This window comes from Thalia democratica, chromosome 6, assembly GCF_965202585.1.
Source record: "Thalia democratica chromosome 6, ktThaDemo2.hap1.1, whole genome shotgun sequence".
Taxonomy (NCBI): Eukaryota; Metazoa; Chordata; class Thaliacea; order Salpida; family Salpidae; genus Thalia; species Thalia democratica.
This window is the reverse complement of record NC_139170.1, coordinates 60,202,605-60,274,693: the sequence shown is the minus strand read 5'-3', so window position 1 is coordinate 60,274,693 and position 72,089 is coordinate 60,202,605. Positions and strand designations below refer to the sequence as shown.

The following is a 72,089-nucleotide window of genomic DNA, read 5'->3' as shown; positions in this document are numbered from 1 at the left end:
CAAATCAGTATATACAATGATAAAAAGATTATAAAACAGTTAAACAATTACTAAAAGTACTTGGTACAAAAGAATATTGGTAGAATTCTAGAAAAAAGATTATTTGAAAAAATTATACAAAAACCATCAAAATGTGTACAGAAATAAATATTTTGATACTTTCTTTTTACTATATAACTAGTTAATACAATCGGTAGTTTCAATATATTCAGTATTTTTAATTTAAAAGTTTTCTATTATTTATTGTAAACAAAAAAGTTATTGCATAAAAAAACAAGTCAGCAAAATAAACTTTGTATTAGACGTAAAAAACCACTGAATTAATTCAAATAACTTTGTAACTTCATACTACAATTTTAAGTAACATAATTTAGACACGCACTAATTTTTCGAAAGCTAAAATGTAAAATAAAAGTTTAAAAAATTCCAATAGTTTAATTTGTAAAACTATACAAGGAAAAGATACAACTGTATCAAAATGTAAAAAATATACAAGTTTTTAAAAACATAAAAATTATTATTAATTAATTGATTAATTATAAGTTTAAATTATTTAGAAAACTTGAAATCAGGTGTTTAAAGTCTTATGACTTTGAATGCATATAATTGAACCTATCAAATAAAAAATTATCAAGTGTTAAACTGTTTTTAACTATTACAGTTTTATTTATAACTACAATGCTTTTAATTATTTAATTTCAGAATGTTATGTTGAACTTCTTTATCCTTTGAAACTTTAATAAGATTTTAGTTTTTTAAAATTTAAAACAAAGGACTAATAATTTTAAGTTTCTTTTATGAAGTAACACTTTATCACAGTTTATAACTTCATAATATTTTGACAAAGAATTTATCACTTTATCAGTTTGTGCATTCTTTTATTTTTCACTAAAACTTTAGTTAACATTATAAGGCTTTAGTTATGTGAAAAACTAATACAAGACAAGTTTAACTTTTTTAAGACAAAAAAAGTTTGAAGAACATTTTAATTAAATATTTTCAAATAAACTTTTTATGTACTCTAAAATAAACAAATAATCAAACAATGGTGCGTATTATAGAAACGTTGATTAAAAGCTAAAGAAATTTAGGAATTTACTCTTTCGTTTTTCTTTTTTATCAACTGCTTGTTTGTTAACATTTTCAGTTTCGATTTTTACTAATATTCGTTTCTTTTTCAATTCATCCGAAGCTTTTTCCACTTTACAGCTGCGATCTTTGGTTGCACTTTTAATCTGTAAAAATTTAGATTTTCAGAGTTATATCAAAATCGAAAAAATATATAGAATAGTTATAACCATTTTAGAGTAATTTATTTAAGTTATACAGGTTGTTCCAAAACAAAATATCTACTTACAACAGAAATATGGCAAATTTTTAATATAACGCTTATTTAACTCTTACTTTAAGCTGATTATTTATTTTTCCTTTATCTGATCTCAATACCAAGTCTTCTATGAACTGGCTGAATGTGACCAGTTCTTCGTCCGCATCAGTATCAATTGTATTTATCCTGCTACTTGATGCTGGGTTCTCCACTATGGCAGTTTCTTTTGATTCTGTGTCCATTACTTGCATGCTGTTTGTCTCTCTTTCCGAGGCAGCCTGTATATATGGAGATAAGCTTCTAAAGTGATTACAACTACTAGTTATCAAATATTTCTAGATTAATTATTGATTAAAAATTGTACCAAGTGTACAAAATAAATATACGTAAAAAGCAAAACCAAAATTATACATAAAACTATTTCAGACACACAGTCTAGTTTTGATATTAAATTAAAAATTTAAATGCACTCTTTCCTATATTTGTTTTCTGTTTTTACTTAAACTGATTTACCTTTTCAACTTCGGTTGCTGCCATCTCATTTAAGAATTGACTAAGACAGATCTTTTCTAAATCTCTACTATTAACTTTCACTGATCTTTTTTCCACATCTGACCCGATGGTTTCTTCGTTGCTATGTCCTACTGAAATGCTCTTTGGCTCTCTTTCTGAAGCAGTACGTACCTATAGATATGTTTTACTAAACAAGTTCGTAGAAACATCATTTTTAAGAAACTTAGTCCATAATTATTAGGATTTAATGAATTAATGAATATGGGCAAACAAATACTTTGTTAAAGTACAAAAACAAGATACTTTTTTTAAGATGATTGTTCTACTAACATATTTATGCAAACCTTTTAAGCACAAAAATACAAACTATCTCAACTTATTTTGTACAACTGAGCAACAAAAAAAAAAGCATACACCAATAGTTTAACTAAAGTTTAATTTAACAAATCTTTAAATATTTCCCATAACAAGCGACTTTTATAGGTACAGGTAAAAAATCTATATGTATATGTATAAAATAAATTGTGGTGAAAAAGTGAATTTAAAATTAATTTAAAGTTTATACTAACCCTCACAAATTCATCAAGTGATTTTTCGTTCATCCAACGCTGCGACATTCTTTTTCTGATCATTTTCCTGTCTGTGGTTGATAAATTTCTTCTTTTTACAACCTTTAAAGTATAATTACGTTGTTTATCATCAATAGTTCACACTGAGAGTCTAAAGTTTAGTACGTTATTATAAATCTTATTTATAATTGACTAATTTTTTATCATTACAGTATGCAGAAAAAAATGTCATAAATTGTTATTATTGAGGTCAATATCGTAACTGTCTACTTAAGATTTTTTTTCGAGCACGTTTTTAATCAGAATAGGACCGAAGCTTTGGGTTTTTTCAACTCTTCGAGCAAAAGATTTTTGTAGCAAACTGTTTTTAACCCAAATCTGTATTTTGTGGCAGCCAAGAACAGCTTCATAGTCGGCGCGATCCGGGCTTGTTCGATCTCCACCGGAATGCGAACAGACTAAACACCTTCGTCTGAACATTGGTGTCGCTGTTCCGACTTTATGGTGTTACACGGGGAATCCCTTTCTCGAAAGTGGTCGGCGTTGTTCGAACCTCTTCGGCTCTTTTAGACTTTCTCGACGCCAACCTTGAAAATACAAAGGGGAATCCCCTGTGCCGGATTGCCGCCCAACAACCGCTTTTCCCGATTGCCGCCAACTTTCACGCGCCGAAACGGTCTATTACTTTAACTTTGTAACAAAACTGGCAAAGTTTTTTAATTTTTCGTTTTAGGGTAAAGCATAATAAACTTTGTATTTAAAAAATAAATATAATTACGATTGTTTGAAAAACCTTTGTCTCCGATTCTTTACTTGTAGAAATTGTTTCTTCAAATTTATGAATTTCTTCAACTTTAATCTCGCTTTCAACAACTTCTTGATTTTTAGAAGTCTGGAATGTTTCTTCGACCAAATCTGATTTGCTTGCTGCTAACGATTGCTTTTCCTGCAGCATTCTCATGTCAGTTCCACATTCTTGATTACCTTCTTTTAGTTTTGTCGGTGTTTTTTTTTAATTTTTGAGCTCGGTCTTTTAGTTATTGCAAAAATAAACTTTAATTAGTACAACTATTCTAAACATAACAAAACAATACAAACCATATTCGTTTACTTTTTGTCCGAGTTCTTCTAAATCTTTGAAAATTTCATTGAATATTTCTGTTATATCAAGTTCATCACCTAAAAAGTTTGGCTTTTCTGTAAACAAACACAACTTTATATATATTTTTTAACTTTTTCACTACATTCTTGAAATTATCTTATGTTTTTACAAGTAATTACTTTTCATCATCTTTGTATGTCAATAAACCTGACTATAATATAAATTAGTCAATAGATTTACAAATAATCAATAAATCAAATTCATCACTTAAAAAGTGTTGTTTTTCTGTAAACAGAGACAACTTTGTTATTTAAACGATTTAACTTTTATAGTTCTTATATTCGAATAACAACTGTTATATCTTTTTATCGTTTATCATTGCTAATGATTTTATAAATTCTTGATGTTTTTTAAAGCTACAACTTTTTGTTGTAGATATATTAGTTACTATTTGTTATTTATTACTCAACTTTTTATTTAAAAACGATTTACTTTTTTTAGTTTTTATATTCGAATAACAACTGTTTAGAACTTTTGTAAGAATATACAATAAAATAGTTTGTAAACTACTATACTTTACATAAAAAAATTAAAATACTTTATAAAGTACATTAGTTTTATTTATCGTAAGTTTAAGTATCAAGCACTAAAAAGTATTACAGAGCAAAAACTATTTTTATCACTTAATCTGATAAATTTCTACGCAAAAGTAAAGTGTTTCAAATTAAACATTTTCTCAATACTTTCTATGTTATAATTAGCAAGAAAACATAAAAAATTAAACTTGCTGTATATCATTATTGAAAATGAGTCGGTAAAATGCGACTAGTAAAACAACAAAGAACTTTTACTTTAAACAAATAAAAAAAGTTACAATTCATTAATAAGTACTAGTAAAGCGACTTCTAGCAAATCTACGCACTTTAATTTAGTTACACATCTAGAATTCTCAAAAAATACAAAAATTACTCGAAAACCTACAAATCTACAGAAACAACGAAAAACCCTAGTTTGGTTACGTTCTTTCGTTTATTTATGTACTTTTACTGAAAACGCAATGCGCGTAGATTCGCAAGAGGTGACTGTAGTTTATTACTGCTTATTTATTTTTATTCTTATTTTAGTTTGTTTATTGTTTACTACAATTATTACAAATAGTTGGGCAACTTTCTTGTACACAGTGTACACAATGTACACAGTGCGACTTGCGAGTGACTTTTTTAAACCAACTGAGAACTATTCCTTTTATTTAAATCGTTAAAAATCAAAAGTTAAACCATAAGTTGTTATCTAAGAAAGGGTTTAATTCAAGTTTAGTTTTAATTAAACAAATTTGTATCAACCTAAAGCACTTAGAAAAAATGATATTTGCCTTTGATAGTTTTTAAACATGAATTAAACTTTTTGATGGAAGATATTATAAGTTCAAGTTGCATTTTTGCATTTTGTTTAAAGTTATAAACGATAAGTAGCAAACTGAAAGTAGTTTTACAAACAACAAACTTTAGTATAATTACTTTAATCGACTTTAAGATTAAAACTTTTAAGGATGTACTTAAACAAACTAAAAGTCTTTCTCGAACTCTTAATTTTTGATTTGATATAAATACTCAGTTATAACTGTTTTCTAAATAAAACTAAAGTGTAAAATTAAAAGTTTGTAACAAATTTTCAAAGAGTACTATTACATTTAAACAACAAAAACTCTCATACTTTATGTATTAACATTTTTCAAAGTCTACAAAAGTACAAGTACAATTTAAATTCTAATGATGGTAGATTTCTAATTTTTAGTTTTTTTTTTTTTAATAAAATCTAAGCTTCTTTTTGTTGCACATTAAATGTTTTTTTTTTTTTTTTGCTTCAGGTAACTTTTAAAACTACCTAACTTAAACTTTAATCCATTTAAATTTTGAACTAATTTAACTTGTATTTCTACACAACTGTACCTAGCAATTGAACAATCTGGTAATTCAAAAAATATTGATTGTTTTAATTTGACTACCAAGTACTATGCTCCTGAACATGAACATTTTTTGTTAATTAAAATAACAACTATATAATTGTTTACTTACAAACTATCTCTAGTCAAATGCTTACAAAAAACTAAGCAAGTGGCTCACAAAGAAAAACTAATTTTCTTATTTATAAGACAAACAAAAAAGTTGCCACAAAATGTTTCAAGTTTTAAATTTAGTATGCATTACTTTTTATTTCCCAAACAAAAAGTTATATTGACATTAGTTTACATTTCATAGTTATTAGTTTAATACTCATTGGTGTAAATTTATCATGAACTATTTCAAAATTTCTGTTATACTATTTTAACATTTTTATATTCCAGTTAAACTATTTACTCAATATAACAGAATCTAGTTCAATGAAAAATGGTTTTAAAACTTATTTATTTATTTATCTATAAGCAGGAAAAAGTTAAGCATAAAAAAATTACACAAGTAATTGAGATATATTTTAAATTATTTAAGAACTTTGTAAAATACAAAAAAAAAAATATTGTATATTTTTTGGCTTTTTTTAACTTGGTAATAATTAATTATACCAAATTCATTTAGTTTTCAAGCAACTGATAAACATCATAATGGTTTATAAGCTTTAACATTATTAAAAAATACTGAACTGTTTTACTTTTAAGATGACTTAAATTAAATAGTTTTTTTAATGATCAAAATTTTGAAAGTTAGTCAATAAAAATACTTAAAAATAAACTATACCTTTTGCTTGAAACGATGTCATCTTTTAAGCTTCAATTTTTAAATAATAGTCACTGAAACATAGATTATTAAATTTTAAAAAAGTAGATTTATTTAAGTATTAGATTAGGGAATCTAAATTTAATATAAGTACAGTAAAACTAACAGTATACAATAGATAGAGTGCTTAAATAAAAAAAATGTTTTCTTGTAGTTCTATAAAATTAAAAAATGGTAAAACTTAGTACTTAAAGTTATGAAAATAACACTAACAATTTTTCTGTACATTTACGAGAAAATAAAGCTATTGCAAACGACCTTTTATATTAAGACTTTTTGTGCTTTGCACAATAAACTATAACAAAGAGAAAATTAATTTGTTCATTAGTGTCAATTATTGTAATTAGACACAATCAACTTTTGTTTAAATTCTAACAATGTTAATAAATTCATACAGAAACATATGACATACATTGAAACAGCATTGCGTATTTAGCTTATAAAATTATATTGTTTAGGATAATCCATATTTAATGCTATAAGTTATTTAAAACATTTTTTGTTAGATTAAATGTAGTACATTGTTAATGTAATTTAGTATGCTTTTTTATAATTTCGATTTAAAAGTAGTTATGCATAAGTATTAAATATATTGGTCAAGTAAACCTAAAGAAAAAGTATATGTTTTGTTTATTTTTTTATTAACATAAACACGTAAAAGCTATGAATATATACACTATAAAGTAGCAAAAGGTTTAATACAAAGTTGTCTCAAGTAATTACAAAAAAAATTATATACAGAAAACCACTTAAAAAAATAAAGAAAACTTTTAATCTCAACATGGATTGTAATTGATACATATTTATGCTAAACCAAAAATATAGCAAAAAACAAAAAGCATCATCTTACAAAATACATTAATGTAAAAAAAAACAAAATATAAAGAACTACAGTTGTTAAGTAATGGTAAATAGAATTGAAACAGTAGAACTTGATCTTAAAAATATACTTTCATTTTTGACATTTTTTTGAAATTTTACAGTTTGTACCATACAGCTAAAATAATTTATGTAGATTTAAAAAAATACTTCGTTTAGTTTTTAGTATTAAGAAGCTTTAATGTCAGCTGACTAAAACTATAATCAAATTTTTGACTAATACTGGTTGATACACTTTAATTAAACTTTTAATTTAATTTAGTGTTTATTAAACATTTCTTCCCCTTAATAAAAAACTAAATGTTTCAATTTTCTTTTACTTAAAAAACAGGTTTTCAATGAAAATAAATGAAAAAAACAAGTAGTTGTTACAAAAAATAAAAGTGTACAAATAAAAGCAATTTACAAGCAAATTTACAAAAAAAATATTAAGTTAAACCGTAAATAAAGTTTTGTATATGGTAAAGATTTTCAAAAATTACAAAATCAAAAATTTTATCATAAATACATTCTATTTAACTTCTTTAAAGTAGGGTTGTTAAATGCTATAACAATATTAAATCTTTAAATGTTGACTAAAATAAATATTTACCCCTAATTATCAATCAGTAGCAATGTTACTTAAAGTTTATTTCAAAAAAAAAACTTGAACTAGTTTTCAGAAAGTTAATCAAATAAAAATTCGAATAGTAAAACAACTTTCAAGATTTAAAGAGTTATTTAGTAATTCAAACGAGTGTAATTTTGTAAATCTAGCAGTTTTATGAATGTTATCAAAAACTAAAACCAAAAAGAAACTTTCAAGTTTTTTTAAAAACAATCTATAAAATTCAATGAAAGTGATTGGTTGTTACTTAAAACTTGTTAGACCTTGTTGCTGTTCTTTTTGCGCGTTTGCTCCAACTAACCCCGCTCGATTTTCTACTTTCCGGTATTCCCCCAAAATTGAACCCGCTTGTCTGGTTGACGCTCGGTTCATCAAAAAATCGTCGCAACCCTGGGCTGGATCGGGGTCGCTCCTGTTGATTTTATGCAAAATAGTTTTAGGGTTAAACTGCATTCAAAGGCGAAAAACTTTGTTAAAGTTATAACAAACTTTTATTAGCTTTTAAAACTCTATATTTTGCACAATAAACGGAATTTTAAAAATACTGAAGTTATTAGGGTGGAGTATTTTATAAAACGTTTTTTTATTATGCAAACAAAAATATTTAAAAATTATTTAAATATTAATTTTATTTACATTTACTTTTAGGACGTCATAGAGCATAAGTAATATGTTAAACAATCAACAAAGTATAATTTACTAGGCGGGCCAGATTAAGTGGAAATTTTTTTATAAGGGCCAGTCTTAATTTGAAAGAAGTCTACCGAATCATAAAACTAGAATAATTTAAAAACTCATTAAAAGTAATCTGACATAAAAAAAAATTAACATGCATGAGTTTTTAATTAAAATCAAGTAGTACTCTAACTAAAATACAAACATTTGTTAATAAAAACATCAGTTTTATTTAGATTGCAAAAATCATTTAAAACTAAAAAATATTTTTCGAGACATACGTTGTCCCCCTCTAGTATAAAGTAATTTTAACTGTTTTTAAATTATTTTAAACTTCTCTTTTACGTTAAATAAGTGCAAGAAAAACTAATTTAAAGTTATAAATAAATAGCTTTTATATTGATTATATTTTGTTCAACTACTCGCCTGCCAGGTAGCTTGTGCGTTTCCCACTAGAGTACCTATAAAACTTTCCTTCATGGGAAATCCCCTACTACTTTTACTCAACCCTCTCGGCTTGTCGTCATCCAAAACGGAGATGGGGCCCAACCCTGGAATGGATCTTGTTCTCTAAAATAAAATAAAAAATAATTTTGTAATTCTTTAACGGACAATGTGTTAATATAACGTTTTACTATACATTTAGTTTGCTTTAAATATACTAGATGAACGAGCTTATAAATACAAAGCTTAATATTTTTGTACAACTAACATTTTTCAAAGAGTATTAATGCTTTAAAAAGTATACTATTTCAAAGATTACTTCTGAAACTTAAAAAAAATTAAACTTGATTGTTTCAATGGACCTCGTATACGAATACAAAGTTATATCAGAAATAAAAGGTAATTTAAAAATACGACAAGAAGCATGTTTAAAATCTGAAATACACAGCTTTATATATATATTTTAATAATCATTTAAAAATATTTAAGGTATTTGTTTTTTTTTTAAATGTTGTTTCGAATTAGTTTTTATAAATACTTCGTTGTAGTAATTTGTGAATCATTTTGTTTTAATAGGTAAGGAAACATAAATATTATGGCAGGTAAATTTAAAGAATCTATGTATAGTATCAACAACCGTAAAAAAATTTCCTGTCAGCAGAAAGGAATAACAAAAATTCAAACCAAACTTGTTACAAAAATCGTAGACGGCCACAATGAAAAAAAATAAAATATGCATTATACAACTTTTTATATACAGTTTTTTCATTAAATAATAATTTCATAAGCCCTATTGTCTACCATATATTCAATATAAATGTACATTTCAAAAATTTTTAAACACCTTGAAAAAAAAATGAATTAAAAACTTGTCTCGGGGTAAATATTTCGGTTGCAACCTAAGGGTCGTAATTTTCTTTATTTTAACTTGACTTTTAGTATTTCTTTTTAACCACAAATTATTTAATATTAGTTACAAACAAACTAACCAAAACAAGTTGGTTCACTTTATTTCCATCTTCAAGTCTGCTACTTTCTGGGACTTTCCCGAAATGAAAACAATGCCCGCTTACCCTGTGGTCGTTCGGTTCTTCGAAAACTCTATATGATTGTAACCCTGGGATGTTGATGGGTCGTTCCTTTCATTTCAATAAAAATGTTTTTTATTAATTTGTTTAGTTAAAAATTACAAAAAGGCTGTATAATTGACATTCACTCCTTATTAATGATATGTACTACTACTTGTTTATCCACATTTTTTAAATAATTATTGTTTTTTATATTGATTGCTTCAATGAATTTAATTAAGAGCGGTCAAATGAAGACTTTTTCAAACAATTAAGAAAGTTAGCCTGCGGCATATAAAAGCTATCAACATCTGTACAGATAGTATTTTTTTAAGGCATTCCACAAAAACGTGTATGACGTAATAAAAAAAGACTTGATGTTTTTATACAATTCATTAGTTTTAAAATTTATTCTGCTAAAACAAGATTTTTAAAAAACCGCAAGCATCTAAAAAAATAATACTTACCAGACCCAAAGTTCATAAACGGGCCAGTCTTGTTATATAAGTTTTTTTTTGGAAATTTAGAAAAATTGTTTTCTTATAACTAAAAAAAAACTTAAAAAAGAAAAAAAGCTATACTAAAATGATCATAAAATAATTATTACTCTATAAACTAAGTTAATATCAAATACTTTTGATACAAACAATTTTTTGTTTTGCTTTGGAAAGTTGTTTTTTTAAACGTGTAAAATCATAACGTTAGCCCGCCTCTGTATAAGTGTTGTTTCAAATTTTTATAATATAATTTTTGTAAACAATGTTTTAGTATTTCTTAACTTACTTCATTAAAGAATTATATTCTATAGTACAAAAAGAAAAATAAAACTTACAATTTGATAACTTATCAAAAATATTTTTTTCATATTCCGACACTTATATCTAATATAGTAGTAGAATAAAACCACTAACCAAAACAAATTGGTCCTCCCTTCTCCCCAACAAATTCTTCATTTCTTCACCATAGATTCCATTCTATGAAAAAATAATGTAAGTCAGAAAAAATTAAAACAACATAAATCTAAGTTTAATAACTTGTTTAAATATCAAATATTTGATTGTAGTTTAAACTCTTCTGAATAAGTATTTTGGTCATAGATTTAGATTTGTAAGATTAGAATAAAACAAAAGGGTATTAATCTAGTCTAGAGATTCTATTAAAATGTGCTAAAACTTTGTCAAACAAGATAAGCTAATTAATTCAACAAAAAAAATCTTAAAAAACTAACGTCTTCTCTTACTTCCACTACTTGAATATTGTTTTCATTGTCTTCATTGTCTTCGATTGGAGCCTCAGCAGTATCATCACCTTCCACATTTTCTGCTTTGTTTTCATCTATTGGAGCTTCCTCATCGTCGAAGTTGAAACTGGTTACTGTTTAAAAAAATCTCTTACTAAATGTATGTTAAGTTTTTTAGAAACAATTAAAAATAATCGCTGAGGTCAGTATCATTTGGAAACGGGTTTTAAAGTTCAGTAATAAATATATAACTGTGTTGTTGTTTTTTAAAATATAAATACTACGTACAAACTATGTAAAAATTTTTGTGAACTGGAAATTCAAATTCAAAATATCAAGTTATATACATTTGTTATATTTTATTAAAATAAGGCTTACTTCTCGTTTTACAAATAGTAACAATTTTACTAAAATAAGAAAAAAAACTTCTGCTAAACAAAGTGAAAAGTTTGTGCTTTAGTTCAATATGTTTTTTTTTCTTATTTTATTATAACATCAATTAACAAAAAAAAAATTAAACAAAAACCACAAGCTCTAATTAAAACAAAACATCAGCTCACCATCACTGCCTGGAGTTAAAGTCTCTGTTTCACTCTCATCATCATTCTGAACATCCAATACACCTTCTGATGTATTCCCAGGGATCTCAGATTGATCGTCTCCAACTTCTGTTGAATTACCTTCGACTTCAGGTGGGTTTAACACAGTTGTAAGTCTGTTGTTTGCTTCTTCCTGTTCAACTTGCAGTGTCACACCGTTCCAAACTGTTTTATATATACTTTTTTTTTTGAAAAAGTTAGATTATTATTTTATTTTTATATTTTTAAAAAAATCTTATATAAAGTTTATTCATTGATCATAAAGTTTTGTGCAAAGACTGTTTAAAGTTTACACTATATGATAACTATGTAACCTTCGGCTATTTTTAGTGTGGTGTTTGACTTTATAAAAAATTAAAACACAATAACATATTTTTACAAAAAAGTTTTGTAGATGTTTGCAATAAACTTTAAGTTTAAAATAGTTTGTTTTTGTACTATTGCATAAAAAACAAATAAAAAGTTTAACTAAAAATTTCTAGTAGTTCTTTAACTTATTAAGAATTTTTTTGAAGTAGCAACACTGTATAAAACAATCTATCACAACTACAAACTTCTAGCATTATAATCAAAATATTTATTAGTTTTGTTGTTTTTTCTTAATAAAATATCTATTTTAAAACTAACTATGCTCAGTCAAAACTAACTAAATAAGTTTAGAAGTATTAAAGTTGAGCCTTATTTTAGATTTTACTAGTATAAATTATAAAATATAAAACTCACAAATATTATATTACTTTAAATACAGACTAGCACATTAGATACATTAAAGTCAATATTTTTAGTAATACATAAACCATCACAAAACTACATGATACAAAATCAAAAATTGCAATTTCTTTCAATGAGAAATTTATTCACAACAGCAGGCTACCACTTTAATAATGCATAAAAGCATTTGTACCCCACTAATTTTCACACTAAGAACTTAAAGTTAGTGTAGTACAGAAGTTTATAATTTGAATAACTTTATGTGCTTTTTTTATAAATTTCTATGCCTTCTAGTGAAGCACAATTAAAAGAGAAAATTAAGCTAAGTTTTAATTATGTTTTTAGTTGTGTTGTTTAAGTATATGACTTAATAAGTTTTATTTTTATTAATAGTTTTGAAATTGTTTTGTCTATCATTTTTTTTGATAAATAATTCTAATTCAATTGATAATAAATTGTATTCTTTTACAGGAGAAACGTTTATTTATAAACAACTTTTATTTTAACAAACTGTAAAAAGTAAATGACAAAAACTTTAACAGTTAGGACAAAAAAATAGATTATATTTCTAAATATCAATTTTTAACTTTATAGAAATACAATAACACAAAAAATTTTTGAAATATTGTTTACTTTAATAGTTTAAAACTAAATTCATGCATTGTTTCAAAACGCAAACTTAAAATTCAAAAAAATTAGATTAAAAACACTTAATGTTATAGTATGATATAAACTAAATACTGAAGTTTATATAATCAAAGTTAATCTTAAAACTTAAATCATGTTCACGTAAAAGTATAGTATAAGCACAATTGCGTATAAAATGTTAAGCAGATTGAAATACATTGTGGACTTAAAAATATGTCTTAAAACTTTAGTTCGAATTATGATTAATCTCCATGTAATAAGCTTATTGACAGAAGTTTATTTGCTTAAGTATTTTTTTATGTGATGTTAATACTTGTTTGAACTATGTTCTACGTTTTTAGACAATTTAATATACGTTATCATTTGTAAACAATTGCAAATAATTATTAAATTTAGTTAAATTAAGTTTTACTATTTTCTAAAAGTCTTTAATATCTTTTTTTGTTTTGTTAAAAACATTAAAATTAATAAATTAAAAAAATAAAAAACAATAGACTTCATACAAGTTTGACTAAACTTAACTTTTTATTTTAAAATTAGCTTCTAATATTAAAATAATATGATGTAATATAAAGTAAGATAGTAATTTGATACCTTTTAATCAAAATACTCAAAAAATATTTGTTAGATTAAAAGTATACACTAGTTGTAAAACTTAGATAAAAAGTCAATATAAAAGTTTTTGACATCAAGATTTTTATTATTATTACGTCAGAACTTTGAAGTAATTCTCATTTAATAAAAAATTATTAAAAACTTAAAACATTTGTGTTATCAATGTTTCTTAAAATGATCACAAAGCAATACTGTTATAATTTTTAATTGTTACTGATTATGTAACCAATAATATTTTGTTAAATTCTTCACATAATAAACTCAAATTACACTAAGTGAATAAAACAATTGCTTATAAGCTTAAATTTGGTTAATAGTAACATTAAAAACTTAAATCTTACCTTCGGTCAAAAATTTAACAACACCAACAAGTAATACAGTTTGTAATAGAATTGTACAATAGTAAGTTAAGTTTGGTAAGAAAAACCAAACATCTAAAAGCAACATTACAATCTGGAAAAAGTTTAAACCAAGTTTTTGTGAGTTTTTATAATTGCATTTTAAATACACAAAAGTAAATTTGCAAGCTATTATATTATTTTAAAGCTAAAAAGTGGTTTTTAATCATTTTTCTAAACTTGCACTGATATTAAAGCTTATATATACATTGATTTATAAAAATCTCCATGATTGGATTGTTTTTATAGTTAAAATGATAAGATTAAGTATCAAACTATCTATAAAAAACTAGAACTGTATTAAAACTACAACTTAAAACACAAATTTAAACAAAATAGTATTTCTAATTTAAAAAAAACTTTAAGGTAAAGCTCACAGTCCAGCATTTACACAATAATAATTCAATTTAAAATAGAAAAGTTTTTACTTTTTTTTTTCTCGTCTTAAGTTCTATTTTAAAATTATAAAACACCAAACTTATATTTTTTGGTTGCAAGAATCAACTTCATATAAAATTTTTCTCATGTTGTAGTTTATTAAAAGGTACCAACACAAAAGCCGACAATACTTGAAGAAGGTTTTCACAAATTTTGCAACAACAACAAGCCGTTCATAAGTCATGAATTTAAAGATATGAAAAACTTTTAAAACAAGCTTTTACTATACTATATTTGGGTACTAGATATGATGTGAAAATGATTATGTAATTCAATAAACTTTACTTACTTTTTAAAACTTTATTGATGTTTTATAAAACATAGTGGGCTTCTTTTAATGTTTTTAGATTCTTTTATAACACCAAAAAGATTTTAAAAACAAAAGCTGCTTCAATTTAAGTTTTTAAAGCGCTTAAAGTTAAATAAAGACGTCAATGAATTTTACTTAAAGACAAATATAAAAAGCAAATTAAAAACCAGCACTTATGTTGTTTGTAGGTTTGTTGATTAAACTGACTTCATTATCAAAATAAATATCAAAAAATAGCATAACAAATAATTTATGGTAAAATAGGTTAAAATTCAATAAAAAGTCACTTACGTTTTAAATTGCATCATTCATTCAAGTTGTGGTCAGTTTCCATAGTATGGTTTATATATTTTTTCATTTTACTATTAATACCTATAAAATAGATATGAACAAACAAACTACGAAAATGAAAAACTTTTTTGCCTGTATTTAAAACTTAAACAGTTTAACAGTATACCATTGATTATAGGTCGACAAGCATATGTTTGATGGTTGCGGTACAAAATTTGCAAAATATACATGTAAGTTTTTTGAATAAAACACAAAGATGCTCAAAAAAATGTTTGGTTTTGAGATTTGGGTAAAAAGCTCTCGGTTATCCGATAGGGCCGCAGTTTTATCATAGCTAGTGCATAATTCAAAAAGCGATTACCCCGAGTGTCTATTATAAATTTATTCCTCCTAAATTATTCCTGAGACTTTTTTTACTCTAGCTAACAAACCTAAGGGTACATAGTCTAAAAGTTAACTAGTTCTGCATTAGCTGGCCATAGCTCGCAAGCAGTCTCCCGTATATAACACAAACATGCTTTGGGGCCGCAGTTTAATGACCTTTGTCATAGATGTTACAGTTAAAATATACACATAATTAATTTCTTTTGTTAGTTGTACTTTTTGTTAGTTGTACAATTTATGAGTGATTACAGAAATAAGTTAATTCTATCAACTAAACTATAACTAAAACAATATACACAAAAGCATAAAACAAAGCTTTAAGTGTACAATTTTAAAACACTTGTTTTTAGTTTACTTGGTCCAAAAGAAATTTTCTAACTTTTTTTTTATTAACTGAGGGTTGATCATACCGATTCGATCTTCAAACCACAGGCCTTCTGTAGACTGAGACCGATTTCATCCTTATAAGGACTCATCAGCCAGTCTCAATCGAAAAACCTGCAGTCATCAATCGACAAACGGTTTGTCATGTTTTTAACATGAAGCAATCGTTTGCTAGCATTGATCAGCGACGTCAGCATTGTATTATGTGTGAAACGTTTAATACATTGTCCACTAGTACACAGTTGGTACGCTTGTATTAATTATAATTGATAAAACTATAATCAACTAAAATTGATTTGTTTTTTATTTCTACTTAGCATTGATATTTTCAACAGTTTTCTTATTGGTTGCTTCAGTTTGAAAACTGTTAGATTAGGTTAACTTTGATAGTGAAAGTTTTGTCAAAACATTAAAACATTAATCTATCTATCATTGATTTATATGTCATTAACTGTCTAGTTTATTTATTTTTTATGCTTTTTCACTACAGGATAAGCCAAAATATATATGACCTAACATCATTAATAATCATAAATTTCACATTTTTTGGCCTTTAGAATTAAAATCAATATAAAATCTTTGACCGAAATTAAAAGTTATTTAAATTAGAAGTTTAAGTAAGATGTAAATAGTTAATTGTAAGGTTTGTATTCTCCCCTAAGGTCTAAATCTAAAAGATTAAAAATTTAACAAAATAATTGCTATCACAAAGTACTTTCTAAAAATTTTCATTAAGTTTTATAATAAACTCAAAACTAAAACATATAAAAAACAAAGATTTTGTAAAAAGTAAAAGTACGTCAAAAGTGTTATCATAAACAACTTAAACCTTATAAATAAAACATGAAAGTACTCATTTAAATTGTATGCAAGATTAGCTAGAGCAAAGTTGCTTTGTTATGATTTTTCATAAAATCCCCGGTATCTATACATTTTGTCGTTGAGCAGATATTGAACGACTTTAAAAGTTATGAAATCCATAACGTTGTAAATAAATAGTTTTTTAAATTAAATACGTCATGTTAGAAGAAATCTAAAACTAGATATTAGAACATTGTTAAGTCGAAAGATACAAGATTTTAATGCTAGAGCTTTCTGGAATTATATACAAATTTAATATTTCAGTAATTAAAGTCGTTATTCATTATCTATGATTTAAAAAGTTTAATGGAAAGTTTTTACTCAAAAAATCTATGGTTTATGTAATGTTTGAAAGAAAAACCTAGTATATATAATTTATCGTTAATTTTGCATGTGTTTACATTTATAAGAAGCATATACATTTATAAGTACTTACAAAAGAAAAGAACTTGAAAAAACATATAGTTTAGTTTCAGTTATATAACTATAAATTATTTATAAATCGTTGTTAATCTATTTTTACATTAATTACATAATAACTATATATATTAAACAGCTTAACTTCTGTTTTAGTTCTGTTAAAATTTGTTTAACCTTAAAGCAAATGCTAAACCAAAAATGACTATAAAACGTTTTATTTTATTATAAAAATGTTAAAAGTGAACATTATTTTTAAAAGACTTTCATTTACAAAAAACTCGTGATGATCGTATTATGTTTGTTTTACTAGATCAGTTTTAAAAACTATTACCTTAGTTGGGTTTTAAAAAAATTCAATTTTTCCTATTAACAAAACTACCACTCTTCACCATTGATGTTTTTGTTACCAAACTAAGTAACAAAAATGACAATAGACTTGTTACACAGTGATTAAATCTATTTTGTTAAAATAAATTACAAAAAGACTATAATTATCTGGAATAAAAAGAGTTTGTATAAAAGATAAAAAACAAAGTTTTTACTTAAGTTTGTGTTTTTACAAATTGTTCAACGCTTACGAATTGGTCACAAAAGAAACTTTGTTTTATTGTTAAAATTAAAATAAATATTTTAATTTTTATTTTATTTATATTACAATAGGGACAGACAGTCTTTAATAAACTTTACTAAAAATAATTACTTGCAAGTCATGTAGCGAAAAAGTGGGCTGCAGATAATTTAAAGTTGTAGTAAGTAATACAATACTTATTTTTATACATAAATATGATGCAACATGCATTATATAGGCACTATTGTTTACTTTTTTTTGGATCTTAAATTTTTACCTAAAAAGCTTTTTTTTAACTAAAAATAACATTTCCGCGGTTTTAGTTTTGGGATCTGCAGTTATTGTTTTGCATTGATTTAACCTTTATCGTTTCATTTTACGGAATACAAACAATACATTATTCTAAATGACTTTAATATCAAAACAAACTTATTGAAATATTCAATAATTTCTTTTGTTTATTTTATTCTGTAAAAAGCAGTATATAAATAAATGTCTATGTTATACGTGTTTTACTTGAATTTAATATTTAATTTTGTTTATTTAATTACTAACAGTTCTATAATATAAAGCTTTGTAAACTTGTTTAGTTTTTATATTTGTGTTTTTTTATTGGAATAAAAACTTTAAAGAAAATTTCCTTTTAACTTGTAGAAAGTATTTTCAATTGCAATCAAATTTTATATTGTATAAAACAATGGTTAAAAATTCTAGAAAATACAGCAATCTTATTTATACTTATATACAGGTGTGCAACAATTATTATAACAAACAAGTATCAAAAATAGTATAAAAATTAAAGATGACGAAAGTTTAGTTGTTTTATACTTAACAACTATATTGAACCGACAAGTTTTTTTATGGACCATGTCTTAGGAACAAACATTTTAAGAGTTTTTTTTTTTCATTCAGTAAAGTAAGTTAAATAAAACTTTGACAATTAATTGACTAAAAAATTAAAAAGTTGTATAAAACTAAAAGTTTTGTTGTTAAATTTTTTACAAGCAAAAAAGTAAAATTCAAAGAAACTACAGTTAATTTAAAATATCAAAAACTAAAATTGTTTTAAAATCTTTTAAAAAGTAAAGTATGTTATAATATAATAAAAGATACTGTTTCTTCACATAAGTGCTATACTAAAAATTGTTAGTAAGATTTAAATAAAAACAGTTTCATAAATTGTGTTAAGATTTATTTTTTCAAAAATTAAACTCTTTTTTATTAGAATTTTTTTTTAAATGTTATTATTTTATTTATAGTGTTTTTGTTTAAAATATTATACTAGTATATGTAATTATTTATCTTAATGCAGAAAAATGTATGACTTACATTTTAAGAAAATAAAGATACTTAACAAACATGTTCTTTATGTTACCATTTTTAAATATGTAGTATCAAAACTTTTTCATTAATTTTAACAATTTTTGATTAGCAAACATGCTAAAATCAATAAAATAATATCAATTTGTTGATATATACTTTTTTATCGGTATGATTTTAAATAGTTTTGTTTAACATTTATAACAAATATGTTATACACTTACATAACGTGTATTTATTGAAAGGCTCTGCTATTTTTATAATAAAACTTCTAGTTATTTTATATTAAACAAACAAATATAATATCTGCAAAACTTGTATTCATAAAAAACTTTTTTATTCAGATTGAAGTTATTTAAGAATTAAAAATATTATTTGTTAATACATATGTTTGTTTAAAGCATTGAAAAATCAGTATTTTCTTATTAAGAAGTTATTATTTTTGTGTTTCACGTATTCATGTATAGTGTTAATAGTGTTAAAATATTTTATTATTTAGAAATGTATATTTTGCTAATCGAAAAACCTAGTATAAAGCAACAAAAATAAACTGTTTGCCTTAACATAATTGAAAATTTATAGTTTTATAAATAGCTAGAACAATTGAAAAAGTTTTATTACAATGGTTAACGGATTCTTGCTTTTACCGTTTTTCGTATTTGGACAAATAATTTTGGCAATTTTAACAGTAAATCTACATTATTATAATGACAATTTACTTCTAGTTTCATTAGTCGGTGGATTTTATTTTGGTATATCAATATTCGTTTTTGTTTTTCCATTACTTATATCTTGGAAAGATTTAAGATGTAAGGAAAGAAAACAAAAATATTTGATGGAACTTAGAAAAATTTTGCCGAAAAATCGAAACAAAGAGAACTTTAGTAATCAATTGCTATTGGATCGTATAATCAACGAGAAAATAAGAATAACTAATGAGGGATAAAAATCAGGCAAAAAAAAACTATATTGTACAATAAAATATCAAAGAAATAGAAAAATAGAAAATTTAGGAAATAGTATTTGACTTGTTGAACTTGGCTATGATAAATTCTGCACATAAATTAGATTTATTTTTTTCACTAATATGCTTTTAAGCTTTTTTTCTTAATGTGTATAAGAAAGATTTTGGTTTTTTAGAAATTAAAGTAAATAAAAAGTATAATACATAACATTAAAAAAACGTTTTATGTATTTTTTCGTCAATAATGACTCGTTTATCAAATGTTTGTACATTTTTATAAAGCATAGTTTAAAGTATTACAAAACTTTAAACAACTATTTTTCTTTAAAAAAAAAGTTTGGTATGGTATATTACTCATTATATAACTCATAGTATTAAGAATTTTTGTATAAAGATACGTAATATGTTTTAACTATTTTTTAAGTAGACTTAGAAATTTTATAGTTCTTACATTAATAATAATTTAAAAAAGTAATTTTAACTTAAACTTAAACTGTTCTCATGTTTTACTTATTTCCATTTGGATTATAAAATCAACTTATGAAGTAAAGTTTTTATAACAGTGTTCTGTATTTTTATTCTATAAATAATAGATTGTGTAAACTGTCTTGTCTGATTCGCATAAAGTAGCATCTAGTAATTATGTTATAGTAATTAAACAAGAATGCATTTAATTATGACTAGTAGTGTTCACAAACTAAGTATACCAACATCCATCAATTTCAATATAAAAATCATTAAAAAAAAAGTTTACGAACATCATTAAAACTACTATATTTTGAATTATTTAAAACATAATTTAATAAATATACCACATCAATAATCGAATAAATTAAACTTTAAAAACCTGGACTCTTATTTTAAACTCTTAATCAAAGTTAAAAAATATTATTAAATACTTATATTTTACAAATTGTAATTTATAACAAGCAAAGTAAAAAGAACTTAAAAAAACTGCTGTTATTCATACAATTAAACATCAAAATCTTACAAAAACGCTATAACTTAACTAAACTAATTGTAAATTTATTATATGATGCTTTAGTATTAATTTGTGAATCTTCTTACACTAATTTCGTTAATAGGCAAACAAAATACTTATAATATACTTTAAGTAAGCATGTAATCTTTAAATATTTATGATAAATAATTCTTGTTTTATACGAAATAAATATAAAACTGTTTAAGTTTGATACTTCTTATTGGCAGTGTTTTAAAATGTTTAAATCTACTTAATTAAAAACACTAAATTAAAAAAAGGTTCGTTTTAAGCTTTATTATTAATAAAACTGAAATGTTTTAGTTTGTAAAATCAAGTAGCTTTTAAAGTAGAAAATGTGTATTAAGTAAGATAAGTCAAAAGTTGTGTTTTAATTGTTTTTTTTTTTGATAAAAATTATTTTGAACATTAAGTATGTACGTACATGACTGATGTATGTTAGTTTGTAAAGTAACATATTTTTGTTAGTCGAATACGTTTATTAAGATAGACATTTCGAATAGAACTTATTGACACAATGATAAAATGCAATTTCAAACAGCTTTAATTGAGTTGAATTACTTGAAGTGGTTTTTTCACGCGCACATTAGAAGTTTACATTTATAAACGCTAGTATGAGATTTCGATAGACCGGCCGCGTGGCCCAATGGATAAGGCGTCCGGTTACGAACCGGAAGATTGTGGGTTCGAGTCCCATCGTGGTCAATATTTTTCTTTTATAATACGTAAAACCAGGTTGCTCATACATAACAATTTAATTACTAGTATTTGAAATTACTTAGTTTTTTATAGCATTAATTTTGATTTATAAATGAAAAATTTCAGTTGCGACATTATTCAAATAATATAACACGCATTCCAGTCCTAAACAAGACGTTTTAATTCATATCTAAATGTCATCAAAATCATTGTGTTAGTAAATTAAAAAGAAATAAAATTACTTTGTAGTCAAAGCGTTAAAAAGTTTATAAAACACAAAATGTAGTAACAATCGAAAGTAAAGTTAGAATTTAAAAGTTAAGTAAATATTAATTCTTAGGAAACATTACTATTTGATAGTAAAATTATTTAGTCATTTGAAACTTTATAAACGTTTTAACATTTTCATTAATTATTTCTTATTTCAGATTAATTTACTTAAAAACTCTTTTTTAGAGTCTTAGTAGTAGTCGAAAATACCTAACAATAAATAATAATGAACAGTGTGTTGTTACACTACATTTATTTGATTTTAATTTGTATTAAGTCATTTTATCTAAATAAAAGTATTTTGTTATATTTAAGTTATAAAAACTATTGTTTATAGTTCAAGACTTTTAGATAAAACATAATAAATAAAATATTACAACCAAGTTGTATGTTTAACCGGTTTAATTTAAATTAAAAAATATCTCCCTAAAACGTCACATGTCAAATTATTCACATATATTTTTTATTGTATTTAAAAGTATTTAAAATTCGGAATTTTATTTAATTTTTATCATTTAAAGTATTCAATCATTGAATATACAGTATACTTTTTTAATTAGGAATTGAGTTTCATGCTATAAACTTTAATATATAATTATATACCTCTTTTTCATGCTTATAAGGTTTTTTTTTTAATTTGTGTTTAAAATGATTTTGTTTTTTGCAAAACTAAAAAATATATAAATTTTCATGTATATTTAGTTTAATATATACCGCAAACAAGCCTAATGAGCATTTTATAACAGTATCTATTTCAATTTACTAAAATCTTTATGCAATAAAATGTTTGACCGAATACCAGTAGCAAATCTAAGTACTTTATAAACAAATATTCATAAAATAAATACACAAGCATTAATAATCTGATTAATAAATACTAAGCTAAAAAGTATTGTTTTAAAAAGCTTCTAACTAACTTTTATACAAAAACACTTTTAAGAACATTGCTCTAAAAAATGTTTTTACTATTAAGTTAAGGAAAAAATTTGTTAGGACTTTTATTTTTGAAAAATTTTACTTTTAGTTTTTTATAAATTTTTATTTTTTAGTTCCTATTTTCCCAAAACAAAGTATTGTTCAAAAATACTTTTAGTGAAGCAACCTTTAAAGCTTAATAAATTAATTAAACGTTTACAAACTAAAAACAAAATTAAAACTACATTTTTTTAATGCATAAAAAATTAATTTTTTAGCAATTTTTTATATATTGAGGCTAATAAATAAAATATGACTGTTTTTAAACTGTGCGTTTGGTTCCGCAAGAGAGAACCAAACTAGTTCAATCCAGCAAAAAAAAACATGTAGTAAAAATATTTATTTCTTCAAACACTAAAAAAAATCAAAAAAACTAATAAAACATTCTACTATCCGTTAGGCATCACTAGAGAGAACGTAACATTATTCGATTTAGCAAAACAAAGTTGCATCGTCTGAAATCGAACTCTTTTTTTTTCACTTTCTCTTTTTATTTTTCTGTAGCGACACGTCGTATGTGTTACGTATTTATTTCTTCGTGGCATTGGAATACGATATGGAAAATAAAAGTATTGAAGTTTATTTAATGTAGCAGTCATGTATATGTCTTGTATTTTTTTTTGAAGATAAATTTATAGATAGTTTGGAAACTTTTTTTTATGTTTAGTTTCAAAATCCTGTTCTTATTATTTTAGTAAGGAAATGTTAAATAACTTTTTAAAATACTTTTAAAAACAGATTAGTTTTTTATTGAGTCAGGAAATATGGTTTAGCATTTAAGTTCATTTCAAGTAAGAAATTTGTACAAAAACAACTTTATATTTTTTCTTCCGCGCTATAGTTAAAAGAAAACTAAAAAAAGGTATTTACAAATAATTTATTTAGTGAGTTTAGCAAAATCATAAAAAAGTCAGTTTTGAAATGTTTTGAAATGTAGGTTGACAAAAACATTTTTTACAGTTATTTTTTTTGATCTTTGTTTGATAAGTCGTAAAAAAAGTCGTAAAAATAGTCCTTTAAAGTACGTTACTTAAATCACTTTAGTTTTTGCTTTAGCCAAAAACAATTGTATATCTAAATTATTTTTGAATAATAAATTTTAAATAATAATTACATTGTATTAACGTTTAAAAGTGAAGACTTGTGCTAAGTTTATCGTATTTCACAGTGGAATAGAAATAACTTCACTTGACTTTAAACTTTTATAAGATTGTTAAGTTTTTATAATTTTTAAAGTAAACTGCTTTAACGATAAAACATAAGTTAAAACTATTAGGTTTAACTTTTGTAAAAAAAATAACTATCATTAATCAAACTCTTGAAATCTGTCACTGAGTTTATCGACAAACTACCGCATTGATTAAACTTTTACTATTGATACTTCTCTGAATAAGACTTTCTATTGACATTTTTCCTGATTGAACTTATTGACACTTTTTGTTCATTGTGATGAGATTATAGACTTGATTGTGATTTTATTTAAACCGACATTAAATTAGGCAATTTGTCGATACTTATCGAATATGTGTGGTCTAGTAAAATATAATTTTTTTTTAAGTCTTTGTATTAGTGTAATAAACAAAGAAAATTTGTTGGACTTAAATAAGTATAAAGTGAGAAGATCGAAAAAACTTTGTATCTGTTAAAAATATTTAAACTTACCTTATTTACTTTTATTCGTTTTTAAATCTTGTGGTAAACACTTAAAAACCATGAGCCTTAAACATAATTATTCACTTAAGACAACAGTTGTTTGACCGAATAGAGCACTTGAATTTTACTTGAGTTGCAAAACAAATTTTATTAAAAGAAGTTTTTCAAAAAATCACTTGAAAGTTTTGTTTGTAACAACAAAAACTTGAACCTTGAAGTTAAAACAACATTAATGCGTAGGGAAAGGTTTATTTCTTTCAACAAAATTTCTTTTTATTTTGAAAAAAAAACTTTATAATATAAAAAAAAAAAATTAATTTTACAGCTAAAAAAAAATCTATCTTAGATTTTTGCAAGATTGATGTACTAATTTTTTTTTTTACAGTATTTAAAACAAAAAACTAAAATAGTATTGAAATTTCAGTTTTAAGTTTCTCAAACGAAGAAATTAAAAAATATTTTAAGCAAAAACTTTAAAAATTTTCAAAAATTATTTATTAATTTGCTCTAAACCTTATTAGTTCCAAAGTTTAGTTAAGCTGTTTATTTTACTAAAATATTTATTATAAAAAACAAAAAAATGTTGGATACTAGTTTTTGTTGACATACTTATTTTTCGTTACGTTAATCGTTAATTAATCTCATTGTAAAATAAATACTGTATACATTTAAACAAGTTCTTAACTTTTAGAATTATAGGACGTTAGATTGTATTTAAAAAAAGTAATTTTTTTGTAGTATTTTTCAAAATTTGTTGAATTTTTATGATTTTTTAGTTAAGAAATGATTTTATTCAATGCATATTTATTGTTACACAGACAATAGTCTTAAATCTCAGGCAAACAGAAAACACAAAACGTGTTCTGTTACAAATTTATATCATGCCAAAAGGAAAAATATGCTTCCTAATGCAAACAAACATAAACAGAAAGTTGCGACTGAAATGACAGAAAATAACAAAAGAATAAAAATTCCAAGTCAGGCCAAAGTATATTCTATCCCACACACGAACAATTCACATATATATATCATTTATTATTCAAAAGACGTTTTTGTTTTCGGCTGAAATTTTGAAATTTTATGTCATTGAGCCAGAATTGTGTCAATTTAGTTGAAGTTATATAAAGAGACGCGATATTAATGAAAATTCAATGTTTGAGTTTACCTCAGAGGAATATTATTTGCAATGAGTTTTCGAAAATTCTTCTATGCTAAAATAAATGTTTTATATTTTATTTACGTTTGAATAATAAATGTAGTTATGCTTTGAATACAAGGGACTGTTTTTTTCTCAGAGAAAGTTTTAGACAGTCTTTAAAATAATTATATAAGCTGTAGTTAAAATATTGAAATAGCCTATGAAAGTTAAAAGTAAATTTAAGTTGTAGACTAGTAGATGAATTTTAATATATAAATTGAATTAAACTTAATAATTTTAATTCTTTTAGCTATCAAAAATTCATACAGTTAATATAATTAAATTTTTTTATTACAAAATTAAAACAAATACGTATGTTAATTTTTATAAACTTTTGGCTAATCCTAAATCTATACTTGACAACAACATTGTTTAAATTATAAAAATGTAAATTGTCACACTTTAAACTCATAGAATAATTTAATAAAAAAATATTTCATATTGTTCTACAAACCAGCTAAAAATACACACATATGTATGTTAATCTGAAGAGCTAGTATTGATTTTGTAAAAGGACACGTTGTATTGATCGGCGACAAAAAAAAGTACAATGTATTTTTGTGAAAGTTCTAAAAAGAACAATTTGTTTTGTATAATTTGTCATTTACTAATTACGTTTTTTTTTTCTCGTAATTATTCTTCTTAAAGGAACAATGTTTACGAATGCACGATGTATGTGTTATTAGTACAAATTAAAAACAAATATTACTTTTAGTGTAGCTTGTTTTACATAATTCGAATTCATAAAAAGATTGTCTAAAAATTCTTAAGCACATCATTTATTTACTTTAAAATGTAAATTATTTTATATTAAGCAACAAAATGTTAGTTGTATCTCATACAAATACTTTAAAATCAGCTAAGAAGCACAAACGCGGTTATATTTTCATTGGTGTTATAAGTACTATTTTGGTGTTTAAAATATGAGAAACAATTGTTGCATTTTACATATTTACAATTAATAAGTTAATTTATACGATCTGCAGTAATAAACTTGTCAATTAAATACATAACTTGTAAAAAAAAAAATTTAAGTCAATTACTTGCAATTTAAAAACAAAATACAACTTTTAAGTGTTATAAAACTAATTAACAAGTTCAGTTGAACTTTTAAACACTATGAATGCAGTCTAGTTTTTAGCTTTGTTATCTTATCATTTTCATTGTTAAATTTATAGTCGAAAATCCTTTTAGCCATTAGCTTTTACCAGTTTATCTAATTGTATAATGGTTGACTTAAATATTTATTTAACTTGTTCTACGTATGTGTAACTTAACCTAATGACAGTTAAGTTTTAGAAATTAGCCTAAGTAAAAATCAATTTGATGTTTTTGCATTTTCCTATCTTTTCCTAAAAAAATCAAAATTTTGTTTTAAAGTGGTAGTTTTATTATTATGCTTTTATTTGAATTTTTAAGTGTTAATTTTATAACTATGTCTAGTATTAAAAATATCATAGTAAAGTTTATATTATAAAATTTGTAAGTAATTTTAAACTAGCTGTAAGAGTATTAGTAGAGTGGTTTACTAAAATAATTAAATGACTACATTGAATATTTAACAGTTATTTTGCTATTAACTATTATTTGTTAATGTTTACAAGTTGCGTTTATTACGCTACCCTAAATGGTTGTTTTCAACTAAAAGGTAATCAACAAAAATTAAGGAGCATTTTAAAAAGTGGTTCCGTTTAACAATGTTTATTTAAGCTGTACAAAGTAAGTAGTTTTAAGTATATGCAAGCAGTACTTGCTGAACTAAAAGGAAAACACTAATGGATAATAAAAATAAAAACAAAAAATAAATATATTGTTTTAAATTAAAATTCAACAGTAAACATAAAAAATATCTTTTGAGTTTTATAAATCTTCACAAGTCATACAGTGTTTAGTTATAGTTTTTAAACAACAAGGAACTTGAACTACATAACATATTTCTAAGCTGCTTTGATGAGCTTAATGTCGTATTAAAAGTTTTAATAGAATAAACAACAGAATGGAAAGTTTTGAGATTTAAGTAAAATACTACACTACTAAATTTTTTGTTGTACACTTTTGAAAAAAAGGGTTTAATATGTTTCATCAAAACTTGAATATGCTTTTTGTTTCAAAATATTTAGTGTTTTACATCTTTACTAACTATTTTAATTTTGCTCTCACGGCAATCATTCGCACTATAAGGTAATTATTTACAAAAAAAAGTTGTAGTTTGTGGGTTCTTAGAATCAGAAAAAATAAGCAAAAATATTAAAAAAAAAAGTTTAAACTTGTGATCGTTATTAAACTTATTTGCTTTCATAGTTTAAACAAGTATATTATTTTTACTTTAATACATACTTATAAAATAGAGAATACGTCTTTTTATAAATATCGTATTGATAATAATTTATAAGTATATAATAATTTATAACGAAAAAAATATAATGTATCCCAAAATAAGTTTCATGCACCCCGAAAGTCTCGTGCACCCTAAAAAAAATTCATGTACACTAGTGTGCACCAGTGTACACAGTGCCGACAACTGCTTTAATGTATACTTGTAAAATAGAAACTACGTCTATTAAAAATATTATTTGGTTTATAGATAAATAATGTAAATAAAATGTTGTCGGCAATTCCACGCAAATATAGACACCTAGTGACGAAAATAGCATTGTGTCTGTTGCTATGCATATTACTGGTACAACTGTTGCCTAGCAACGATCATAGCGGGGTGAAGGAAGGTAAAAGTGACGATGACCACTTCACCTTTGTCGATTTCGAGGTTTTATTTCACAGTTATAAACATTTAAGAAGTTTACTTTATATTTTATTATTGACACTTGTAAACTTAATTCAAAAACTAGCAAAAGTAATAGAAACAAATTATAACTGCTATAAACCTATTATAAAAAAATATATAATATTCAAATTATATCTGCTGTAAACCTAAATAAATTAAACTAAAAGTTGTACTATTAGCTCCTGTGAATTAATACTTTAACAGCTTTATGATTTTTATTCAAAGTGTTTTTATCTGTTAAGCGCTTAATTTTTCTCACAAGATACACTACAGAGGTGTAAAGAATGCAAGTTAGAAATAAAAATAGTAAACATTTATTTTTATTAGTTTCTGCTTTGTATTTTTCTCATAGTAGATATTATTAGGAAGAAGGAAAAGAATTGAAAAAATTGGAGGAATTGGAAAAAATAGAAAGGATCGGGGGAAATATTGATGAACTATTTCCAATAAAACATAAAATTAACGGAAAAAATAAAGGTTTAATTACATTTTATTGATGACAAGATTTGTTTACAAGCGTTTTAAAAAAGAATTAGTATTTTGACAGAATGCAAGTGTAAATTTTGTATAAAGATCATTAAATGTTTGCTCAAAAAGTTGTAATGTAACCGGTTTGTTTATTTTAGACTTAATTCTCGTTTCGTTTCTTGTTTTTTAATCACCGTTTAAACATAACAAGCTTAATTTTCGAACCTTTTTTCATAAATTAAAACTTACTTACTAAAAAGTTAAATAAAAAAAGACTTATTAGCTATATGATGTTCAATTTTACTCATATATATTAGACTACAGTCAATAGAACCACCTTATGTGTTAGCTTGTTTTCTTTCTTTTACTTAACTAACCAATCACAGACAAGGCAGCGGATAACGCAGAGGAAGAAGAGTTGCAGCCAGCAGAAGACGGGATCATCCACGATAAGGTGCTGGCTCCTTCATCTTTCAGAGGCGAAGATGGAGAAGACTTGATCCAAGTAGAAGATGAAGACAAGAAAGAAGAAGTAGTTGAACCACCCATACCATCCGTTGAAGAGGATAAGGTTTGTTAACTTTTTTAAAAGAAAACATTGAAAACCTTGGACAAATTTCAATATCTTAAAGACTGCATGCCTGAAGTCAACCTTATATTTTTTATTAAATAATACTATATTTTAATTGAAACTTAGCAAACAACTAGTTTAATCATTCTACAAACAACAGTTTGCATCAGTTATAACAACTAAATTTACCAAATATTAGTGGTGAAGTTCGTAAACTTATATTCAAACTAATTTTTGAAAATTCTTAGTTAGTGTGCATTAAAAAACTCTTATCACACTGTTTTTATTACAAGAAAACAAAACTCGATGCAGATCTAAATGACGTAAAATTAAATACCGCACTTAGCTTTTGAAGTAATCCCGTGGGACTTGTTTGAAAACTGAAATTAAAAGGTTAATATGTGTGTCAAGCAAAAAATAACACTTTTCTCAAAAAAAATTAATGTATATAAGAAGTACCAGTTAAAATTTATAAGTAAAAAACACTAAACAAAAGTTAGTGATAGTCTATAATTATATAAAGTTAAGTCTATCAAACTTTCTAAAACATTTAAAGTACAGTTATTCTAAATTTCTTGTATTTTATTTGTTATCCTAAAATATATTAAGGTTTTCAATAAATATTATAAAATAGTTTACTGTTTTAATATTTCTATTAAGTACTAGACTTATACTAACTATCATGTGATAAATATAAGATATCAAAGATGTGTAATTACATGAACTATAGGTAAAAGCAGTTATATATTTTAATTGGAGTAAATTAAATAGTTTTTTTTTCTTCAAAGAAATAATCAAAAGAGATAACTAAAGGATAAATTAAGAGTTTAATTCTAAAACTGAAAATTAAGCAATATCTTTGCACGTCAAGCTGTTAGAACTGGTATAGTATTTTTAGTAGAAAAACAAGTTGCTTAGTGACAATACAAAATTAGTCATCCAATTGATATTTGAAAAAGCAATCAAAATCAGTTAAGCATTAAAAAAAATCGTCATGTTTTATCATACAAAATTAACCAAGTTACAGTATATCAAGCAAAAAGTTTACAAACAGAAAAGCCGTTTAAGCTGTTGTAGCATGTCAAAGTAGAAAATTTATTTTAAACTAGTAAATCATTTAAAATCAAAATAAATAAATACTCACTACAGTACTAAAAAACTTATAAAACTACACATTTTATACTACAAAGTTTAAATATATGTTTAAATACTATAGTACTTAACTTGAAAATTTATGTGAAAGTTTTACAATTAAAGCTGTTGTCAAAATATTGCAAGCAAGAAAAGTCAGCTGTATACACGGGAAAAACAGATTTTACACATAATAGGGGCGGATCGAACAACTAATGGCCATAAAAAATTCATTCCTCTTTAGTAAGAGGTAAGACTTGATTGAAATTTCCTTTTTAAACTGTAAAGAGTAATTTGCCTTTTTGTCTATGCAACCATCAATTGTTTATTGAATTTTCTTTTAGTTAGCTTCTATATACGGTATGAGGATATTCAAACATTAGATGAAATTAAAAAATAAAACTGGTTTTTAGATTATTTTTTATAGACACAAATCAAAAGATAATATTTTTTATAAAGGATATAAATGTTTATATATACTTCACAATTTTAAAATCATTAATAAATAGTGTATAGTCATTTTGTAGATTTAATTGAACCCATGAAAACAGATAAATAAATAATACAACTGAGTAAAAGGTGCTTTGTTGTATGAATTAAATAACCCGTTTTTGACATTATCTAACATTTTATTATGTATTTTGGCTCGCTTCAATACAACTTAATCAATACTTATATTGCTAAATGTATCTTTTTTAACACCATTTGGCGACTAGAAGATAAATTGAGTTTAATTCAAGCAGTTAAATTTTAAAAATATCAACTTAAATTGACTTTAAAAACTTAATAAAGTTAATTCGAAAACGATACATATTCTTTTTAAAAGTAATTTTGTTAAAAAACAATGTATAATAAAACCAACAAAGTTTGACTTGACAAACAGTTGGCATAATGTTTTAAAAATGTATTTTTTTAATCAAAAGTATCTACAGCCAGCCAAAATATCGAATATACTTGGCATTGTGATCAGAAGAGTATATAATCAGATAATCTTATTTATCGCATTTCTCATGAGACAGTATAAAAGAATGTTTATATTATTTTCAGTAGGCATGTATATGCTTGCATTATAAGCTACTATTGCATGTTTTTTATTAAATCTTTGCAAACTTTTTCTTATTGCATTGAAATCTTGCTTAGAAAAAAACATTCAGTGTTATGTAATTATACAATTAAAAACTCCATATGAGAAAAATAAACTGACTTTATTGCTTTTTAAAATGTTACTTTAATAAATTCAATTTTGACAACTGTTTTCAAATTGCTGATTCGATTATAGTTCTTTTATTACTTATGGCATAGTTACAACAAAAATATTTTGCTATAGTGTGGTTTTATTTACAAACAAGATATATAAGTTATGTTATATTAACCTTTTTTTAATCAAACGTTTACTTTACAGAAAACTTACAAAAACTTCAGTAAATGAATTAAATTAGATATTGAAATTAAAATATCTAGTTTTTGACCCCTTGGAGTAACAAAAATAATGATAGAATATTTAATCTACGTGTTTTATTCTATTTTTATTACAAAAAAGTCTCAAGTAACAGAAAAATGCGTGACTTTCAGTGCCTATTATTACGTCATATAGCTTTTACTCACGTCACAAAATTTTTTCATAAATTTAATTTCACGTTATGTTTGTGAGACGAATTTTTCTGTGAATATTTAATTAAATTTTAAAAAATGCAAATTAAACTTTACGGATTTCAGAAATTAAATTTAGCTCAAACTTTTTCTAGATTTTAATAAAACACAACTTCAAAAAGATTCGTGGATTATACTAGATAAATGAGTGTAAATAAATCTAAATGTTTAGTTTCTTCAAACAAAGTTATACAACATCCTAATTAAACTCAAGGTTGTATGACCTATAAAATACTTTAATCAGATTAAACTCTAAACTGCTTAATCAATTTCAGAGTCTAAAACTTTAGCGGGCTTTGTAACCTTATAACTTTGTTTACGAGAATCTCTTGCAGGTAACTTCTTTACAATAATTAAATTTCGCATATTGATTTTTCTTCAAACCCCAAGTGCGCATTTTTCCGTAGATGAATTGTTTTTTCTTTGAGCTTGTGTACACGTGTTTTTTTTTCTTTTATAGTACGTATGTAGTTTAAAGCTTCATATCGATAAAACGTCAGTTTTCCATTGTCAAGTTTAAGTTTAACCTTAGAGCCGTAAAACACGACACTTTATTTCTAGTTTTTTGTAAAATTCTAATCATTACAAAATATTTTGTTTCACTTTCATTTCATACGACGTACTTTTGTAATCTTTTGTAATCATTGTAGTGTATTCTTTTTTAAATTATAGGTTTATGGAAAATACTTAAATATTTTAAAAACGAAATAAAACTGTTTAAAAGTTTGGTTATTTTATAAAACTACAACACTACAAAAAGTGCTATTTCTCTGAGTTTCTCATCTTCAAGTTATAAAATATTTCCAAGCCGCCGGTTCATATCAGTTTGATGTCATTTTTATTAATTTTGACGGTTTTTATCAAGAGGTAATTACGCAAGTAAGGTCAAGAATTTTGACATATTTTATATCAAAGTTTATTAATAATTCATACGTAATCACTTCACTGAAATTTATACTGAATTTGGTTATTTTTCTGAACTATTTTGTTACTGTATGGATTTTTAGTTTTTGTTTTTGTTTTAGTAAATGTTTATTTGCCAACTACTCTAGCTTAATAGTTTAAAGGAATACTAAGACAATATCTAAAATGATTAAAACTAATAGACATTAAATGTTGAAACTTATTCTACTTGGTTGAATTAAACAATAATGATTAAACTAATTTATTATAAACCATTCTTTCAAAAACCAGAACTGGCAATAACAATACTTATCATATAAAGTATTTTTTAGTATAACACGTCAAACATTTGCTGTACTTGTAATTGATTATACCTAGAAAATTTTTCGAATATCTTTTTATGAAATAGTGATGGACTTTGATAGAAACCATACAATTTTTAAGTCAAAATTTTACTTTAATTTTTTTTTTCGAATCATATAGAATCATACTACGCAGATGAACAAATATTTTTTAAACACAAATAACAATTAACATATGTTAAATTTATTTATTGACATATATATATATATATTTGTAAGGTTTATTATTGTTAAATTAATTAAATATTGTTATTAAAGTCTTAATTTATATTCATTATTCAATCACCCAGGCATCATATTACACGGAGGAGGAGTTGAAGCCCCTGTTCACGAAACCCCCTAACAACCAGGATGAGGAGGGGAACCTGTTGCCGGGGGAGATGGGCAACGCGTGGAGGTTGCCTAGCGACGAGGAGGGGGAGGTTGGGGTGAAGGAGGCAGTGAAGAAGGGGTGGGACGATCACGCGTTCAACCATTACACCTGTGAGAGGATATCAGTGCACAGGAGCCTCCCTGACAGGAGGGATAAACAGTCAGTTGTTTTATATAACATTTACATCGTTGTTCTATATTATTGATTACATTTATATTGTTAATGTTGTATATTGCTGTTTAGACGACCATGTATTTAATTATTACACGTGTGAGAGGATTGGTACTTGGTAAATTGACTATTACTTTGTTTTTATTCCTTCAATCATTATACTTTTTAGAGGAAAGCAGTTCAAAAAAGTCTCCCTGGTAGGAGAAATAAGCAGTAAGTAATTAAATAAAAGATAGTTTTTCTAACTGTTTTTCAATTTTTACTTTAATCACTACACATATATAAGTTTATCATTGCGTGATATTAATGCTGACATAAAGATTTGATGATTATGGAAGTAAAGTATACGTTCAACTAAATTAAAAAAAATAATTTCAAAGTTATTTCGTAAAGTATCGGGTATCTATCTAGGAAAGTGCAAAAACTTAAATACTGGTATTAAAAAAAAAAGTTATTAGTGCAATTTGAAAAATTTCCTTGCATAATAACCCTATAAAACATTTTAATAACTAAAACCTCACATCTAGATAACACTAGAAACTCTTTTGCTTTTTATAATCACGAAAACAGTTCTTAGCTTGGCTAACAAGAATACAAGATAAGCTTGGGAAGTAAATAATATTTCAGTAATATCTATTTCAGAGATGAAAAACCAATTTATTTTTGGTTAATGATGAAGCTAAAAAGCTTATCTGTCAATTATTCCGTTAATAGAATAATAATAAATATAAGAAAAAACTTTAAACCCTTTTTATAATTAAGTCGTGCATGATTTTTTTAAGTTTAGAAAGTTTTAAAAAAATGTTTTTTTTTGTATTGTTTAAAAACTCTTAATAACAATTGATTGTATAAAACTAAAAGTAGTCGTATTAAATATATATATATATATATATATGTATATATATATACACTATGTTAAACTTAACAAACTAATAGTTTTATTTTACAAAAAACATGAGCCTTATCTCTTAAATCTGATAACAGTTTTTACTCATTGCATTATTATCTACAAGCTAAGTAAATTTGTGACTATTACTTTACAATTAGCTTATGTAATTTGTAACATATTTTCCTCAACTTGACTATATAAATACATATGTTGTAAAATATTTTCTAAAATAATTGCGTCATAACCTATCATATTTAAAGTTTACCAGCCGTCGAAGCTATTAACAATAAACAAATCAATAACAATAACAATTCTGATCAATATTGTTTGTGACACTTTCAATAATGCGCGTTTACTTTTCATGAGAAAATCGTATTGTTTGCCGCGTCATAAAGCGCACTCGATGTTACGTCATAATGACGGCAACTTTCGCTCTTGCTGTTGTTTCAACTTGATTGATACGTTCAAGAAAATTTGGTTTGATTTTTCAGTTTTTGTTACTGTATTTCTTATATCGATAAAAATTGTTATTTCTGATTTAATCAAAAATTAAACTAGTTTGTTTTAAAACAAAATTCGTGAACTAGAATGTTTTTTAGTTCAATTATAGATGACTTATAGAAACTTATAAGTACTTTTAAAAAATTTACAACTTACCAAAATATTTTTCATGAATAACGATTGTTATATTAGTAAACTAAAAGTTTATTTTTCTCATTAAAAGATTACATTATGAAAATTTTAGTCATAAATGCTAGACATTTGAGCTATGCGTACAATAAAATCATTTTGAAATTCTAAATAGAAATTTTGTAAAAAAGAATAGCTTGTATTGTGCTGGGAATTTTTCTTTTTAATATTTTATATCTTCCTACAGAATTCAATGTTCAATTTCACTCGCACAATCGATTTGTATAGTTAAAAGGGGTTGATGTTTATTTTAAAACTCGTAAAATGTGAAAGCTACTTTTGTTTCCATTATTCTGTGAATTTTGTTGTAGTTTATTACTGCACAAAAAAACTAGAGTAATTCCTATTGCAAAGTAACATAGCTTGTAAATATTTTAAAATTGATTTATTTTCTAATAAAATTCCGTGATCAAAAGTTATAAAAGATTAAAAAAATTAATTAATATTTAAATCTATTTAAACTTAAATATATATTAGCGTATAAAGTTTTTTTCATTGAACACATTAATTTTCAATTTTAATTTAAAAAATCTTGTTGTATTACTAATTTTTATTTTTAAAATAGTAATTAAAGACTATATGTAAACTATTTTGTTTTTAGGTTCTAAAAAATTTTTAAAAAATCAAGAAAACTGAACTAATTTTTCAAATGTAGAAAATAAAACACTATTACAGATAGGATGTCATAACGGCAATAACCTTATAAGACGTAAAAGTGACAACTACTCTAAACACATAATACAATGTATAAATATATTTGATTTTAAGTTTAATATTCAAACAAGCAAACACCAAATGTTTTTAAACAACATAAAACAATTCTAGTGTTTTCAAAAATATTAACTTAAATGCTATGCAGCTTAAAAACAAATGTTTTTAATTTTTTCAGTTATAATCAAGATACAAAGTAGATAAGATCGATAAGGTGCGCCAATAGCTACTGTATCAGTAACTTCTGTATCAGTATTATTAATTACAGTGTTATAATGTTTTATATTAGAATAATTAACTATAAACTTAATTTTTATAATAGATTCAACTTAAATATAAAGCTCAGATACTATCAAATAAAAAAAAACTGTTATAATTTTTAAATTCAAACTAGATATGATCGAACAAACTGTTCATTTTATCATAGTAGTTTTACAAAAAGTTCTTTATGTAAAAAAATGCACAAGAACGACTTTAAAAAATTAAATCATATTGAAAAGTTTAAACATTTTTTAACCAACTTATAGATTTAAACTATATACGATTGAAACAAGTATTTTAAATACTTATGTAAATATGTATATAACAGTTAAGCTTATTTACATTATGCTTTTATTTCAGATGTAAGCTAGATAAGACAGGGCAACCACGAAGATACAAGAAACCACTACCCAACACATCGGTCATCATAATATTTCACAATGAAGCGTGGTGTGCGCTGCTAAGGACAATTTACTCGGTGCTTGAGACCAGTCCTAGGGCGTTGTTGAAAGAAATCATATTGGTCGATGATGCCAGTACTAAAGGTTTATGCCATTGTTTTTCATTGATGCATTGATTATTATTTATTAAGTATTTAAAATAAGTGTCATGGCATGGTTAAAAAGATATTGTTGGTAGATTATACTAGTCATAAAGGTTGAAAATACAGTTTCTAAAAAGCTTTTCAAGTATTCAGAAAATAATAATTAAACATAAAAAGTAATACTTTGATTAAGCTACTACTAAACGTTGACTATATTAACATATTTTTAGATATTTTACTAATTTTGTATGTTAAGTTAACACTGAATTAATTGATAAAAAATTGTTAGATAAATTATTAACTATTTTAATAAAATTAAGTTAAGCTAGTACTAAGTGTTTGCTTGTTGAATTAATACAAATAAATAAAACATTTTTACGCTTAAAACTAGTTTTCTCTAGTCAATTTCTAACTTTTATAATCTCAATAGTATTTTTTTTATAGAACAGTTTCTTTATTAAGTAAAACTTTAAGCAACAAAATAAAATAAGCTTTAAAACTAGTTTATTTTAGCAATGGAGTACTTAATAAACACTCAATAAAACTAATAAAATTCAAGCACTTCAAACAAACTAAAAAGTTCGGCAATTAATTAGATAGAAATTACATCAACAGAGCACTTGAAAGACCAACTGACGAAGTACGTGAAGAAATTGAAGATAGTTAAGATAATCAGGATGCCAGAAAGATCTGGATTGATCAGAGCAAGATTGGTGGGAGCAGAAGCCGCTCAGGGGGACGTGCTCACCTTTCTTGATAGTCATTGTGAGTAGTTTTTTTTGTTTATATTAAATTAAAAGATAACAAATGTATAAAACTAAATGGGACGTGCTTACTTTCCTTGATAGTCATTGTTAGTAGTTTTATTTTGTTTTTATAAAAGTAAAATAACAAATGTATAAAACTAAATGGGACGTGCTTACTTTCCTTGATAGTCATTGTTAGTAGTTTTATTTTGTTTTTATAAAAGTAAATAATAACAAATGTATAAAACTAAATGGGACGTGCTCACCTTCCTAGATAGTCATTGTAAGTTAAAACAACAATAACAGTACATAGTATTTTAAGTTTTAATTGATAAAAAAATATATAAGTTTTAAACTGCTCAAATAGACATGCGTTTTGATAAAATTTTAAAATAATTAATAAGATTTTAAGATACATTACTGGACAGTCGTTGTTATTAAAATTGTAATGCATAATACATATTTTAAAGTACATTTGTAAATACCTTTTACTGCTCTAACAAGCTTTATAACTTTTTTTTTGTAAACATCTTTGCAAATAATCATTAAGTTAATTATAAATAATACATTTGGTATCTAAATATTTTCGAACGTAATAGGTATACGAATATTTTGATTTAGTTGTATTTTTTGTATCTTTTTTCGCATCGATAGTTTTAAATTCAAATACTTAATCAAAATATCTAAAACCAAAAAAAAAGTATTTATTATTAATAGTCAACGCAAGGATTTAAAACTTACTGTGAGCTTCTTTTATACTTTAAGTGTAAACAGAAAACTAATAAATATTTTTGTTAGTTTTCTAAATATTTGCTATATTAAATAAAATACTTTGAAGCTTGTGTAAGTGTACATATTCTAAATACTTGAATCAAAGGTGAGTGCGCCCCATACTGGTTAGAACCATTGTTAGAAGGAATAGCTGAAGATCCCAAGAGAGTCTTGTGTCCGGTGATTGAAGTCATTGATGCGGATACCTTTGCTGTAAGCACTACGTCTGCCAGGTAAGATTAAGTAAATTAAAAATACAAAATGACCAATTTAAATATTTTAACAAATTAGTCAGCTCTATCGTAAGCTAAAAAATATTTTAAAAACGTAACTAATATATAAACACACATTAATATATATATATATATATATATGAATTAATACAATTATTTTAGCCGAATCTAATGTTTTGGTTGTACAATTGAAAATAAACTTTATTGGTTGTTCTCCATGTATAGCAAAAGAAAACTGTGAATTAATAACAAACTGATTAGAAGCGAAATGAGTTTTTCATAAAAATATTTCAGTTTTCATAGCTAAAAAAGTTTAAGTTTAGATTTGTTGAAAGTTTGTTTTAGTTTATTTAGACAAGTTTTGTTTTTTGTTACAGGAAGTTTTAGAAAATTTTGTGAGCGTGTTTAGTTTAATTAAGTTATTTTTATTAATAACTACAACATAAAATGGACATAAAATTAGTCTTTATCAAGTAAATGTCATTAACTTATTACATCAGAAATACAGAAAAAAAAGCTTTTTTTTACAATGCAGCTTAAACTTTACAACTCTTTCAAGAGGTAAGTGTAAATCAACCAGGCTTTTCATTTAAATTCGTATGAATTTAAATTGTTATCTACTTAAAATTAAAATTAGTTTGATTTTAATGTAGTCGTTGAATCACTAAAATTAGTTTAGTTTTACATGCTTTACTTTTTATATTTACTAGAATAAAAAGAAATATAAAACTAATTAAGTAGCACTTAAAACATTCCAACAACAACAAATGATTAAAACTCTAGAATCATTTAAACTTAAGAATTGTTTGTATAAAACGTAGTTTTATAAATTTTTATCATAATATTCATTAATTGTCTTTATAATTTACTATAATGTTAATTATTCATAGTGCTCTTAAAAATGTGTTTGTCAGCTTATTAGATATTCTAAATGTAAATGTTATTTTAGAATACATCAATAATAACCGTGTGACAACCTAATTTAACGCAATAAATGGAATAACCTTTATTTATACCGGCTTGGCATTTCTTAACCGGCAAACAATAAGTTTGCATAAACTTACTGTTAAATGAGTTTAAAACAAGCTCAGAAACGTTTACAGTTTTATAAACTTATTAATCATATACAAACAATTTATAAATTTTTTTTATATTAGACAAATGAAAATAAGTTTCAAGTAAGTGATATAATAAAAAAAAAATCAAACTATCAGTTAAGCTTTTTAGTCTTTTAAAAACTGCATATAGTTTAAAAGGTTCTAGTTTATAAACAACAAAATTTTATTACAATATTAAACCATACATATATGAACTAAGTAATTTACAAACATTAACTACAAACCTGTTATCGTACTTATTAATTAAAAAATATAACCATTAACACCCCAGATCAGTACAGAGAGGAGTTGTATCATGGAACCTTGTGTTCGGTTGGGGCAGGCAACTCAAGGACAAGGACGTGTACCAAGCTGACATGATGGTGGACAGTCCCACCATGGCAGGTGGTCTGTTCAGTATCAGCAAAGAATACTTCAACCACCTCGGCACGTACGATGCGGACATGAAGGTTTGGGGTGGGGAGAACATAGAGATGAGCTTCAGGGTTAGTTGTGACGTCATAGTTTAAGTAGAAGTAAACTATTAGGCTTAATTTTTTAAAAGTCGTGTGTTTTTTAATTTTTTATAACACAATATGTTTGGTTTTGCTTTTACCTAATGTTGAATATCAGGTTAAAAATGACGTCATAATTATTTTTTGCGTCATAATGATTTATCCTGACTTTGTAAGTCTGCTTTTGTGGTGGGTGGTGTGTTGTAAAGAAAAAAAATTTAATGAAGCTTTTTTTTTGTACGTTCTAGTTTTTTAACATAATTAAAATGAATTTCCAAATTTATGATGATGTGTTTTTCAATTTAAAAAAAAACTGTTTAATGTAATATAAAAATGATAATTTGAACAGCTTTATTCCGGTGCACAACTTACTAAAAATATATAACAGAGTGCATTTCATTTTGTTTAAACTTATTTAAGTACTTTCAAATAGGACTCGTCACAAATTGTTTCCTACTGGATTGCAATGAATACAAATTTGTATTCATTGCAATCCAGTAGGAAACAATTTGTGACGAGTCCTATTTGAAAGTACTTAAATAAGTTTAAACAAAATGAAATGCACTCTGTTATATATTTTTAGTAAAAATGATAATAAAACATAAAGTAATTAATATTAAGTATTTTTTATAGTTCAACTTTTACATTTTCTAACATAATACTTACAAATGTTTTTATCTAAGTAAAGAAATTATTCTTTAGCTGTGCGATGTAACAAAGTTTTTACAGACATTTTTACATTAATAATTTTATGATAATTTAGCGTTATACAAAATTGCTTTATGCCAATTTTATTAATGAAATTGTCATTACAATTGATTTCAATTAATTTCTTGCAGTTTTGTACGTTTAAAGTAGTTATCTTGAATTGAATTTTGTGAATTTTTGAAACTTTAGAACTAAATATACAATAATGTTTTAAAATTTCAAATAACAATTGACAATTTAGTAAGTATTAAAGGCTTTTCATACGCGCTGTAAATTTACATTTTTATTGAAAACATAATTACCAATAACACTTTTTAAGTTTTCAAAAAACTGTCAAAGATAATTTTGTCATACAAGTTTAGAATACACTGAAATAATGAACTTGTTTGTTGTCACAATGAATATTTCAAGATCTCATTCTTATAATGATATTCCATGACATTACTAGAGTCGATACTTATACCCTCGATGAATATTTTATGAATGAACAAATTTGTTGAACAAATGTTCTCGTACAGCTTTAAATACATATTAAACTTAAACTTGTTTTGCTGTGTTTTAAAAGTGTCTACTGTCGTTAAAGGTTTAAAAATGAATAATTAACGCAAAAACAAATTACCTACATGTTTACAAGTTCAATAAGAAACATTTTTAAATTGCTTTAAATTAATCCTTTAAATGATAGAAATGACTGGATTTTAAGGTTTATAGTTTTAAACTTTAGTTTTTATTGGTTATTAATTGTAATTAATATTTTTTTAGAATTACTAGGGTTTTATATTGTCTACGTAAATGAGGCTCAAAACAAAAGTTTAACTTGAATTTACTTAAAGAAATTTTCAATTTCAACAGAAAAAGTACAAAAGAATCCAAAGCATTTTAAAAGTTTTCAATAAACGTAACTAGCTTAAGAAAACTAGGGTTTTAAACTACTTAGTATACGTTAATGCTTTCAATCAAGTTAAAGTATTAAACTTTATTGAAAGTTTTTTTATTTTTTTATCCTAGCTTCGACTATTGACTGAAATAAATGTAATCTCTATAACGTAACAAAGTCTAAATGTCTAGACGCTTTAGAATTTCGATATTTGAAAGCTTGGAAAATATAAATTTATTTTTATTTGTTTAACAAGCTCAAATTCAATTAATCAATTTAGGTCAATAAACATTAAGTCACCTTAAAGACAGTTTTTTTTTTTGCGTCTACCGTTATTGATTTAGCCAAAAATACGTCTACTGAGTTTTAATTTTTTTTTTCTGCGTTTTATTAAACAACAGTTTAACAAGTAGTTTTAAGTATTTTTGACTAAAAAAGTGAAATAAATATAAAGATATTTTAGGTCGCAAACATATGTAGCTTAGCAATCCTTTTCTTTTACCATTATGTAATATACTGTGTTATTCGTCACACAAGGCATAGTATGACGTCACATAGATACAAATGTGCTTCAGATCCGCGCTTGCAGTCACGTGTTTAATAAACATTAAAATCAATTGTTTATTGAAGTATAACGTCACATGTTACGTCACAAAATCTTAATGATATTGGGTATGCGGGGTATACTAATTATATATTATTTTTCTAAATATGTATTAAACACGTGGTAGTGAGCGTGGTTTAATGCATAATCAAGTTATATAAAACGTCACATTAACAACTTTACTACATCACAAAACGTTTATGACGTCACAGATTCGGATATGCGCCGTATATTAATTATATATTATATATTAATTTAATCAGATCTGGATGTGCGGTGGGATACTTCAGATCCATACTTGCAGTCACGTGGGTCACATATTCCGCAAGTTCGCCCCATACAGTCACCCGGGAGGCAGTGACGTCATAATCAGGAATAACGTGAGGTTGGCCGAAGTTTGGATGGACGATTACAAGGAACAGTACTATAAGAGAGTGCCCAAAGCCAGAATTGTAAGTAATTATCTTTTGTTGTTTTAAAAATACGACGTTTTTTTGTTTCTTTTTAACCTTTAAATTAAATTACATACAAACAGTTAAAAATTAAATGACTAAAACTAAAACTTTTAGAACTTATTATTTAACTATATATTTTTATTTTACCTAGACGTTTATTTTACTAAAAAAGTTATTGACTAATTATGTCACAAAAGAGTATCTAATACTAAAATATATAATAATATTTAATGTTTGGCGTAGCAGTAATCGGCTTAATTTTATTTAAAGTACAGTGTTATGTTTCAAAATTATTCTTAAAAAATATTTGCTAGTTGTGATACCATATAATTCATTTTACTCGTGTATTCAAGTTAAATTGAATTTAAAACAAGGCTAAATGGATAAGCATTTAGCATAAGTGTCAAAAGCTATAACTGAAGTTAATTCAATTAAAACTACAATGCAATTTACACCTTATAGTGTGTTGTTAAAATGAAACGATTAAAAGAATTGCAAACAATAATTAAAAACCCGAAACAATAAGTTTTGAACAGTTGTTTAAAAGAGATTTTAATTTTTTTTTTACTATATTAGGTTGTTATATAAAAGTTAGTGTAGGTCTAAATAAACAATAAAACTTAGTTTAAAATTAATGCTCATAATACTTAAAAATTAATTAAAAATGTTTATTAAAGTACTATACAGTCTGTTTATATTTTGATTTGTTATAATAAAAAAGGTAGTCAAAACATGTAAAATCTATCTGTAACTATAGTTTTAAAAGTTCTAATGTTAATTCTAAAGTTTTGTTTCTTGAGCTAATTTTACTTACTTACCATACTTTAAAATCAATAAAGCCAACTTTGATTAACAACTTTGTTTGAGCTTACAAGGCTAGCTGTTATCTATCAAAACAAAACTGTAAACTTATGTTCTTGCTTATACAAAACTTTTGTTGGTTTCATATTTAAAATTTTAGTATGTACGACACATAAAACAAGTTCTTGAGTACCAAAATACTTAGTTAAGTATACTTAAGTATAATCAAAAGTTTTTGGTAAGTGTTGTAGTCTTAAAAAAAAAAAACCCTGAAAATCATTAGCCTATGTCTTTGAAATGTTAACAAAGCTCTCAGAGTATTTTTAAAAACAGTTGTGAAACTAAAACTAGCTTTAATAAAATAAAAGGTTACAAACATAGGTTAGATAAATCACCATGTTAAGTTTAACCTAGTGAACTTTGTTTGAATTCAAAAATTGTAACTTACTTTATATTTCATGTTAAAGTTTTATAAAGTTAGCATATGTCTAATTATTTTGTTACTTAATAATCCTAAATTTTTGTTAATTATTTAATTTTTTCGTAAAGAAATTTCAATTATTTACGTATAACAGATAATGAAAAATCTCTTGGGTTTAACTCAAAATGCATTGTCTCTAACTATAATACTCTTTTATTTTGCTTTGTACAAAAATAACTGAAAAACATAATAATTTATACTCGAAAAAATTAAGCCTAATGTTAAAGTTCTAAATTTAGAATCCAATAAACTCATATTCTTTTATTAGACTGTTACAAAGACTATGGTGCTTATAAAAATTAAGTACAATTTAAAATTCATTTAAAACTAACTAACACTACTTCCTATTTTATGTAACTTTGTAATTTGACAAACAAAAGCATTTACTATTCATTTGAAAATTGTCAAACATATTTATCAGATAGATACAATACATATACATTATTTTCTTTACAGATAGATGCAGGCGACTTATCCTCTCGAAAGAAACTTAGAACAGATTTGAAATGTCACGATTTCCAGTGGTACATTTCAAATATTTACCCCGAGTTGTACGCGCCCCCTAAACAAGACATTCTGTTTGAAGGAGAAGTTAGTTGTTATATGAAAAATTTTGTACAACTCTCTCGAAACATTAAATTTGTATAATAAGTTTATAATTGAGGAACAACTGGTTCTGTTTAATAAGTAAACTTGAAATAAAAAAATAATTTAATTGCAATTTGCATCGAAATCGTCAATAATAATTTTATATAAGGTATAAACTGAACATAATAAAGAGTATAAAGTGCATTGATACAATGCTTGGCATATATGACGTAGATTTAAAGAAAAAATAAAACAAATTTGACCTTTTAAAATGACTTAAAAATAAAAACTTCACTCTTTAGCTCTTCACTTAAGCTTTCACGTTTACTTCCCTTTGATATCTTACTATTTGGATTAGTATAATGCCTAAATTGAAAATGCCATACAATTGAAATCCTTAATGTTTAAATAGAATGTCTGTACTAAAATAAATATCGGATACCTAAAGAACATAGCATAGATCAAAAGTTTTAAAACATGTATGTTTACCAAAGTATAACTTGATTTATATTTTTAAACACTTATTTATTAATAATATAACAACAGTGGAGAAACGCAGGCAAACAAGGTTATTGTTTGGATTCTGCCAACCCGAAAGGAATTATTGGGAAGAAATTAACAATGTTTCCATGCCATTCACAGGGCGGTAATCAGGTTATTGTTATACAATAACTTAACGTCTACAGTAGTGTATATCTTATAAGCTACACACTTTTATGACAGTGGTCATGAAATATAATGAATTGCTACATAATAATAATTATTAGTAGCCTAGCTTTAACTAACGAAATTATTTAAAATTTGTACTTTTTCTCACACCTTCCTTGAATTTTGGATTTTTAGGGATTTGTAATTATTACATTGAAGTTACAGCGCTTAGTACAAGTGTATTCATTAGATAACTAAAAATAATTTATTCCAGAACTTCCTCTTGACCAAACAAAACGAGATTCGTCACAACTTCGTCCACGAGCTGTGCTTGCAAGCCAGCGGTAATTCCGTAATAACCCATAATTGTCAGTATCCAAACGGGAAAGTACCTATTAATCAACAGTGGACCCTTAGTAGTGTTAGTATTTATGTAACATAACTTCAAAACTTTAACTCTTTTTACATCTTTACGCTAGTTTTTAAAACAAACTTGGTATAAAAAGTAAACTTTAACTGTGTAACATAGTGTTTGCAATTTTATTTTGTAGTATTTGTATTGTTTAGATATAAAAGTTTACAAAACAAAAAGATTTCTATTATTAGTTGAGGTTGTTTCAAAAATAAATAAAAATAGTACATAGCGTAATTGTTGATTAATTTTAAAATCAACAACCTATAAGTTATTGTTTAATTTTGATTTATTTTCCTCAAAATTCATTTAAAAAAAAAACTATAGGAAGGAAAAGTTCAGCAGATGGGATCGGACAAATGCCTGGATACTGATTCAGGAAACAACGTTTGGCTGTTGCCATGCCGACCGAACAGCCTCACCCAAAAGTGGGTCACCAGGGTGGTCCAACTGCCCCATATTATACGATGACGTCACAATTGACTCCAACAAACAAAAGTTGTTTAAAAAATCGGGTGAACCAAGGTGACTCATTTGGTTTTTGGGTAGTATTTTATTTAACATTGTGTTTTAGTTTTCATCATTAGAACTTCTTAGTAGTTTAGTTGTGGTGCTTTTATAAGATCGTATAAATATTATTTAGCATATTTGGTTGTAGAAATCTTTTTAAAAGTTTACGAACTTCTTAATAGTCTTGTTGAGGTGCTTTTATAAGATCGTATACATATTATTTAGCACATTTGGTTGTAGAAATCTTTACAAAAGTTTACGAATACGTTTAAAATTGATATTTTCATTACTCTTTTATGCTTTTTATTTTGATTGTAGAAATCGTTTGTGTTGTTTTCAATTACGTATATTGCTTTTTATTGCTTACCCGTTTTATTTTTGGTTTCGCAAGCTTTTAAACTCTTTTATTGTTTTTTTATTTTTACACACTGTATTTTATAAAAGTAAAATATATCCAATCAGTTCAAAAGATTGCAGTAAGTATAAAAATTTATACATAACTGTAAAATTTTCTTGGTATTATAAAATTTGTTCAAAGCTAAATGGGATAAATAAGGTATTACCTTAAAAAAGTTTAAACATACTTTGTACAAATCAGCTATCTGGGAAGAATTGTAAAAATTAAAAACATTTACTGTTTTAAACTTTAAAGATTAAATACTTGATCCAAAGTTTTAGTTTTGTTTTTATGCAAAATACTATTTTGTTTTAATCAAGGGGTCTAAAAAATCTACTGCATTAAAATTGGGTTACTTTTTGTTAACTTTTTGTACATAGAACTTATTTTAATATATTTTCATCTGAGAGAGTATGTCGATACATGAAAAACCGAACAGGTTTTTTATATTTTGTATGCATTTTTTGTGATTTATTAACTTTTTTAATATTATTCTATTATTGCACACATCCTATACTAACCTATATACAAGCATACGTACTTTTGAAAAATATCAACAAATATGTTCCCTATTTATTATATTTGCATTTAATCAAAACGTCCATTTTTCTTCAACTAAAGGGTCTGGTTTAGATGTGCAATAAAGTATAAAACATTCTGCTTTAAAAAGCAACTTTCTTCAAAGTTTTGTACAAAGTTTTTGCCTGCCAAAGTTATAATTGCTTAGTTGTTTTTGAGTTCATTCCATAAGTTAATCTTGATTTCGTTTTTGCTTGAATTTTTATGCAGCTTTTTTACTTTTTGTTTTGTTTTGAAAAAGGTGTTTTTGACTGCTTTGTAATATTTTGCACATAGTTTTTGCTTTATTTCATGTGTGTAGTTTTGGTTTTTCTTGTTTATTTAGCGTTTTCAAATACTGTTTTTCTTGACATTTTTCAATTTTTGTTTTCTTAAATGATAACTTTTTACATATTTTAATCTCATTATCGCCTTATTATCTGTTATGATACAAATAAAACAATTGTTATAATAATAGCAGTTGATTAGTTTTTTTTATTAAGCTAAAACAGTTACAAATTTAGAGCGAGTTTTCGTACTGATCTGAATAGTTATGGTTTTAGAGAGTAATATGTTTGCTTTTTTAAGGAACGTTTTTGTTAAAAGCTAGATATTTTTTGAGAAAGTTTTTCTTACAAAATATAAACAAAAACAATCAAGCAGTTGTTATAGATCGGAGGCAGTTTTTTATAAACAGAGTTTATTTATACTAAAAAGAAAATATTTTCAAGGTATATGTTTATACAAAAAAAAACATTTGGTTAAAAAAGTAAAATTATTTTCCATACAAAAGTAGACAAAATGAAACAATAAATAAATTTTCAGTGTTTTAATACCTACTTACAATGTTTATTTAGTCGGTGAGTTGTAAACTTGTAAAACTTTCGCTTTTTAAGTAGCACTTGACGCCACTTTAAAACCGAGTTGATTTATAACTGATGTGTAAAAGTCTCTATAGCGCCAGCATACAGTTAGCTTTTGTACAACGTTTTTTGAAAACTTGAAAGGTAAGCAGTTGCTAAATAAAAAAAAGCTTTTATTCAAAAAAATTGAAGTTTTCATAATGGTTCCTACTTAAGTTAACTAACAAAGCAATGCAGATTATGTTTTCTTGAAAAACTTAAAGTAGTTGAAAGTTCCTTAGAAAATAACTGAAAATTTTTAATTGATAAACATGCTTCTGTTAATCAAGAAAGCACATTAAATGCTTAACATTTGTTATTGCTAGTTTAGACCTGATTTCTAAACCTAGCAATTAAGTTCACCACCTTTAGAATAAAAAATAGAACTTCTTTAAAAGTCGATTTCGCGTTTTGCAAAATACTTGATACCTTTGATAAATGTGTCATTTTAAGTTTTAAAATTATCATTATATTTATATTCTAAACTTTATAATCTAATTGAATGCAAATCAACTTAAACTACTCTTATCAACTTAAACTATTTTTATCAACTCAAATACTTTGCTGAAACTAACTACCAGAAATTGTCTATTAATTCTTAATAATGAGATTTATTATAACTTTAATAGTTTGTCCAGGCCGAACAGCTAATAAACATTTAAATAATGAACTACACCACAAGACCAACAACAACAGCATCCGAGACAACCAACGACCGGTATGACGAAAGTCGTCGTAGATTGTCTAAGATGCTGTTGTTGGTCTTATGGTGAAGTTCATTGTTTATTGTGGATGGCGCGAAACATATTAACTTTAATGACGATGACCGAACAGGATACTGATAAAACTACACATTTAAAAGTATATTGAGAAAACGTATGACTAAAGTTTTATTAATTTAGATTACACTGTTAATGTAAGATTATTTGAGTAAATGAAGACTATTTAAGGTTTTATATCTACATTTACGTTTTAAAGTAGATATTACAATAAAGGTGTTTGGTATATATCAGTGGCCCGCAACGTATTTATAGCATAAAACATATTTTAAGTAATATAAAACTAAGCATTATGATAAAAGTATTTTAGAACTTTCCTTTTATTTATATCTAAGTTTTTAAGTTATTCAATGATTATTTGCATTACACTTTATTTTACTTTTAAACAAATTTTCTATTTCTGTAGTACAATAACTCAAAGTTACCACCCTATATTTTTTATAAGTCCCACCTAAATTTTTTTATTTACAGTTTGATCTGCCGACTAAAACGTTGCCAAGACTAATATAAAAACATAACTTTTCTCTTTGTATAAGTAGTAACTGTTTAAAATTTTCTAGTGTTTTTGAGCAAGAAAAATGTGAAAAATAAAATAACTTTAAAAGGAATAAGTGGGTTTCAAGGGTTTGATTTAACGTTATCAAAAGTTAATTTCTTAATTAAAATAAAATAAAATAGAATTGTTAAGTTGGTAACAAAAAAATACTCAAAACCAAAAACGTCAAAGTAAAGTTTTAAATAACTGAAATTTTTAAATTTCAATAAAAAAAGCTTAGTTTTTAAAGTTTTTCATCTTAAGTAGACACATTCCAAAGAGCTTTCAGTTGGGGAGCTTTAGTTTAGGTCTATTAAATATTACATTTCAAATAAAATTTTCATATACAGACACATCCCAATGGGCGCATTTGGATGGGGTTTGGAATTCAGGTGGGCGACTCAACCACAAAACAGGGGAATGGAAATCTCAGAGAAAGACAGGGATGCTCCTTTTGCGTTAGTTTTAATTAAAATAACTCAAACTTTATAGCTTGTTGACAGTTAGTACAAAAAAAAACATTTTTAATTGATGCTTACGCTGGAGATGCTAACTAAGTAGTCTACAAATAATAAATTAAAGAATTTTTAATTAAGCGGAAATTTAATTTTTTCAAACCAGTGAAGTTTATAACTTAGTTGAAGTAAATAAGTTTTAGTGAGTTATACAGAAGACAAAAGTCGATTAAAATAAGTTTTTATATACGATTGACAAGTAGAAATTACTAAGAAAGTTGCTTAAATGAAGAAAAATATTATAACTATCTTTTTTAATTCTAACAGCTGATCTTTTACAAAAGCTATTAAAAAATTTAGCTATAACAGTTATACTTTAGAATAAACAAACATTAAGTAGTTGGTTAATTACTACCAAACCACATTATTGCGTCATAAACAGAACACCGGTTATGGCGGGAGCCTGCTTCAGTATTGACAAGAAAAATTTTGAAAATTTCGGTTCATACGATAAAGCTATGACTGGTATTGGATCTGAAAACATTGAAATTTCATTCAGAGTAAGTATTTAGTAAGATTTTTGTTTAAAGTTGTAAGTTTAATTATCTCCCCAAAGCTATTTTTTTAAGATTAAGTCTACCAAAAACTTAATAAAATAAGAAATTCCATTGTATAAATCAGTTTTAAATGATTTTGTTAATATCCTTTTAAACTATGCACTTTTACAGAAATGTTTGCGTTTTGGTAACGTTACTACATGAGTTTAAATCTTACTCTGTGAAAGCTCGGTTGAAATCCACCCGTGCTCAAAGATCGGTCATTTAAATTTGCAAATAAGTAACTTTTTTTTCTTGATCTGGATCCGTTAATGATCAATAGAAATCCATCAGTATCCCAAAATCGGTCTTTTGTATGCATATTACAAATAAACTCTTATAATATCTTTCCGATAAAGACATTTTTATGCAGAGGGTCAATAGAGACTTACCCTTGTTTAAAGATAGCTACACAAACATGACAAAAAACATAGTATAACTGTATATAACTATTATCTATTAAAGATTTTTTATATAACACTACGACGTCATGCAGATCTGGTTGTGCGGAGGTTCAATAGAAATCCACCCATGTTCAAAGATAGGTCACGTGGGTAGGAGAAGGAAACCTTACACGGAGGATCACGTGACTGACAAGATAATACAAAATAAGATGATCATAGCTGAAACTTGGATGGACGATTATAAGTGGATGTTCTACAGGAGAACTCCTAGGGTAAGATTTTTGACAGCTAAAATACTTTATAATAATAAATTAATTTTTAAGTTGTTAGTTTTTTGTAAAAAATATGTATTCTTAACTATAAAAGAAGATGTATTACAGAAGAACTCCTGGTGCGAGAATTAAAATATAACTATAAAACAAATAAACAGCTTTACTGTAGTATCTAACAGGGGCGTCGCGTGGGGTGTTGCACTGCCGCAACTGCACCACCTTGAAATTTTGTAAGAAAAATAGTAAGTATCTATAAGGTTTTCGTTATTTTTTAGAACAAAATCTCTTATTAAACTCCAATTTTGAAAACGACCATTTTGCTCACTTCACTGCCGCAAACTCTTAGCTGACTGCCGCAAATGAACTCAAAAAAGCAAAATTTCTTTAAGAATTACCGCAAAATCAATATCTTGCGGTAAGTAAACTAAGTTGAAAATTCCCTAAAACAGGACTGCTTAAGTATCATCTACAAGCTATTGTAAACATAAAAAAAAACTAAGTTAAGCTACTGCAAAGGATTAAACTTGAGTTTATGTACCCACATGATTTTTTTAAATTTAACAGATCACTTCTATTAATACTGGACAATAAAAGAACAAAAGTTGTCATAAATTAAATATTTTGAAAAAAAAGATAAAAACCTTAAGTCACCAAAGTCTAAAAAATTTGATTTTTTATCTTAATCTGCATACTTAACTTAACTATAACTGATTATTTTTATCATAAAGTTAATAAAATATTTTAATAAAATTATATTTAAATGTAAACTTTAAGTTCTGAAAAAAAAATTAAGAAGTTTATTATAAACTTCTAGTTCACTCACACAGAAAAATAGTTTGAATTTATATTAAATGAAATTTAGTATTATTGAAACAGTCACATATTTTAAAAAAAGTAATTAGCCTTAACTTAGAAACTTTGATTACCTAAAGTAGTTTAATAATTTAAGAAAATTTATTCTATTTTATATGACTTTTGGTTAAATTTTTTCATAAACAAAGAATAAAATTTAGATAAAATTGTTGAAATATGGTTGCCTTGCCTCATAATCAGGATAACTTAGAAATGTTAAAAACTCAAGATGACCACAGATAGATTAAAACTAGTGATGTACCGGACCCACAATTTTGGGTCCGGCCGAACCCGGATCCGGACTTTTTTTTTCAAATTAGAATCCGGCCGGAACCGGACCTGGACTTTTTTTTCAAATTAGAGTCCGGCCGGAACCGGATCCGGACTTTTTTTTCAAATTAGAATCCGGCCGGATCCGGATATCAGACAAAAATGGCAATATCCGGCCGGACCCGGATAGTGAGTCCGGTAAATAACTAGAATAAACTAGCCTGAGTCAGAATGAGATTTTTAAAAACTGAAAAAAAAGAACTTTAATCTAATGATAAGTAGAACAGCTAGCCACAAAGTTTACAAATTTATGTGTTATTTACAATTAAAAATCTGAAATCAAGTTCTTGAACAAAATACACTAGAAAATTACAAAATATTGAAAACTGGATCAGCTTAAACTCATTCAAAATCTAAAAGAAAACTAGCCTGAGTTTTTATAAAAAACTAAACTAGCCTGAGGCAGTCCAAGATTTTCTAAAATTCCCAAAAATTTTGAAACTAGCAGGGTTGCCACTGTTTAAGTCAATATAACTAGCTAGAGTGAGTTCAAACAAGCCTGAGTCAGAATGAGGTTTTTAAAAACTGAAAAATTACTTTAATCTAATAATCAGTAGAACAGCTAGCAAAGGTTGACAATTTGGTAGTAAAGTTGTGGACTGATTGTGGTACACTTAACTTATTAGTACTACCCATCATAATTAAATCCTACCTTATTTAATTAATATCTAACAAATACTAAATTCTAACTCAGACTACTTTCTATAATCAGACACGACAGTTTTGAGTGATGAATCTTTTATATAAAACACAACAAGAAATACTAGCATATACAAAATTATTAATTACTTTGGTAACACTTTAAAAACTGGAAGCTATTTAAATCTATATCAAAATACATAAAACAAAAAACTAAAAATTAAATAAAAATTTTAGTAAGCAAAAAACTGGAAATTTTTTAGTAAACTATAAACCTGGCTTAAATATTTAAACAATTAAACACCAGTTGAAATATTCACTTTTAAAACAAAACACTACTTACAATAAGCATTCACAAAAACGTTCAAGATATTTTGTTGCTTCAAGCTACACACCAAACTAACTAACTGCTTACAAATAAACTGCCTGTCATGTTCTGATGTTTTGTTGCATAAGTATTTAGTTTGAAACATTTCGTCATATGATTCTCATTGGCTCGTACATTCAACAGTATTAACTCTAAATATTCTCTGAGCTCAACTTTAAACAATAAATAATGCAAGTATTCATTCAAAAGTTTTCAATTATACAACATATGTAAAGAGTTGCATTTCATGAAATGTTTATTTTTAGTTTAAATGTAAACAAATGTAAATTAGTCACGTGTACAAAATGAGCCAATCACGGTAGGTGTTTAATTTTAACTGACGAAAATGACTCTTATTAATTTTCACAGGGTTTGTTTTTGAAAAAAATACTTTTCAGTATGCTCTTTTTTACCAACTAGATCCGGGTTAAGATCTCTGTTAGGATCCGGCCGGACCCGGATCCGGACTTTTTTTTTCAAATTAGAATCCGGCCGGAACCGGACCCGGACTTTTTTATCCGGCCGGAACCGGATCCGGACTTTTTTTTCAAATTAGAATCCGGCCGGATCCGGATATCAGACAAAAATGGCAATATCCGGCCGGACCCGGACCCGGATAGTGAGTCCGGTACATCACTAATTAAAACAGACCAAATAATAAAAATATTCAGGCTGACTAAAGCAGTTTTAGTTTTTTACTCTGAAAATAACAAGCTTACTTATAATTAAAAAATAAGTGTTTTACCCCTATGGCCACATGAAAACTAACTAACCAATTTTTTACTGCTATAATGGTTACATATTTATAAATTATTTATAAATTCTTGAAAAGTGTTGAAAATAAAAAGTGTTTACAGCCTCACCAACTATACTTTAAAAAGTTGAGCTCCTGAGAAAAACACTGTCATCAAAATCAAAAAACATATTAAAATTAATTAAAGAAAAGATACTATAAAAAACATATTAAAAAACTAAACCTCCAACAAAAAGGCATTAAAATTAGAAAAAAAGTTAATAAAATCTTAATGTTTGTGAAAAAAATTGTGCAAAATAGTGAGGGTAAGAGGGGGGGGAGGGTGAATAGGCACTTTTTTACATGTTGTTCTTATTTTAACTTTTTCAGAAAGCTAATAAGTACTCTTTAATTAACTTAAAATTTCCAATTAAATTTTTAGTTACAACTGGTCAAAGCCAGAGAGTACAATGATTTATTATACAAGGAGCAAACCAAAACAGCAAAAAAAAACAATTTTACTGAAAACCTATATTCTCCATCATTCTTAAAGCAAATTTTTTCAAACTTTTTCACCCTATGTTTTATAAAATTTTATACTTTTGTTGTAGAGAAGTTTTAAATTTTCGAGTATCAATATATATTTTTATATATACAAAAAAACATTACTTTTGTTATAACTTTATAATATCTATTTTAGCAAATTGTTTTGTTTTATAAAAGAATCATCTAAAGACTTCGAGGCCAACTTATTACTAAGTAATGTAACTTATTCTTTGGAAAAAAAAAATTTGTTCACAACATTTTATTTATTTGTAGACTTTTTAGTTTATTGCCTAGTGAAATTAGATTTTTTTTTAAGTTAAATATTAGTAAAATAGTTATTAATAGTTTAATGTTTTATTACTCCAATGTTTTTTAACTAAAGTTGAGGCTAAAAGAGATATTATTGCATTTGGTGTATTTTCTTATTATAATATTAGTCTGTTTAATCTAAATTGTAAGTTAGAGACTTCGTAAAATTTATACATGAGCTTGCTTGTTTTACTTTTGTGTTTTTTACTTAGTATTCAAGCTGTTTTTTTTTTCAAACATCAAAAGTTTTAATTAGTTATAAGTTGATACTCGTTTATTGTTTTTAATATTCATCAATAAATAAGCAACTATTTTCTACTTAGTAAAACAAATTTTACTTTAAATAAATTTGCAGTTTGTAAATAAATTTTTTTTTGTTTGTAGACTTTTTAATTTCCTTGCCAAGTCTAATAAAACATTTATTTTTTTGTTGAGTTAAATATTAATAAAATAACCATTCTTAGTATGATGTTTAATTAAATATTTTTTAAATAAAGTTGAGGAAAATAAACAACTATTAAAGTTGCTGTATTTTTCAATACAATAAAAATTTGTTTTGTCTAAATTTTTTCTACTGTTTAATATTTTCTTTTTCTTAATAATTAATACTGATAAGTAAGCTAACATTTTTTGAGTCTTTTAAATTACTTAATTTTTTTTTATAATTCTATATTTGCTTTAATTTTTTAAAGTGTTTACCTTTTTTTTAACGTTATTTTCTTAAATATTTTTTTTGAAAAAATAAATATTTTATTTTTAAATTAAATTTCCGAAGTTACATTAGCAATTTAATGTAATTTTTATAGAAAAAAGTCTTTTTTTAAGATAAAAAAGAGTTTTAAAGTAGTAGATTTTTTTTTAAATTCGGCACCACCTAAAAAAAATACCACGCAACGCCACTGGTATCTAGGTAAGGTTATTTCGATAGGTAGTTTAAAAAAATAATTTCTTTTTTTTTTTAAATCTACTTATAATAAACTATAAAAGTTTTTTTTTCACATATAATTTTGATCCTTAAGTTTTTTATTGTTTTATTAAGTTATCTATTTAGTTGATACATTGACTTAAATATACAAACTTAAGTTCTCTTATCTGCAAAACCAAAACAAATACAATATTTACAGGCAAGACAGATGGACGTACCTGATGTGAGCCTTCGTAGAAAGAGCATAGAAGAAATGCAATGTGGAAATTTCGAATGGTACATGATGAATGTGGCTCCCACACATATTGTTCCTTACAAAGACATAATATCTCACGGGGAGGTTTTATAATTATAATTTTAGATATACATAAATAAAACTTATATGTTCTAACCAATATAGTACTTTATAAGATATAGTTTCTCATGGGACAGTTGTTAAGAATATAGTTACGACTAATTTGTGCTAATAAAACATAGTTAAGTAATTATACAAAGTTAAAGAACATTATTTAATATTTCTATTATCTATAACATTGGGACTAAAAGTTTTCTTCAAATATTATTAATAAAAGTTTTTCTAGCTTTATATTTTAGTCGGCTTTGTAATTACTACAGTATACAGTAGAGACAATATGTATTCACATGTTTAATGATAGAATACGCATAGAGTTTTAATTTTTCAATTGATACAAGTTATACTTCACAGATAAGACCATCAACTGATGATAATTTGTGTCTTGATTCAAACAACATCCATGGAAATCCTGGATCGAGTCTAGATTTGGAAACATGTCACTCATTAGGAAGGGGACAGGTAAAACCTTTGTACAAAACTTTATTACATTCATATTTTAGAACTAGTAGGTTGACTATATATAGCGAGACTATATAACACTGTGAAACTTGGATATCTACGATTGTTTTATATTTTCTATCATACCTACTCATTATTTTGCTTGTATTAGTGTTTCATTATTTAAACAAGAATAAAATAACAAACCCTAGAAAGTTCAATACTTAATACAAAGAGTAAAATCATCAAGTTGAGAAATATACTGCTAACAGTTACCAAATTAATTTACTAGTATTAAATTTACAACAAAGTAACTGTTTTACCTGCATATTTTTTACAACTACTTGTTTTTTAGTATTTCGAGTTCACGAAGGAGGGAGAGATTCGTCAGAACACAATTAGCGAGTTGTGTATAGCAGCACCTCATGTTAATGAAACTGCCACCAATGTCAGAACTGAAAAGTGTAGGTATCCTTGGCATGAAACTCCTGAGAGTCAACAGTGGTTGCTTTTACCTGTTAGTGTTGATTAAAGGAGAGTTTGTAGAATCTCATTTATATTATTAAGATTTAACTTGTTATTTATATAGTAACTTATAACGTATATACTGCTTAAACAGATATAATTTCTAAGTTATACTTTTTAGAATCGTTACTAAGTAAAGATTTTTAAAAATCGTGTTAAAAAAAAGTTATACGAAGTTGTGATAACTGCCACTATTTAAATCAAAAGAAAAACAACAACAAATCATTCTAGAGTAAAAGAACACACCGTGCATAATTACACTACGTATCTTATGTAATTTATAATAAATAATTTATCTTAAAATGTTTTTGAACTAGCATTGTATATAACATTGTAAACGTAGCAATATATGAAATAATTTTAGAGCGGTAGGATATACCACGATTCATCAGATAGATGTTTGACATTCAACACAAGAACGAGGAGTGTAAATTTAAAGAAATGCATGAAAGGTGTTGAACAAATTTGGACTTTTAATCAGAGGGACGGATACGAAGAAGGTCACTTTAAAATTTCTATATAGTATATATAAGTATTATACAACTTCTATTTTAATCTACCAACTTATTATACCTAATCCATTATACCTAGTTTTAGCTTCATTAATAAAAGACAATCAAAAAAGCAAAGTGGTATTGGCATTATTGTTGGCAATACTGTAGAAACTTTGAAAAACTTAAAAAACAAACTATTTTTTGAAGTAAAATTTAAATACTTATAAAATACTTTAAAGTATTTAATACAAAAAATTGATTTAAAAATAAACAGAAGAAGACGAGGATGACGCTGAAGATGTTGAAGATTCAACTGAAGAAAATCAAACCTCTGAGAGAGAAAGATATTAACAAAATAAAAATTTAAGTATTACTAGACTATTTTAACTACTATGATATTGTAGTATTTGTTTTTATTTTCTTTTTGATAATGACTACTTTAACACTTTGTAATTTTGTATGCTATAAACTTTTCTAATAAGGTTTTTGTATCTATACAGCGTTAAACATTTTATATTTTTAATTAGTTTACGCTTTTACAAAACTTTCAACATTTTTTATTGTTTATAAACATAAAACACGAATTAGAACTATATAAAATGCTCTTTAAACTTTTTTTCTGATAATTTTACTGCTTTTTTTATTGTCTTAATGCACTACTATACTTAATTGTTCCTAGAAACTGTTAAAAAACGGTTGTTTTGTAAGTTGCTGTCTAAAAAATGTTATTTTCTATTCATTTTGACCGTTTAGATATGTTAAAACTATACTTTAAATAAATTAATGCGTTATTTTCTAGACAGTTTATAGACACTAGTGCACTAATCTTTAATTAATAAATAACACATTATGTGAACCATATTTGTTTAAAAAGTTGGTAAAACAAAAGCTTAATATAATACAAAAGGACAAAATTTTGGAATCAATTATTTATGTATATCAAAATCTAAAACAAGCTTCAGAAGTTAACTGTATGCTTAAAAGCCTTTACTAAATAATTAACAAATAAGCTGTTTTTGTTATAAAGATATTAAATAAAACTTACAAATAAGATGAAAGAGAGCATAAAAAGCCTTCGTATTTAAAAATTTTTTATGTTTAATTAAATTTAATTGTAAAATATGATCATAGACCGAAAATTTTCAAAGTTTAATTCATAGTCTTTACGTTTTTAAGTTATCATGTGTATAATTTACATTTCTACACAAGTACTTATCTGCACTAATGACATTTCTACTCAAGTTGTCACCTACACTACTGACGACGTTTCTACTCAAGTTGTCACCTACACTACTGACGACGTTTCTACTCAAGTTTTCACCCACACTACTGACGACGTTTCTACTCAAGTTGTCACCTACACTACTGACGACGTTTCTACTCAAGTTTTCACCCACACTACTGACGACGTTTCTACTCAAGTTGTCACCTACACTACTGACGACGTTTCTACTCAAGTTTTCACCTACACTAGTGAAGTTTCTACACAAGTTGTCACATGCGCTACTGACATTTCTACTCAAGTTGTGACCTACACTAGTGACGTTTCTACTCAAGTCGTCACCTACACTAGTGACATTTCTACTCAAGTTTTTACCTACACTAGTGACTTTTCTACTCAAGTTGTTACCTACACTAGTGACATTTCTACTCAAGTTTTTACCTACACTAGTGACTTTTCTACTCAAGTCGTCATCTAAACTAATAATGTTTCTACTCAAGTTGTCACCAGCACTAATGACATTTCTACTTAAGTATTCATCTACACTATTGATGTTTCCACTCCAGTTATTGTCTACAAACACTATATTTCTGCTGTTTGGTTCAAACACACTTATGACATTACTACTCGAGTTGTCATCTGAAATCATTATGTTACTTCTTATGGTTTTCGCTCATATACATCAAAGGTAGTTTTCCTTCTTCAATTCTTAGGATATTAACTTTATTCTCTTTCAAACATCTTCCAACAACTGTTCTGCTATATCATCTTCGTTCATCAACCTTTCCCTATTAATTTCGTCATTTTTTCACTTTCTTAATACAAACAAAGCAAATCAAAACTGCAAACGCAAGTAGGAAAACGATAAATGTTTCAAAACCAATCGGTTGGTTGTTGATATAGCATTCTGTTGCTGCAATCGATGATTTTTTGTTGTCTACAAGCGAATGAAGTTGCAATAGTAAATAACGGTATTCCATTATAATTGATACATTGTTGTTTAAAGTTTCTGTTAAATGTATTTGATTTGTTTTACTTTAAGGTTAAGGTAGGGATGTTAAAGTTTTATTTTAATATAAACACTTTAGTAACAGACTTTTAAGTAACTTAATATGCCTATTTAGATGTTAATAAAGTAAATATCCTTGAAGATAACAAAAAAAACACATCAGTTAAGTTTTTACCAAAAACTAAATCAACCAGTTAGACAACCGATGCGAGGAAATAATAAGTTTTTATCAAAAGAAACAAAAGTTCTTTTTGCAAAAGTTTACTTTATTATGTTAACATTACGACGCCAATAAACTCGAAACAAAACAAAAATGTATACTAGTCCAAAAGTATAAAAGTAATGTTATCTACTTAAAGTAAAAACTAAGTTTAAGTTTAAGAAATTTAAAAAAAATATATACTTGAACAAAAATTTAATTTTATTATTATCTCACTTATATAAAAGACAGAAAATTTATGTATACTGTTTTAATAGTTTTTTTTGCATAAATAACTGTTGTTATTTATTAATGTTTTTTTTTTTTTCAAAATATAAACTAAGACTCAGTTTAATGATGTGTTAAAACTGAAGCATTAATCTATAGTCTTACATTAAATAATGTTTTAACTCAGTATTTACTCTCATACTGTCTAGAAAATACTAGTTAAACAAAACACTTAAAAAAAAACATAAAAAACTGTTGTTGTATATTTTCTTAAAGCAGTAGTACACATCTTAACTTACAAAAGATTTTATAAAACATAAAAAGCTAAACTCAAAAGAAGTTTTTACAACAATAGTACCTTGGTTATTAAAAAAAGTAAACCTGTACACCAAATGTCCTGTTTTATCTGTAAGATAACTCTAATAAAATTTATATCAATATCTTGTTATATTTCATCTTAATGAGTTGATCTTAGTTATTAGTTTTACAACAAGTTTATAACATACTATAGTAGAAAAAGAAGGTCATAATCTTTAAAAACTTAAAGTTTAAACTTCATTTCTAAATAAGAACTATAAAACATAAAGCATTTTTATACCTAAAAATAATGTTATCTAGCATCTAAAAAATCGGTTTGGTAATGGTACAGTTTTTGTTTTGACATTACTTTACTTTAAACTTACTTAATTTTTTTTTATAGCTTATATATTTTTAAAAATTTTTTTTAAAACTAAATATATTTAATTTTATTACGATCATCTTTGAGAAACTGTAAAAAAAAATGTTTTTAAATTTGTTAATGAAAGAATGTCTTGTAGAACTTATGTAGTAATTATCACAAATATTCAAGCATTGTATTGTATTAATATATTCTAGCTAAGAAACCTGCAATGCTAAAGATATTGTAGATATTTTTGTTTTATTTTTATAAAAATTATTAACAATAAAGTTGTAAAATGTAATTAACTTTACAAAAGTAAACAGCGAATTTAGAATATTTAAAAGAAAGTAAAAGAAACAGATTTAATATAAAAAATAATTTAAATTAGTTCAAAAACATTTCATTATTGATTTATTTTAACAAATGTTTTATAGCTCAAAAAGAACCACAGTCAAATTATTTCCTGCAAAATTCTTTTAGATAGTTATTTTTTTGTTCCACCCCTAAAGTTTTGTTGTCTGTCCTTGATCTTCGGTAACTCTCTGTATATCCTCACTAATTGGTGTCATTTGTATTGCTGAAAAATGAAAACCATTATCATGATCATACTTTTCAGGGTATATAGGACTGCTGTCAGTCTTTGTTAGGTTTTCAATTTCTTTGTTATCATTTAATTTACCAAAATTCGTTTCTTGTGTTTGTTTTTTGTTATAACACTTATAAATAAGAAAAGCAATAACAGCTATTAAAGCAACAGTTGTACTGCTGCATTGGCAGTATTTTCCATCCAATAGTTTTTTATTGCTACTAACCAAGTTTGAAGAATATTTTCAAGTATGTAAGCTTGTAAATACAAATATACAAGGTTCATTGTCAATATGATACTTAATTTAAATTTACAAAAACTTTCTTTACAAAAACCCCTAAAATTGTTACAAAATTAGTTTTTCTAACAAAATATTAAGGGATTGAAATCTTAACTTCAAATTAATATTTTTTAAAGCAACATATTTAGAGAAAACTAAATTATACTATTAAAACAGAACTAAGTTTAATAACTTATTAAGAAAATGTATTGCAATTAAGTTTGAGATTTATTAGCTGTTACAACAATATTATGTAAAAACTAGTGTCTTAACTTATCTATTATAATAAATTACTTTCAAAAAGTTTTAACAAATTAGAACAGAAAAGTACTTTGTTAATTTATAGCAATACAAATAAAAATTTATAGTGATAACTAATTTAAATTAACTCTTTTATTGTTAACAAAACACATTTAATATAAATCATAAACTATAGTTTGTATTCTAAACAACATAAACTTAAAGAAAATTTAGCCAGTTTTTCAAAAACAAAGCATTGTAAATTATTATTTTGTTCTTTGTAAACATAAGTTTTTAAAAACTTAAACAGTGTTTCAATAAAATAAAACGTTAGTTTATAGAAAACTTAATATCAAAAGTTTCAGTTTGGTTAAAATTGATCATAAAACGTAATAAGTGATGGTTTACGCAAATGTGTTAAAGTAATTAGGTATAATTACTAGCAAGTAAAAGTGTTAAAACCTATTGTGTCTTAACTTTTACAGATGAAATCATATAAGTTTAAACAAATTGATATAAAATCTCAATTGTTTAATACTTACTAGAGTGGCTAAACAAAATCGGTTAAAATTTTTTTAAAGCAGTTATGTTCATTGTAATGATGGAATATAATTATATTCTAATAATTTTTATAACAAAAGTTATAAAGTAAATGATAAAACTAAGTTTACTGTGTATTTAAGTATCTAGAATGAGTAAAAAAAATATTACAAAAGATTATGTGTTAAAAACTTAGTTAAGTATTTATTGTTTAATTTTTTCTATCTACCAATTATTAGAAAATTTTACTAAATAGTTTTTGAAAACTTTAGTTAAAATTTTTACACTTATAGTAGTAAAAATAAAAACATGTAGTAGTACATGTTTAAAAAAATCCTCTGTTTTATCAACTTGTAAACTCAAGTAAAAATTAAAGTTACATGCAGTATTGTTTTAGTTCTAACATTTCTCAAACCTCGACCAAAATTAAATGTGAACTTTGTTGTTAAAGTATTGTAAATAGCTACTGTCATTTCTTAAGTTCTAAAATAAAAACTTTTTTCTATAGCTAGAAAACAAGCTCTACAGATACTAACAGTTAATTAACTTTACCGCAAGATCAACAACAGTATCCGAGACAACCCTATGACCGGTTTCGTCCTAGTTAGGTCTTATTAGGCAGGCATAGTCGCAAAAACCGCTGTTGTGATCTTAACCAAGCGGGCTTAAGTACGAGGTACTGAAGCGAACGTTTGTGGGTAAAGTTGAAAAATAGCATTATTGATACAAAATTAGGTTTATAGTTTTTGTTAACTAATTTTTAAGTTTTTGTTAAACTAGAAGTGTTAATTGTTACAAAGTAAACAAAATGATTTAACAGTAGTGTTATGTAAGACGAATCCAGTTTTTATTGTCTAAACTTTTATTTTCATCTTGTTTTCTTTAGGTAATACAAATAAAAACTATAACTATGTAAGCTTTATAACTAGTTAAATACATGTTAGTTTTTTATTCCATATTTTTATCTTAATGTGTTTTCTATATCTATAACAAAAGTAAAAACATTTTTTTAATAACGTAATAATATTATGAAAATTGTTGTAATTTAAAAAATCAATGTTTAAACTTGCTGTAATTTATTTTTTGAATCGGAAAACAATAATTTTAAAACTAATAAAGACATTGTTACGGTTTCGATTACTTATCGTTTTTGGATTCAAATGTTGGTTAAGTGGCATTAATATAGTTACTGAATTAACACTAAAGTTTTGAAATTATAGTACTCGTAAACGCAGATAAAACAAACTTAAATACCTTTTGAATATAATATTGGATATATATTTGTTGAATGATCTTACATTTAACTTTTTAATTTAGAAAGGGTTTTTTTTTATGTAACTAACTTTGGTTTGGAATATTAATTTCATTTTCGTAATTAAATAAATTTATTTTTGATGACTGTGGACTGCCAAATTTTTTCTAATAAATAGGTACATAAGATAATCTTTATCTGAAAAATAGCAAACCAAATTGTTGTTATTTGTTTTTATTTTTGTATTTTTCTTATAAGCTATGCAGTTAAATTATTTTTCAATTAACGCTTGTGTGTTAACACTATTATTAAATATTATTTTTGATCAATCTTTACTAACTTACTTACTGATTAGAGAACATTAATAAAACAAATAAATATTCGTTATTATGATCTAAGCAGACTAATTTAGCATTAGTGTCATCTTAAGACAAAATTTTCAAACGTTAAAATAATATTAAGTAAATAGTTTTAAACAACCTTGCAACTTAAAACATGATTATAAAGATATATTAAAAAATGTAATTGTAGTAACTTTTTTTACAAATAAAGCACATATACATATACAAACTATTGCTTCTTTAAATTAAACTAGTTGGAAACAGACTAAATTGTGATGACGTTAAAATAGTATTTGTTCTAAAGCTACGGTTAAAATTATAACTTTTTAAAAGTTAAAAGTTTTATAAAAAAAAGCATAAAGTAGCTAGTACATGCATCACGTCCTATGACCAAATATTTTGTCGTTCAATAAACAATATTTTAAGACTTAAAATCGAAGAAAAGAAAAGCTATAATAAAGATAGTTTTTCTTAATGAGTTTTATTTTCCGTATTTTAAAAGCCGAGAGTATAATCACCATTGCTTATTTTATTCTTCCAATGTTGTTTCTTCTACCCCCTAAAATTGTGTTGTCTTTCCTGTTTTTCAGTTCTTCGTTTACTCTCTGCATATTCCTTCTAAGTTTCCTCATTTCTATGCTTTCATATTCTTTGTTATTTACATTATCCGTTTCTTGTCTGTACTGATTTATTGTGAACACTGGTATATTTCGAGTTTCATCATTATTAACACCATTACCATTTTTCGTTTGTTGTTTTTGATTATTAATATTCGTGTTTGTTTCTTGTTTTTGCTTTATATTACAGCATCTACACATATAATAAGCAATACAAGCTACTGTGCCAATAACTGCACCACAAATAATCGCTGCAACAACAGTATTTTCATCCCAATAGCTTTTTATTGCCACTAACCAAGATTGAACAGTATTTACAAATATGTAGGCTTGTAGATATAAACATACAACATACATGTTGATAATTCACTTTTTAAAGCAATAACTATTACTAAGTTTCTAAAGTTTGTTTAGGTTGTAAACACTTTAGCATATTAGAAAGTACTTCAAATTGTAACTACAAACATACGTTTATAAAGCAGACTTAGAATAACAAAATAGCGTGATTAGAGTTATTTATGGTGAAAATATATTTAAAAACTTAAGAAAAAAACACTTAAGCAAACACTAAGTTTAAGCAAACACTAAGTTTATTTTAAACTTAGAATACTAACACTGAGTAATTTAAAAATAACTAAAATATACTGTAGTTAGACCGTATTTAAACGCAATTTCAAAACAAAATCTATTAAAAAAGTAAAAATAAAATCATATATAGCTTTACTTTTATACTAAACCAAATAGTTTAGCTTCAATTGTAATAAAAAGATCTAAAGATATAAATTACGCAAATGTGTTAAAATAAATGCTTTTAATTATAAACCTCGTATTAAAAACTTTTCTTACATTTTTTTTTTCAAAAAAAACAAAAAAAGATTAATACATATTGAAATAAAAGCTTATGATATTTAATGTATAACTTAGTAAAGTCTCTATTAAAAAACGTCTGAAATTTTAATTAAACTGTTTTAATTTAAGCAGTTATGTTTAGTTTAAATGGAAAAATAGCATATAGGAGTTTATAACACAGAGTATAAAGTATTAAGCCGTTTGTTTAAGGTAAGTTTTATTATCTAAAACAAACAGAAAACTAGCACTCATTTTAATTTGTTTGTCAAAAACTAAGTTAAACCTTAAGTTTTTAAAACTTTCAGTCTATAATTTATAAAAAAATTAATATATGCTTTACTTATAACTCAAGTTAAGCTTTTTATTCACATTTTTAGATAAAAATCTAACTTATAACTAAGCTTTTGTTTAAATGAACATTTATAATACTTTTTATAAATGTACTTATCTTTTTTTTATTCTACACTTTATAAAACGACTTATTTTTGTATTCTTGATATTTGTAGCAAATATAGTGAGGGAAGTATATAATAAACATTAATAAAATTCGCGTGTATTAACTTGAAAAGATTGTCTTCGGTGAATTCTTTTTACTACAATCGCAACAACCCACAACAACAAACGCGGCCCGCGATGAGCTTTTTAATTACAAGTATTCATTTTTTGTTAAAAAACAACTATCTTTTAGTTTAGCAATTAGTAATTAAAAGTCCTACAAAAAACCTAACACAAGTTGATTAGATTATTATTATTTGCTTTCGGCAACTATTTGAATAACTGCGGTTTACGAAAATTATGTAGTTTACTTACGCGAGCAGTTTTTTTTTTTGTAAAAAGGCTACCTAGTAAAGGCTACCTATTCCCCTCTGTACTAATGAAATTCTATAATCAACAAAAACAAACCAAAATAAGTAATAAAGAAATTCTTCACAAGGTAAACTTGTAGCTAACAAATAATTGTTTTTATTGTTTTTTTAAACACTTTAGTTTTGCTAATTTTTAAATGTTGAACTGTTTATAATTTGTATTGTGTTTTTTAATCTCTATGTTTTGTTAGTTGAGTTATTGTTTTATAAGGTTTTTTTTTATTAAACTATTTAATGCATTTTTAAATCTAAAAAAAATTCTTATAGCTCAAAAAAATATTTTTAGACTAATAGAATTTTTTAGTTCCAAAATTTTTAACACCCATCCATACAAATTGTTATTTAAAAAACTTAACTGTTATTAAATGTTTCATAAAATTAAAGTTTTTAAACAAGCTAAGCGTTAATTTATAATTTACTTGCTACATTTTTATAGTACAGTGCAAAACATTTAAAATAACAAAATTATAATTCGAATTATTAAATTCACAGTGTTACATTCACTAAGCTGGCAGCCGTTTCAAAGTCTTCAAGTAGATAATTTTATATAATATTTGTAATCAACTTATTATTTTAACTTATTACCGTTATATATGCGAGTTGTAAATATATTTTTTTAGTATATAAATGTTTTTTGTAACTAGTTTATTTTTATTCAAACATTTTACAGCTTTTGAATAACGAACACTAACAGATTCAAAAGAAATTGTTAGAAATTTACACATAGTGATTATTGTTTTGTACTAGTCAAGGTTAGCTTTTTGTTTTAATTACAATTGTTAAAAATATAAGTAGTTTTAAAAATATTTATAAACATTGACTAGTGCAAGAGTCAGCAATCTGCTGTCCTTGAAGTTTATTTTAGTTGAAAAAAAACTTTAGAAAAGATAAAACAAAAAGTATAAAGTTTTAGCACTAAAAACTTACAGTTAGCTAGACAGTTTCAATTAAATTTTGTTATATAGAAAGTTACTTTTTTTCTTTTTTTATATTTTGTACAGCAAGTCAAACAAACAGTTTAAACTATTTTCGAACTTATGAAGTACTATTCTAAATAATGATGACTTTAAAAGTGCTTTTGTTAAAAGTGCACCTACACGCAAAAAATTAGCTGTCAACAGAAAAATATATGAACTCTTATATTTTTTAATAATTACTAATTGTATAAAGTTTTACTTAAAGAAATATAATCTTTTTTTTTTTGAGAGAAAACACTTTTTTTTAATGATTGGTAGAGTTTTTATCTTTAATTGTGTTTTTCTCTGAAAATTTATTTAATAAGTTTTAAATAATAAATCTTATATATGTTTATTTAAGTTAGTTGTAAGATGTAGTCTCAACTCTTAATACTTTATTAGAATATATATTTGATTAACTTTAAATAATTTCTTCAGTTGATGTTTTGCTCGGAAATGACTTTCTTCATTTAAAATGTTGTAAGCTTATATTTTAACATAAATTTATTTTATATTCGTGTTTAGCAATTTGTTGAGTTATTAAGGCTTCTCAGGCGTATAGTATTTACTTTACTAATAAGTTTATTTTTCAAATGATATTCAAAACTGATAACTTTATCTTTGATCTTTTTAAGTATTTTAAAAGTTTTAACGTTTGAATCATTATATATAAAAAAATTGTCGTTTAGTTTTAAAAGTTATACAAAACATTAAATAAAAGAATATATCATATTAGTACATATTGAGACTATAAATTTAAGTCTTGAAAAAGTACGCTGATAAATAATGCATACTAAAAAAGCTTCATACCTCAAGAAAGTGTTTTAGTTTCTGTGTTATCTAATGTTGAAAATCACGTGAAAAAGTTTTAAATGTCAACGCATATTTAATTTGATAATTATTTATTATAAGTTATGAATGTTGAACAGTGATTATTTATTAATACAAAAAATTATACGAGTGTTATTTTGGCTCTAATAGCTTTTTCTGCAATTTTTAAAAATGTCCAAGCTTAATACTTAGTTATTTTCCCTTATTTTTGTTTAAAATGAACTACTGAACTACCAAATTATACTTTGTTTTCTTTTATATTTATTGCTCGTTTTAGTTTTTTGCTTTGTTGTTTCAAAACTAATTCTATCGATGTAACCGTATTTTTCCATTGTTAACTTGTAATCGTATTTTGTCTTTAAAAAGTTTTTTTCTTTACACGATAATTTTTATTTAAACGTTGCTTAATTATATTTGGTGGGTAGGAGTTTAATATGGACGATGGGTAATTTTTGCACGAGGAAACTTTTGCACAGGTTGAAAATGTTTTTTTTTTGCTGAATTTTTTATAATTTTTTTTTACTATTATTATAACCCCTAAACCTTACCCTCGGTCGGTAACTATATTTTTGTTTATTAGTTTGTTATAAAATAGATACTAAATAAAATTTGTCTACTCCAGAATCAATGTAAATGCACTCGTGGGTGTTCTGACCTTAAAAAAGAAGTTTTACATCAACTTGTGCTCAACTCAGTTTAGATTCCGATATGTGCTCAACTTAGTTCAGACCATAAACATTCTTATAAAGGTGGTGTGCATGAAAATTATACTAAGCTTTCAAAGTATATTTGCGACCTAAAGCGCAAAATATTGATTTTGGAACATCTTAAGAGGTAATAAAAAGAGCACAGCTAATAGCAGATCGTGAAAACCCTGTTTGTAGGCTTCACTTAAAATAATCGACAGCTGCTGTGTATGCGTTGAAAAAAGAGGGTTGATTAAATAAAAGGAGTGAGTTTATATCGTTTTGTCGACATATGAAAAAGTTCGTCTTAAAACACAATTAATTTTTAAGCATTTCACAGTAACTTAATTGTATTTTTGTGAATTTTAGATGTTTGTTTAGACCAGGGTTTCCCAAACTCATTTACTAAATCGCCCCCTTTTCGGTAACTTGAAAAAAAAATCGCCCCCCACGATTTTACAAAGTAGTTTTTCTTTTGAGTACAAACTTTTGAGCTAAAAAAAGTTGTGTTCGAAATGTAATTTAGTCTTGTACTTTTTATGCACGCACTTTTGTGTTCAAAATAGTTTACAGGGCTTGAGAAAATAATTTACAGTTATTTTCTTAGAAGCCTAGTAAAGTGTATTAAAATACTTAATTATTTAAAAGCCTTGTGTAATCTGTTATCATCCTGTTTTAATATGATCTGTTTTGAAACTATTGAAACTTTTAGGTCAGTGGTGGACAACTTTTGTAGTCAGCAATTCATATTTACTATAAAGTATTTTCTATTTTCAACTCGTTAGAAAATGTAATTGCGGGCTGCATGATTTAGAAAAATTACAAATAAGAAAATTAAAAAACTCAAGCAAAATTGTAATAAAATGATTTGGTATTATTGTGATCTAGGAAATACTTTTGTGAACTGAAAACGAAATGAAAGCGTATATCAAAATATTAAATATCAAAAAACTAAATTTTATTTATTTTGCACAAGTAGTTTTCAATTTACTTAGCGGGTCGAAATTCGACTGGATCTGCGACTGGATCTGAGCCGTACGTTACCCACCTAAAATCTTAACTTAAACCTGAAATTTTAATAATATCTCATATAACAAATTTCGGACATTCAGAAGTTAATACTAAGTAACTTATTTAAGCCGCACAAAATACTTAAATTACTTTATAAATAGGCTTTTTTTAAATATCTATACCAGAGATTAAAAAACTATAAAAGAATTAACAGTTTATTTTACACTAAATGAAATAAATATTAAAACATTATTTCTGATCTAGTTTAAGGAAGTTTGACCGACTGGTTGATTATCTCACATGAAAAGTGGTTTCATCAACAGCTTCAGTTAATGCAGTAAATTTACTAATTTCAATGCTAAGATATATTGTAAGCAAGTTAGTTATAAAGTTGAAAAATTAATTTTTAACTTTTTAAACTATTTGTTTCGTAGTAGAATACCATGAAATAGCATTTGACTTGGAATAATCTTTAGGGAACTAAACCTTGATTCTAACAATTTTTTTTATTTATTTAAATTCCAAAAAAAAATCCAATGTTTTATAGTTAATTCTGTGAACAGAAAGTAATGAATTAAAAAAAACTTTTAACTAGGTTTAAATTTTGTTTTGTAATTGTAGCAGTCTTTTTGATGGCTTATTTAATTCTGTTGAAAAAGGTTTTTTTTCTAGCTATTAGCCTACAATAATTTAACAGAGGAAAATAGTGAAAAACTTAAAGCTAGTGTTGAAGTATTAAAATAAACTAAGTATATTCTAATTGCTAATATATATTGAATTAAGATAAAACAAAAACAGTTGTATTAATAGTTTAAAACTCCTTATATTATAATAAACTTTTGAACAATAATAAATCAAGTTAGAAAATAAAATTGTGTTTAAGAAACTTTTAAATGAAAAAGTAGAAGTCATTTCAAATAGAAACCTCAAATTTATACTCTTTTAAAACCAAAAAAATCTTTTTAGAAATAAAAACTTTAATGGTTGGCAAAATATTACAATCAGATAATAGTTTTATAGTGATATAAATTGTATACATATTAAACTAGTAATAACAAAAACCTGTCAAATAAAGGTCTTTCAAACAAATATTTTAATCACTATGCTATAAAAACTTTTAGTGTAATGTAAAACAACGAATATCAACTACAAAATTAACCAGGTCAAAATAAAGTTATTAAAATCTTTAAAACATAAACCATTTAATAAATATAGTAGATTTCCGCTTGAGTTCGCACTTTGAAAAAAATCAAAAAGTGCAAACTCAAAAAAGTATTACCATATTTTTTTTTTTACAAAATGACAAACTTCAATATGTTATATGCAATGATGTTATGAATAAACATGAAATCCACTAAAACATAAAACAAACTTTCATAAAAAAAAAGATCTATATAAGCTATTAAATATTATATATATTTTGTTTTATTAATATATAGTTAGTAATAGACT

At 25.1% G+C, this 72,089-nt stretch overlaps 2 protein-coding genes and 1 non-coding gene across 3 annotated transcripts; all 3 read left to right on the top strand.

Annotated features, from left to right (window-relative positions):
- The first annotated feature begins 21,737 nt into the window (after positions 1-21,737).
- Trnar-acg (transfer RNA arginine (anticodon ACG)) lies at positions 21,738-21,810 on the top strand. Its single transcript has one exon. It is a non-coding gene; the product is annotated as a tRNA-Arg (tRNA).
- A 6,682-nt stretch (positions 21,811-28,492) lies between these two features.
- Positions 28,493-59,038, top strand: LOC145837745 (polypeptide N-acetylgalactosaminyltransferase 4-like). Its single transcript, XM_082945181.1, has 15 exons — positions 28,493-28,664; positions 29,048-29,159; positions 29,537-29,721; positions 34,058-34,299; positions 37,223-37,407; positions 38,022-38,171; positions 39,030-39,156; positions 50,374-50,481; positions 50,921-51,038; positions 51,571-51,750; positions 56,651-56,791; positions 57,158-57,265; positions 57,600-57,761; positions 58,134-58,269; positions 58,538-59,038. The coding sequence occupies exons 1-15, from the start codon at positions 28,503-28,505 to the stop codon at positions 58,612-58,614; spliced, it is 2,193 nt and encodes a 730-aa protein (XP_082801307.1). The 5' UTR covers positions 28,493-28,502; the 3' UTR covers positions 58,615-59,038.
- LOC145838030 (polypeptide N-acetylgalactosaminyltransferase 6-like) lies at positions 39,686-46,813 on the top strand. Its single transcript, XM_082945552.1, has 7 exons — positions 39,686-39,717; positions 40,546-40,759; positions 43,221-43,391; positions 45,151-45,285; positions 45,829-45,936; positions 46,205-46,351; positions 46,670-46,813. The coding sequence occupies exons 1-7, from the start codon at positions 39,686-39,688 to the stop codon at positions 46,811-46,813; spliced, it is 951 nt and encodes a 316-aa protein (XP_082801678.1).
- Positions 59,039-72,089: the final 13,051 nt, after the last annotated feature.

What these genes read in the sequence shown, in the direction of transcription:
- LOC145837745 (XM_082945181.1), top strand. Translation starts at nt 28,503, where the DNA reads ATGTTGTCGGCAATTCCACGCAAATATAGACACCTAGTGACGAAAATA. An exon ending in CATCCGTTGAAGAGGATAAG is followed by an intron (nt 29,722 to 34,057) that starts GTTTGTTAACTT and finishes TCAATCACCCAG; the next exon opens with GCATCATATTACACGGAGGA. An exon ending in ACTCATTAGGAAGGGGACAG is followed by an intron (nt 57,266 to 57,599) that starts GTAAAACCTTTG and finishes CTTGTTTTTTAG; the next exon opens with TATTTCGAGTTCACGAAGGA.
- LOC145838030 (XM_082945552.1), top strand. Translation starts at nt 39,686, where the DNA reads ATGCAGCTTAAACTTTACAACTCTTTCAAGAG. An exon ending in CTTTACAACTCTTTCAAGAG is followed by an intron (nt 39,718 to 40,545) that starts GTAAGTGTAAAT and finishes TTAACACCCCAG; the next exon opens with ATCAGTACAGAGAGGAGTTG. An exon ending in AACAGTGGACCCTTAGTAGT is followed by an intron (nt 46,352 to 46,669) that starts GTTAGTATTTAT and finishes AAAAAACTATAG; the next exon opens with GAAGGAAAAGTTCAGCAGAT.